The sequence below is a fragment of the Theropithecus gelada genome, chromosome 7b (assembly GCF_003255815.1).
Source record: "Theropithecus gelada isolate Dixy chromosome 7b, Tgel_1.0, whole genome shotgun sequence".
NCBI lineage: Eukaryota > Metazoa > Chordata > Mammalia > Primates > Cercopithecidae > Theropithecus > Theropithecus gelada.
In genome coordinates this window covers 103,133,596-103,205,684 of record NC_037675.1, presented here as the reverse complement: position 1 = coordinate 103,205,684, position 72,089 = coordinate 103,133,596, and the positions used below count along the sequence as shown (strand labels likewise).

The following is a 72,089-nucleotide window of genomic DNA, read 5'->3' as shown; positions in this document are numbered from 1 at the left end:
TTTTTGAGACGGAGTCTTGCTCTGTCGCCCAGGCTGGAGTGCAGTGGCCGGATCTCGGCTCACTGCAAGCTCCGCCTCCCGGGTTCATGCCATTCTCCTGCCTCAGCCTCCCGAGTAGCTGGGACTACAGGCACCCGCCACCTCGCCCGGCTAGTTTTTTGTAATTTTTAGTAGAGATGGGGTTTCACCGTGTTAGCCAGGATGGTCTCGATCTCCTGACCTCGTGATCCGCCCGTCTTGGCCTCCCAAAGTGCTGGGATTACAGGCTTGAGCCACCGCGCCCAGCCTGATCTTTTGTACATTTTTTATTTCAATTTCATTTACTTCTGCTCTGATCTTTATTATTTCTTTCTTCTACTAATTTTGGGTTTGTTTGCTCTTGCTTTTGTAGTTCTTTAAGATGCAATATTAGGTTGTTTATTTGAAATTTTCCTACTTTTTTGATGTAGGTGCTTATTGCTGTAAACCCTCCTTTGAGTATTGCTTTGGCTGTATCCCATAGGTTTTGGTATGTTGTGTTTCTATTGTCATTTCTTTCAAGAAAATTTAAAATTTTCATCTTAATTTCCTCATTGACCTACTAGTCATTCAGGAACATATTGTTTAATTTCCATGTGTTTGTATAGTTTCCAAAGTTTCTCTTGTTATTGGTTTCTAGTTTTATTCCATTGTGGGCAGAGAATACACTTGATATAATTTCAGTTTTTTTTGAAATTTTATTTTATTTATTTATTTATTTATTTATTTATTTATTTATTTTTTGAGACGGAGTCTCACTGTGTCTCCCAGGCTGGAGTGCAGTGGCGCGATCTCGGCTCACTGCAAGCTCCGCCCCCTGGGTTCACGCCATTCTCCTGCCTCAGCCTCCCAAGTAGCTGGGACTACAGGCGCCCGCTACCGCGCCCGGCTAGTTTTTTGTATTTTTAGTAGAGACGGGGTTTCACCATGTTAGCCAGGATAGTCTCGATCTCCTGACCTTGTGATCCACCCGCCTCGGCCTCCCAAAGTGCTGGGATTACAGGCTTGAGCCACCGCGCCCGGCCTTTTTTGAAATTTTAAAGATTCGTTTTGTAACCTAACATATGGTCTATCATTGAGAATGATGCATGTGCTGAGAAGAGTGGGTATTCTGTAGCTATTGGATGAGATGTACTGTAAATATCTGTTAGGTCCTTCTGTTGTGTAGTGCGGATTAAGTCTGATGTTTGTTTGTTGATTTTCTCTCTGGATGATCTGTCCAGTGCTGAAAGTGGGGCATTAAAGTCTCCAGCTATTATTGTATTGGGGTCTATCTCTCTCTTTAGATCTAATAATATTTGCTTTATATATCTTGAGGCTCCAATGTGGGGTGTATATATATTTGCAACTATTATATCCTAATGCTGCATTGACCCCATCATTATATAGTAAACTTCTTTGTCTCTTTTTACAGATTTTTGTCTTGATATTATTTAATCTGATATAAGTATAGCTACTGCTGCCCTTTTTTTGGTTTCCATTTACATGGAATATCTTTTTCTATCCCTTTATTTTCGGTCTATGTGTGTCTTTATGTGTGTTTCTTGTAGGCAACAGATCATTGGGTCTTGTTAAAATCCATTCAGCTACTCTGTGTCTTTTGATTGAAGAGTTTAGTCCATTTACATTAGGTATTATTGATAAATAAGGACTTATTACTGCCATTTTAAAATTTATTTTCTGGTTGTTTTGTGGTCGTCTCTTCCTTCCTGTCTTCCTTTTTGTGAAGGTGATTTTCTCTGGTGGTATGTTTTAATTTCTTGATTTTTGTATATCTGTTGTAGGTGTTTTGATTTGAGATTACCATGAGGCTTGCAAAAAAAATCTTAAAATCCATTATTTTAAACTGATGACAACCTAACACTAATTGCAAAAACAAACTAGCAAATAAGCAAAGAGAAAACAAATGAAAACTACACTTTAACTTCATCCCCCCATGTTTAAACTTTTTGTTTTTTTTCTATTTGTATTGTATCATACTGTCTATATCTTAAAAAATTGTTGTTGTTATTATTTTTGATAGGTTCATCTCTTTGTGTTTCTACTCAAGATATGAGTAGTTTACATACCATAATTACAGTGTTATAATATTGTGTGTTTGTGTACTTACTATTACCAGTGAGTTTTGTACCTTCAGATAATTTCTTATTGTTAATGTCCTCTTCTTTCAGATTGAAGAACTCCCCTTAACATTTCTTGTAGACAGGTCTGGTATTGATGACATCCCTTGGCTTTTGTTTGTCTGGGAAAGTATTTCTCCTTCATGTTTGAAGGATATTTTTTGCTGGATTTACTATCCAAGATAAAAGTTTCTTCCTTCAGTACTTTAAATACGTCATGCACTCTCTCTGGGCCTGTCAGTTTTCCACTGAGAAGTCTGCTGCCAGATGTGTTGGAGCTCCTTTGTATGTTATTTATTTCTTTTCTCTTGCTGCTTTTAGGATCCTTTCTTTATCTTTCACCTTTGGGAGTTTGATTATTAAATGTCTTGAAGTAGTCTTATTTTGGCTAAATCTGCTTGGTATTCTATAACCTTCTTGTACTTGAATATGGATATATTATGGTAGATTGGGAAAGTTCTTTGTTATTACCCCTTTGAATAAACTTTCTATCCTAATCTTTCTCTCTGCTTCCTCTTTAAGGTCAGTAACTTAGATTTTCCCTTTTGAGGCTATCTTCTACATCTTGTAAACATGCTTCATTCTTTTTTATTCTTTTTTCTTTTGTCTCCTCTGACTATTTTCAATCAGCCTGTCTTCCAGCTCACTAATTCTTCCTGCTTGATCAGTTCTGCTTTTGAGAGATTCTGACGCACTCTGCAGTATGCCAGTTGAATTTTTCAGCTTCAGGATTTCTGCTTGATTTTTAAGAATTATTTCAATTTCTTGGTTACATTTGTGATAGGATTCTGAATTCCTTCTCTGTGTTATCTTTTTTTTTTTTTTTTTTTTTTTTTGAGACAGAGTCTCGCTTAGTCGCCCAGGCTGGAGTGCAGTGGCGCGATCTCGGCTCACTGCAAGCTCCGCCTCCCGGGTTTACACCATTCTCCCGCCTCAGCCTCCCGAGTAGCTGGGACCACAGGCGCCCGCCACCTCGCCCGGCTAATTTTTTTTTGTAATTTTTAGTAGAGACGGGGTTTCACCATGTTAGCCAGCATGGTCTCGATCTCCTGACCTCGTGATCCGCCCATCTCGGCCTCCCAAAGTGCTGGGATTACAGGCTTGAGCCACCGCGCCTGGCCTATTTTTAATTTTCTGTCACATATGTCTGTTACTCTAGAATTGGCGATTGGTGTCTTATGTAGTTCATTTGGTAATGTCATGTTTTCCTAGATGTTCACTGATGTCCACCTCGGCCTCCCAAAGTGCTGAGATTACAGACATGAGCCACTATGCCCGCCAGCTTCCCTCCCCCTTTTTCCTATTGGGAATATCCAAAACTTGTTGCAGAAATAATTATCTTTTAACATAAACAAATATGTGCCTGGTATCATTTCAGATCACTTACCCTAATCTTTGAACAATGTTTGAGGTAGGAAAAAACTGTAAGATGAAAGAAATCAGACAGAGTTTCAGATCTTCTATAGTGATATGACTAGACAGGCAGAATACAGGTTTTCAAATACACATGCTAGCTCTGAAGTGTATGCTCTTAACCATCACATTAGGCCACCTCTCTTGAAGTCATTGCACTTTACAAAGAAGTGTTCTAGAGATTATATAGAGCATCTCCCTCTAAAAAAGTTTTTGTTCAAGTGTTACATATATAAAGCTACACAAGATACACGTGTACAGTTTGATGGATTTTATTAAATAGACACACTTCTGTAACCAGCATGCAGATCAAGGAAGATAATAATTACCAAACCACCAGGGGCCCTCCTTATGCCATCTTATGGTTTTTAAACCTCCCAAAGGGTGATCTCTCTATAGATGTCCAACATTACAGATTATTATATAATAATTTTGTCTGTTTGAACTTTACATAAATAGAATAAATTTGTACGTACTCTTCTGTCTGTCTTCTTCTCTCAATACCATTAGTTTGAGATTTGTCCATATTGTGTGTAGTTGCATTTTGTTGATTCTCATTGCTGAATAGTATTGCACTGTGCAAGTAGGACGCTATCTATTCATCCTTCTGCAGATAGACACCTCTTCAGTGCCTAGGCAGTAGGGCTAACATGCAGAGTTTCATATATACATCATGTAAGTCAAGCTTGCTGATTTGTCGTTTAGCTCTCTTATATCTTTACTTATTTTTTGGTTCGTTTTAGTAGTTATAGCTGTTTGTTTTTGTTTTCGTCTTTTTTTTTGAGACAGGATCTTGCTCTGTCACCCAGGTTAGAATGCAGTGGCACGATCTTGGCTCACTGCAGCCCCCACCTCCCAGGTTTGAGCAATTCTCGTGCTTCAGCCTCCTGAGTAGCTGGGACTACAAGCATGTGCCACCATGCCCAGCTAATTTTTTTGTATTTTTAGTAGAGATGGGGTTTCACCACATTGCCCAGGCTGATCTTGAACTCCTGACCTTAAGTGATCCACCTGCCTTGGCCTCCCAAAGTGCTGGGATTACAGGTGTGAGCCACTGTGCCTGGCTGTTATAGCAGTTTTAAAATCTTATACTCTGATGATGAATTTGTTTATTTTTCCTGTTAAATATGCCAATTTTTGTTTCACTTATTCCAACTTGCGTTCTTTTGGACCTCTAGATTTAGGATGTTGATATATTCTTGGTGGATTGACCCCTTTGTTTTGGTGAAAAGTCCTTCTTTTTCCCTAGTAATGGTTCTTGCCTTAAATCTTATCTGGTATTAGCATAGTTGTACCTGCTCTTTCCATCTTGTGTTTGTCTACTAGCCCTTTTCTCATCCCTTTTTTTCAACCTGTTTGTGATCTTAAATTTGCATTAAAGTTGTACCTCTTTTTTTTTTTTTTTAGAGACAGGGCCTTGCTCTGTCCCCCAGGCTGGAGTGCAGGGGCAGAATCATAGCTCGCTGCAACCTCAAATTCCTGGACTCAAGCAATCCTCCCACGAAGCTGGGACTATAGACACATATCACCATGTCCAGCTTATTGAAAAAAATTTTTTTCGAGATGGAGTTTCGCTCTGTCACCCAGGCTGGAGTGCAGTGGCTTGATCTCAGCTCACTGTAACCTCTGCCTTCTGGGTTCAAGCAATTCTCCTGCCTCAGCCTCCTGAGTAGCTGGGTCTACAGGCACGTGCCACTACATCTGGCTAATTTTTTGTATTTTTGGTAGAAATAGGGTTTCACCATGTTGGTCAGGCTGGTCTCTAACTCCTGACTTCAGGTGATCCACCCACTTTGGCCTCCCAAAGTGTTGGGATTACAGGCGTGAGCCACTGAGCCTGGCTGAAAGTTTTTTTGTAGAGATGGAGTCTTGCAGTGTTGTCCAGGCTTGTCTCAAACTCCTGGCCTCAAGCTATCCTCTCACCTCAACCTCCTGAGTTGCTGGGATTACAGGCCATAATGCTCGGCTGTGTCTCTTCCACATATTGTATGTTTGGGTTGTTTCTTTATCACGTCTGACAATCTTAATATTTTTCTTGTAATTACTAATATAGTTAGGTTTACATCTATGATACAATTATTCATTTTGTATTTTACTCACCTGTTTGATAGTCTTTTTTTCTCCTCTCTGACTTTTTTCCAATTTTTACAATTATTCTGTTTTTCCTTCTATTTGCTTGTAAGTTATATATTCTCTTATTAGCCTTTTAAAAGTTACCCTAGAGATTACAGCACTTTTTTTTTTTGAAACAGAGTCTCGCTCTTGTCGCCCAGGTGACAATGGTGCAATGGTGCGATCTCGGCTCACTGCAACCTCCGCCTGTTGGGTTCAAGCGATTCTCCTGCCCCAGCCTCCCGAGTAGCTGTGATTACAGGCACTCGCCACCACACCTGGCTAATGTTTTGTATTTTTAGTAGAGACGAGGTTTCACCATATTGGCCAGGCTGGTCTCGAAGTCCTGACTTCAGGTGATCCACCTGCCTTGGCCTCCCAAAGTGCTGGGATTACAGGTGTGAGCTGCCACACCCGACTGATTTTTTTTTTTTTTTAGAGATGGGATCTTGCAGTGTTGCCCAGGCTTGTCTCAAACTCCTGGCCTCAAGCTATCCTCTCGTCCTGAGTTGCTGGGATTACAGGCCATAATGCTCGGCTGTGTCTCTTCTACGTAATGTATGTTTGAGATGTTTCTTTATCATGTCTGACAATCTTAATATTTTTCTTGTGATTACTAATATAGTTAGGTTTAAATCTATGACATGATTATTCATTTTGTATTTTACTCACCTCTTTTATGTTCTTTATTCCCCTCTCTGGCTTTTTTTCAATTTTTACAATTATTCTATTTTTCCTTCTATTTGCTTGTAAGTTATATATTCTCTTATTAGCCTTTTAAAAGTTAACCTAGAGATTACAGCACATGTTTTTTTTTTGAGATGGAGTCTTGATCTTGTCGCCCAGGCGACAATGGTACAATGGTGTGATCTTGGCTCACTGCAACCTCCGCCTCTCAGGTTCAAGTGATTCTCCTGCCCTAGCTTCCCAGGTAGCTGTGATTACAGGCTCCCGCCACCACGCCCAGCTAATTTTTTGTATTTTTAGTAGAGACGGGGTTTCACCATGTTGGTCAGGCTGGTTTTGAACTCCTGACCTCAGGTGATCCACCTGACTCGGCCTCCAAAAGTGCTGGGATTACAGGTGTGAGCCACCGCCAGTGGCCACAGCCCATATTCTTGACTTGTGATCTAGTACAGATGTTTACTCTTTCGTTTCACCAGTAATGCCGGGCCATCAGAATATTTTTAACTCTATGATTCCTCCCCATTTTTTGCTTTATTATTGTAACATATTTTCTTTCTGCATGGATTTTAAACCCAACACAATATTTCTAGTTTTGCTTGGCACAGTCAATATTCATGTAGATTTGACCACACAATCATTCTCTCTAGTGCTCTTCATTCCTGCCTGAGTTTCCATGTTGTTTTGTTCGCATCATTTCCATCGATCGGAGGAACTCTATTATTTCTTTTAATGCAGAACCTACTGACAACAGATTCCCTTAGGTGTTTTTTTTTTGTCTGGAAGTGTCTTTATTTATCAGCCCTTCGTTGCACCCAGATTGGCAAGTGCTCCCAGGAGAAAGTGGTTGCAGCTTGTTAGTGTCAGCTCATACTCCTGGAGGTTTTCACTCTCACTTGTCTTCTGGGGCCTTCTCCAGTAGGTCTTTGTCACCTAAGCACCATGAGGTTGAAGAATATTCCACTTTGCTTTTCTAAAGTTGGTGAATTATTTAGCCTCTCGCTTGTGAAGCTACAGGATCCAGCCTTTTGAGGTCCCTACTCTTGGATTTTGTTATCTCAGCCTCCCATGACCACTCGTATCTCTGCTGGTTTTGCTTTTTGCCACAATTGACCTGATTCCTAGGCCAATCTAAGATGGACCAAGTTGAGATTTTACCTTATTTATTGTCCTAGAAGCTGTGAGGGGAAGAAGCTGTGTAGATCTTGAGGAAGGCAAGAACCGTCGTGCAAAGCATTTGCCTCAGGAGTGGGCTTTGCAGGGTCTTTAGGTCAAGGAAGGTAGCTACCCTTTAACAAGCAGTGTGCATGATTTCCATAGGACTGGAGGATACGGGGCACTCTGGGTGTTCAAAGTTCCCAAGTGCACCCATCTGATGTCCTTATCCCAGGTTTTAGGGTCCCACATCTCCCCTGGCAGAGCCTTGCATGTGGCAGAGATTTGCCAGGGATATGACGTTGGGCTTCTCTGTAATTCTGTCCCCTTCAGCGTCAGGTCTTGCCCTCCATCAACAGGAGAGGAGGTCACTTTCTGCATCTTCACAGAGGCCTCTGGCTCTACATCATTCCCTGTGTTAGTGTTTGGTTGACTTGGGCCATCATTTTCTCCCCTGCAGCACATCTCTGGCACTTCACAGCATGCAGACACCTCCACCGCACTGAAAACTTCCCATTCCCTCTGCATCTCTCTCATGCTATGGACATTTCACAAATATAAAGGGATAGGGTTTGGATTTGTGTCCCCACCCAAATCTCACGTTGAATTGTACTCCCCAGTGTTGGTAGAGGGGTTTGGTGGGAGGTAATTGGGTCACGGGGTGGATTTCCCCCTTGCTGTTCTTGTGACAGTGAGTTCTCAGGAGATTTGGTTGTTTAAAAGTGGGTAGCACCTGCCCCTTCGTTCTCTTCCTCCTGCTCCAACCATGTGAAGATGTACCTGCTTCCCCTTCACCTCCCCAGCCATGCTTCCTGTACAGCCTGTGGAACCATGAGCCAATTAAACCTCTTTTCTTTATAAATTACCCAGTCTGTCTTTATAGCAGTGCAAGAACTGACTAACACAGGAAGGTACAACTTTTTCTCCCTGTATCTTCTCCCAGTTCAGCATAGACAGCCTCATGATGGCAATGCTGTGATGTGCCCCATAGGGTGATGACAACCCCAATCACACCAGCGATCCTGTGGCTAGTGGTCTAATTCCAGGGCCCCACTAGAGGATCTGCCTCCTACTCCCGGCTGTAAGAGTTGAAGAAGGAAGAAAGAAACATGAAAAGTGGCTGAGTAATCAAAGACAGGTTTATTTCAGAGAATAAACCTGAGAGGGCCTTCTGGCTGAGTTAGGTCAGGAGCACTCTCTCTTACAGACTAAGAGTGTTTAAGGGTTCAGGGTGGGAGAGCTTATCATAGGCTTCAAATGTTCTGGGTCTCTTTGTCTTGCTTATCAAGGAGGGAGAGTTTTGTGTCTGTTCCCATACACCTTCCTGCAGCTGCAGGCATACCCCCGAGTTTACTTTTAGCTTCCCTATCTTAGTGCACCTAAAGCGAAAGGAATGTGTTTATTAGGACCCACTGTTTTACTGGGTCCCATTGTATGAGTGTGAAGCTCGGTGGTTACCCAAGAGACTTTCCCCCCTCCCTCCTGTGCCTGAGCGGTCTTATCTGTGTTTTACTGTCTGCTCTTTCTGCCTGCTTGTTGTTAGAAGAGAAGTGATTTCCTTGAAATGCATGAGGTTAGAAAGGGAGCTGGAACTTAAAATAGTGGCATTTGTCCAAGATGGCGGTGCTTCTGCTCTGTCACTGACACCAACGGTTGTAGATTGCGTCCTTCCCAAAGTTGATCCTGAGATGAAAATTTGAGAGCAGGATGTTTATTTGGGTGAAGAAGTGATACCTGGAAGGGGATACAGCCAATCAAAGTTGTGTCATTAAGCCAGCCACCACAGGGGAAACCAGAGCTTAACACTGTTGGGAGATGCTGGGAAGTTGTGTAACACACATGCCTTAGAGTTATCTCACTTGGAGGAGGGCCAAGGGAGCGGAAATATTTATGTGCCAACTTTCATCAGTCGTTGGCACAAGCTCTTTCAGAGAGTTGTTAATAGCCCGGCACTTCTGCTTCCCCCAAGCGTGGGCAGAGAGCCCCCACGGTGGAGTTGCTGAAATGGCAACGGGAAGTCACCTGGAGCATAGTGAGTGGAGAGTCTGAGGCAAGTGGGTGGGGCAGTGATGATTCGGCTCCATCCAACCATCTTTCACCTAGTGCTGTTATTCACTGATGGCCCTCACCTGAATCAGTTTTTACATTGGTGGTTGCAAAATTGTGATTTTCTAAATTCATGACTTCTGGATGAATTAACTGGCATTCTTTCACAAAAAGCTCTCCACCTTTTTTTCTTTCTCTTTTTATGAACGCCACTATGGATGAACTTTGCTTTACGCAAATTGTTCATCAAATGTGGTGTCAAGCTGGCTTCCATGTCTTTTTTTTTTTTTTTTTTTTTTTTTTTTGAGACGGAGTCTCACTCTGTTAACCAAGCTGGAGCACGATCTTGGCTCACTGCAACCTCCGCCTCCTGGGTTCCACCGATTCTCCTGCCTCTCAGCCTCTCGAGCAGCAGGGATTACAGGCGCATGCTACCACACCCAGCTAATTTTTGTATTTTTAGTAGACACGGGGTTTCACTATGTTGACCAGGCTGGTCTTGAACTCCTGACCTCAGGTGATCCGCCTGCCTCAGCCTCCCAAAGTGCTGGGATTACAGGCGTGAGCCACCACGCCCGGCCAGCTTCCATGTCTTTTTGGCAAGAACCAAATAGTCTTTCACTTCTTCCTTGATTTTAGCACAGATGCCCTGACCTATCTTGGGCACCCCCTGTCTTGCACCTCAAATCAGCCACTTCTCTAAAGAGCCACTGACGGGAAGAATTCAGTCTTTAAGATCGGTTGCTCACTGTGCTCACTGGAACTGAGGAATTATTGCTTGTAGTCTTTTCACGGGCCCTTATATTGATATTTTTCCAGTGATCTCTGTTCGTTGTAACAGTTGCCTTTATTCCTTTAAACATTTTGCCCACATTTTTTTCTTTTGTTTTGAAAATATTGTTATTTTGAATAATATAGCATAAATTAAAACTTTTAGGCTGGGTGCGGTGGCTCATGCCTGTAATCCTAGCACTTCGGGAGGCTGAGGCGGGTGGATTGCCTGAGCTCAGGAGTTCGAGACCAGCCTGGGCAACACAGTGAAACCCCGTCTCTACTAAAAATACAAAAAAATTAGCCGGGCATGGTGGCGTGTGCCTGTAGTCCCAGCTACTTGGCAGGCTGAAGCAGGAGAATTGCTTGAACATGGGAGGCAGAGGTTGCAGTGAGCCAAGATCATGCCACTCTACTCCAGCCTGGGTGACACAGCAAGGGTCCATCTCCAAAAAAAGAAAAAAAAAAAAAAACTTTTAAGGAACTTAAGTACATATTTCCTGTGTCAATATCTTTTGTTTATTTTTTAATTGACAAGTAGAAATTATATATATTTGTGGTGTACAACCTGATGTTGTGATACACTATGGAATGGCTAAATCAAACTGTTTAACATATGCGTCACCCCGCATACTTATCATTTCTTTAGTGTGTGGTGAGAACACTCAAAATCTACTGTCTTAGGAATTTTCAAGTATATAATACATTGTTATCAACTGTAGTCACCATGATGTACAATAGATCTCTTGAACTTATTTCTCTTATTTCACTGAAATTTTGTGTCCTGCAACCAATATCTTCCCAATCCTCCAACCCCCAGCATCTGGTAACCACTATTTTACTCTCTGCTTCTATAAGTTTGACTTTTTTACACTCCACATACACTTAAGTGAGATTACGTATATGTCTTTCTGTGCCTGGCTTATTTTACTTAATGTAATGTCCTCTAGGTTTATCCATGTTGTTGCAAATGACAGGATTTTATTCTTTTTAAAGCTGAATAAAATTTCATGGTGTACACATACTGTATTTTCTTTATTTGTTCATCTATCAGTGGACACTTAGGTTGACTCCTAACTCGATTCTTGTGAGTAATGCTGTAGAACATGGGAGTGCAGCTATCTCTTTGACATACTGATTTCATATCCTTTGGATTTATACTCAGTGTTGGGATTGCTGGATCATATGGTAGTTTTATTTTTAATTTTTTGAGGAACCTCCATGCTGTTTTCCATAATGGTTGTACCAAATGTAGATGCTTGTGTATTGTACGTTGTACAACAGTGTACAAGCTTTCTCTTTTCTCCACATCCTTGCCAACATTTATCTTTTGTCTTTTTGATGAGAGCCATTCTAACAGGTGTGAGGGGATATCTCACTGTGGTTTTAATTTGCATTTTCCTGATGTCTAGTGATGTTGAGCATTTTTTCATACACCTGTTGGCCATTTGTATGTCTTCTTTTGTGAAATGTCTATTCAGGCCCTTTGTCCATTTTCATATCAGGTTATTTGTTTTCTTACTATTGAGTTGAGTTTCTTTTATATTTTGGGTCTTAATCCCTTACCACATGTATGGTTTGCAAATATATTCTCCCATTCTGTAGATTATCTCTTCACGCTGTGAAAGGAAAATAAATCTTGGGGCCCCCAAATCACTAAGCTAAAGGGAAAAGTCAAGCTGGGAACTGCTTAGGGTAAACCTGCCTCCCATTCTATTCGAAGTCATCCCTCTGCTCACTGAGATAAATGTGTATCTGATCACCTCCTTTTGGAAATGCTAATCAGAAACTCAAAAGAATGCAACCTTTTGTCTCTCACCTACCTGTGACCTGGAAGCCCCCTCCCCACTTCGAGTTGTCCTGACTTTCTGAATGGAACCAGTGTACATCCTACATATATTGATTGATGTGTCTTGTCTCCCTAAAATATGTCAAACCAAGCTGTGCCCTGAGCACCTTGGGCACATGTCATCAGGACCTCCTGAGGCTGGGTCACAGGCGTGTATCCTCAACCTTGGCAAAATAAACTTTCTAAATGAACTGAGACCTGTCGCAGGCATTCGGGGTTCACATTTTGGTAACCACGAAGGGATTTTCAGTGGAGGTGCCCCTGACGTTTGACAAATCTCCTATCAGTGCTTGGTACTGACTTGAGCTATCTTTATGGCTGAAACCAATGGGACAATTTGCTGAGGCCTGGAAGTTCCTCCTCCAGAAAATCTCTGATCTCCCAAAATTTGGTAGAGATATAAAGTTTATTTTGCTGTACGACTCCTGTTTTGGAGTTTTACTTGCTTCCAACACAAGGAAGTCAAGTTTTTCTTGCTTCCATCACGATGGAAGGCAGGCAACTTTTGTATGGAGTCTGAATTCACTTCCAACAGGGAAGATGAGTTTGTGTTTTTTCCTGCTTCTAAGATGGAGGAGAGCAGTCTTCAGCCTGAGACCCATCCCTAGCTAAGTAACTGAATGGAGGTTTGTTTTGGTTAAAGTTAAGATGAACAACCCGCTGCTCTTAATTTCTCCTTGTCATTAGAGCGCTCAGTAATCACACACATTGTGTGATCATTTGTTTCATTTAATTTTTTTTTTTGTTTTTGTTGTTGTTGTTGTTTTGGTCTTTTTCCTTGATCACATCTGAAGGAAAGTTCCAAATTATGGGGAACAGGTCCTCTGAACTGGCTAAATTCCACCCCTCCACCAACACACACAAAAGGTGATGTGGTCGGGAGAGAAAAATAGCCAGCACAAGGAAAAAAAAAGGAAGGATTTTTTATTTTGGCCCCTTAAGGGGCTTTATTTATTTACATAACAGGGCTATGTTTTTGCTAGCCAGTCCAAACTGAAAGAGCAATGGCTGTCGCCCCACGCTGCAGTTTCATAGCTAAGGTTCTGCCTTCTTTTTTTCCACTATGACAGCCTGACTTTGGTTCCTAAATCAAGCCCTTTCTGGTTTGATACTTGGTACTTCTGAAATAGCAGCAATTTGTCCTAGCTAAAATATGGTAATGAGGTTTAAAAAGATTTTTAAAATAGGAGCTCAATGGTTAAAAGCTTAATTGACAATAACATCCAAGATGTGTGTGTATGTGTGCATGTGTGTATGTGTGCATGTGTGAGTGTGTGCATGTGTGTATGTGTGCATATGTATGTGTGCACATATATGTGCATGTGTGTATGTGTGCAGGTATGTATGTGCGCATGTGTGTGTGTGTGTGCGCGCATGTGTATGTGTGCATGTCTGTATATGTGCACGTGTGCGTGTGTATGTGCGTGTATGTGTGCGTGTCTGTGTGCGTGTCTGTGCGTGTGTCCACATGTGTGCATGTGTATGTGTGTGTGTGTATATGTGTGTGCATGTGTGTACGTGTATGTGTGTGCATGTGTATGTGTATGCATGTGCATGTGTGCATGCATGTGCATGTGTGTATGTGTGCATATGTGAATGTGTGTATTGTGTATGTGTGTGCATGTGTGTGCATGTATGTGTGCAGGTATGTGCGCATGTGTATGTGTGCATGTGTGCATGTCTGTATGTGTGCACATATGTGTGTGCGTGTATGTGCATGTATGTGTGCGTGTCTGTGTGCATGTGTGCTGTGTGCGTGCGTGCACGTGTGCATGTGTGCACATGTGTGCATGTGTTTGTGTGCATGCATGTTCATGTGTGTGCATGTGTATGTGTATATTGTGTATGTGTGCATGTGTGCATGCACAAGTGTGCATGTGTATGTAGGCATGTGCATGTGTGTGCATGTGTGTGCATGTATGTGTATGTGTGCATGCATGTGTATGTGTGCATGTGTGTGTATGTGTGCGTGTGTGTTTGTATTTAACAGGCTTTCATGTTTTTGTTTTTTTCCCTCTCCTAGGACCTTGTCTTTTTTTGAGCAAAAGTTTTTTCTTCTCAGTTGATTGAATTCTGTTTTCTCCATTCACTTCTGCTGTCTCTCCTTTCTCCTGCATGCTCTGCTGCATGAGGGACCTCAAATAGTTTATAATAGCCTGGGATTCCTTAAAGAAAATGAGGAAGGCACCAGGCTCCCTGTTTTTCCTTATGCAATCCCGAGAGTGTAAACAGACAAGTTTGTCTCAGCTCTTAAACTGCTTGCTTTTGTATTGTGTTACCTGATTTTTTGACTAAAATAGCTGTTGTAACAGAGGCTACTCTTGGGTTTTTAAGGAAGACTGTAGTTTAGACACTTAGAAATGTCTTTGATTAAAAATTTTTTAAAAAGTGTACTGTAAAAACATCACGTGTTCTAGCCTCAAGTCTCCCTTTTTGGAGACCCAGGATTCAGTGTGGGCTCTGCCCAGAGCTCAGAGATCCAGTTAAAGGATAGGTAGTTTCCATCTAAATAAAATTGGTCTCCTTATACAATCCTATCATAGATTTCTATAATTTCATGTTTGATTTGGCATTCATCTTTAATCTCCCTCTAGCTCCACCACATCTTTTCTCTCTGTACCTTGAGATGTACGTTTTGCCATCTGATTTTTCTTCTAAGAATTATTTCCTTCAATACGCAGACTGAGGGCTATTTAGCTGACCACTGCCAGGGTAATGAAACAGATTATCAGGAGTTTGAAAGTCTGAGGTAAGAAAAAAAAGGTTTTAGGAATCTATAAGATGTACTTCTATTGGCATGCCTAATACATTGATATATTTATGTGTTGGGTACACGTTTAACTACTAAAAATATATAAAAGATCTCTAATTAATTGGCTTAAAGGAAAATAAAAGCACTTAAATCAGATACTTTATCAGAAAAAAGGAAATACTGGTCAAATGCTTTTTCAAGTTTATATGACTTAAGTAAAATCTTTAATAAATAAGCTAGCTTTAAAATTATTGGTAAAGTAATATTAGAAATGTCTTAAGAATTTCCAGCATACATTTTTGTTTGCATTTATTGATTAAGCAATTTCATACTTACCCCTGCCAAATACTATAAGGTGTCAAAATTTGGCATCAGGATTACAAAACTATAAACCCAGCCCCAAACTGAATGATCTTTGCTTGTGTAATTGTTACTGGTTTAGTGAAAACAGTCATCTTTAATTATTTAGTAAAATTACCATAACTTTTAATCTTGTGGCTTTAGCAGCCTAGTCCACAGGCAGAAAGGAGATTTATTTTGGGAAAGGACAGTTATTGTCTTTGTCTCAAACCTAAACTATAAACTAAGTTCCTCCCAAAGTTAGTTTGGCCTATGCCCAGGAATAAATAAGGATAGCTTGGAGGTTCAAAGCAAGATGGAGTCAGTTGGGTCAGATCTTTTTCACTGTCTCAGTTATAGTGGTTTCACAAGTTTAAATGATGACTATCACAGTTTTCACAAATAATCTAGATAAATGATTAAAATAATTAGGTAAATTTAATGGGATAAATACTTGTAGGCAAACTTGTCATAATTTAGAATCTAAAGTTAAATTAAACATTAGATATTTCGTTATTTGGGTATTTTCCATAAAAATATATTGTAGGAAAACATGCTTTCTAAAAAAAAGTCCTTTTAAAAAGGTGAATTGTTTTTGTCTGATTCAAAGCTTATTTAGAGGTTATGTATAAAACAAGGTAAAAGGAATCAGGAAATAAGAGAGATGTGAAGAAAGTTATAGAAATAAAGAGGTTTTTTTTTGGTAAGAAAGCTTAAAGAGAAATAATTTTAAATGAGAAAGAATCTTGTATGGTAAATTTTGTCCTAGAATAAAATGACTGGTTGTTTAAGAAAGAGGGTGTTCAGGATAAATCAGAAAGTCCAAACATGTCATGAATGGTCTAAGTCACAATAAGTGGATTTATTTTTAAAAAAACCCTTGAATGAGTTCATGCCCATTACAGGATCATGGATAAAGATGGAAGCTGTTAGTTAGCAAACTAACACAGGAACAAAAAACCAAACACCCCATGTTCTCGCTCATAAGTGGGAATTGAACAATGAGAGCTCATGGACACAGGGAGGGAAACATCACACACCAGGGCCTGTCAGGGGCTGGGGAGCAAGGGGAGGGAGAGCATTAGGACAAATACCTAATGCACACAGGGCTTAAAACCTAGATGATGCATTGATAGGTGCAGCAAACCACCATGACACATGTATACTATGTGACAAACCTGCACATTCTGCACCTGTATCTCATAACTTAAAAATAAAAAAGAATTAATTCAATGAACTAATAAATATACCAAAAAAGCTTTAAAAGAAAACAAAAAAAGAACCCAGAAAGTTTTATATGATCAACTTGTCTACAACTAAAGGGAAATTATAATGACCTTTCTAGAGATTGGGTTTAATGTAAAGAAAATCACTTATACATTAAATAATTGGTTAGAACAATGAAATTTTCTTAAGGGGTTGATTTACTCTTAATAAATTATAAGGTATTTTATTTATTTATTTATTTTTTGAGATGGAGTCTTTCTCTGTTGCCCAGGCTGGAGTACAGGTGCACAATCTCAGCTCACTGCAACCTCTGCCTCCCAGTTCAAGCAATTCTCTTGCCTCAGCCTCCTGAGTAGCTGGGATTACAGATACATGCCACAATGCCCAGCTAATTTTTTTGCATTTTTAGTAGAGATGGGGTTTCACCATACTGGTCAGGCTGGTATTGAAGTTCTGACCTCAAGTGATCTGCCCACTTTAGCCTCCCAAAGTGTTGGGATTATAGGCATGAGCCACTGCGCCCAACCGATATTTTACTTTTTAAAAATTTTAATTCAAAGTTCAATTTTTATTGCATCTCATCATTTTTGGTTTCCTCTCCCCTTTTAAAAGGTGCAAAATAACACTGTCCTTCAACTCATTTTTCAGCTCGTGTAAGTTTTTTTTTGCATTGGGTTCTGTTTGTTGTGGCCTGATGCTAATAATGTTTTCTTAAGGGTCTAAAGAAAATGTTTTCTTCCAACATATATTCTGTGCACTGCAGAAGGTCTTTCTTTTGCCTCTTGGTAACTGGCCTAACAGATTTTTACATTTTATCAAAATAATTCCTATGCCATTATTATTAAGTTTTGATTTGCTTAGAAAAAAACTGAGATTAATTTTTTTTAAAAAATTATGGTTATTACATCTGTGTATCTTTATGTATGTGCTTTTAAAGTCCTTGTGACATTGAGTTATGGGGCTTTGACTTCTTGGCCCAAAAAGGACACCAAGTCCTGCTAAATCTTAAATGCTGACAGCAATTAAAGCCTCATCTTCAGGCCTGGTGGGGGGTGCCAATCAAAATTAACTGTGTTCCTGAGACACAGGGGCAGAAATTAAAGCTATTCAACTCCTCAAGGCCCAGGGACTATTGCAGAAGAGGTGGGTGTGTGAGATTGTAAGGGCTGATTTTGAGAGATAAAATAAGTTCAGTTTTTCTGAACTGAATTTAACCATTAATGTCAAAGACCCACTGATGCAAGACCAGCAAATGGGCCCCCATGTCAGATTAACAAGTTTTCCTTGAAGCATTAACCAACTCCTTAATAAAAGTTATAAATGGCTTATGAAGTTATACCTTAGGGTCAAGACGAACATTTTATAGATTGCTTATAAAATTTTAAAAAACAAATTTAATTGGCTTCATGCTGATTTTATTAGGGCTTATTGCTTGGAAAATTAAGTCTCCTGTCTCAAAGAATGAAGATTTTTGCTTTTTTCTTTTTTGAAATCCTTAAGTTATCACTCTAAATGAATCACTTATTTTACAATGACCTGTGATCCTATTTTGTGATATCAAGTGTTTTAAACCTTTGATATTTGACAAACTTTCCAAAATAAAATTATAAATTATATCTCTTTCTGACCTAATTAATCCTTTAAGATATTAGATTCCCTAAAGTCCAAAATGGCATATTTGCCTTGTTTGGTATAAAATGTATACAGGAAGCATTGTCAAATATGAAATGGTGTTTGGTTTTCTTTGGGTTATATTTTTATGAATATGTTATTGGTATGTGTTCCAAAATTATGAGAAACTCCTGTAATTCTGATATGACTCAGTATACATTATCAGTAATAACTATAATTGCTGTGTGAAATTATTGTATGCCACAGAGGTAACAAACTTCCATGTCAATTGTGTCTTTGACTATGGGTGCCCTAAAACCTTTTGTCATCCATGGACAATTGTCTTGTTTTGGTCCTCTTTAGAAAGTGGTTTTATAATCAGCTATAAAATTCTAACAGGCACTTTTGAATGCAGGTTTCTGAAAACTTTGGAGATGGTGACATTAGAATAGAGAAAAACCTTTCACGACTCCTGGAAAGCTGAAATGTTCATGAATATCAAGCAGAACTGCATGGACTGAACTAGTAGAAAACTGAAGTAGTCTTTTTGACTTTTTGCTTAAAATGTTGCTGATCCTTTGTTTCGTTTTTCAGAGTCAAGGAAACTTTTCTTTTGAGCTATTAATAGCTTTTAACACTTAAATATACTCTATGAACAAAATTTGAAGCATATTTGTTTCTCTCTACCTGATTCTCCAGAATTTGGAAACTGTGAGTATTCTTAACTTATGGCTATATAGTTATTTGCAAAAGTGCAGTGTGAATCTGTTTTCATTTGTAATAGGACACAACTGGATAAACTGGTTATTTTACCAAGCCTTTGACTGGAATGGTGTGCTTTCCTCTAAGGAATCAAACTTGACTTATAGAGCCAATAAAAGCCCTTTGGAAAAACTGGTCTCATACCTACACAGTCCCTGTACAGGGTTCCTGACCTGTGGCAAGTAAAGAATGTCACTTTCTGACAGGCCCAGGAGCCCCAGGTTATCTTGGGATCTCAAGAGGAGAGGAATTCACCCAACTCATAGGTATTTGATGATACAAATATGTGGTTGGGCTTGGCTTTAAAAAAGTCTAATCTGAGATTCCTTCTATGGAACAAAGTTCCATCAAAGCCAATTTAAAATGCCTATGTGAAAAATCATTATTCTTGCTGTACTTTGTACAAATAATCTGGCCAAGTATAACAAAGCAAATCAATCATAACATGATTTGTCTTTGTAAAAATGGGAAACTGCAGAGAGAAAAATTATGTTTCAAAAACTATGGTACACCTGTTGTTAGAGTCTAGTCTTGCCTAATGTTTTTCAATTTTTATTATTTTTCTACAGTCTGGATTGAATTCTAATTTTTCCTGGCTACAAGTCTCCAAGATAATGTTTTCAATTTTTTTCTTCTTTCTTTTCCTTATTTCCCCCACTTTTCTTAATTTGAAATCACTGAAAACTAAGCTGTGCTTTCTTAAAGCCTTACAAAACTGACACTAGACAACTTAATCTCTGGAAGAAAATAACAGCAACATTTTACATACATAAGCCACTTTTATACCTGTCTATTGATGTATGGACTTTACAGTAATATGACCTATATTGATTTTCCAGGATTGTTCTTTTGTTTATTGTTGTTTTTCTTCCTTCCTCCCCCTATTTTCTCTTCATATGACATGAGACTTTACAACCTGCTAAAAATGAGCTTTCCTAATAACTTGGAACCTACCCATTTAGGAATAAACCATCCTAGCCATGAGAGATCAGATGAAACCTGAGACCAGAGACTCATTTTTTTCTAAAATGCTTTCTCCAAAAGATTTTAAAAAGAAAAGCAGGGAAATGTGAAAGAAAAATAAATCTTGGGGCACCCAAATCACTAAGCTGAAAGGTAAAGTCAAGCTGGGAACTGCTTAGGGCAAACCTGCTTCCCATTCTATTCAAAGTCATCCCTCTGCTCACTGAGATAAATGCATATCTGATTGCCTCCTTTGGAAAGGCTAATCAGAAACTCAAAAGAATGCAACCATTTGTCTCTCACCTACCTGTGACCTGGAAGCCTCTTCCCTGCTACGAGTTGTCCCACCTTTCTGAATGGAACCAATGTACACTAAAATGTATAAAACCTAGCTGTGCCCTGACCACCTTGGGCACATATACTCAGGACCTCCCAAGGCTGTCTTATGGGCTCATGTCCTCAACCTTGGCAAAATAAACTTTCTAAATTATAATTATTAAATACCTGTCTCAGATATTCTGGGTTCCCAATTCTGTTGGTTGCTTTCTTTTTTTGGTGTGCAGAAGCTTTATAGTTTGATATAGTCCCACTTGTTTATTTTTGCTACAGTTGCCTGTGCTTTTGGGGTCATACCCAAAAAAATCATTGCCCAGACCAATATTATGTAGCTTCCCCCTATGTTTTCTTATAGTAGTTTTACAGTTGTAAGTCTTATGTTTATGTCTTTAAGAATCCACCTTGAATTCATTTTTTGTATATGGTGTGAGGCAAGGGTCTAATTTCATTCTTCTGCATATCAATATCTAGTTTTCCCAGCACCATTTATTGAGGAGACTGTCCTTTCTTTATTGTGTTTTACTGGAATCTTTGTCAAAATGCTGTTTTGATTACTATAATTTTTAAAAAATTTAAAACAAAATTAATTTTTTTAATTTTAAAAAATCCCCTGGGTTTACCATACTATAACTTTTTAGTAGATTTTGAAATTAGATAGTATGATGCCTCTAACTTTGTTGTTTTTGTTCAAGACTGCTTTGGCTATTCAGTGATTTTTGTGGTTCTATGTGCATTTTAGGATTTTTTTCTATTTCTGTGAAAAAGTTCATTGAAATTTTGATAAGAATTGCAATGAATCTGTAGATCACTTATTTTAACAATATTAAATTTTTTTTTTTTTTTTTTTTTTTTGAGATGGAGTCTCACTCTGTTGCCCAGGCTGCAGTGCAGGGGCGCGATCTTGGCTCACTGCAAGCTCCACCTCCTGGGTTCACACCATTCTCCTGCCTCAGCCTCTGGAGTAGCTGGGACTACAGGCGCCCGCCACCATGCCCACCTAATTTTTTTGGTAATTTTAGTAGAGATGGGGTTTCACCATGTTAGCCAGGACGGTCTCGATCTCCTGACCTTGTGATCTACCTGCCTTGGCATCCCAAAGTGCTGGGATTACAGGCGTGAGCCACCATGCCCAGCCCAACAATATTAATTATTTAAATCCGTAAACATAAATATCTTTCCATTTGTTTCTGTCTTTAATTTTTTATCAATGTTTTAATTTTTAGATTACAGATCTTTTATCCCCCTGGGTTAAATTTATTTCTAAGGATTTTTCTTTTAATAGCAATCGTAAGTGGGGTTGTTTTCTTGATTTCTTTTTCAGGTAGCTTTTGTTAGTGTTTAGAAACACTACTTATTTTTGTATGTTTACTTTGTATGCTGCAATTTTACAGAATTTATTTATTCTAAGAGTTTTTTGGTGGAATCTTTAGGATTTTCTACATAGAGGATCATGTAGTCTGCAAACAGACAATTTAACTTTTTCCTTTCTGATTTGAATGGCTTTTTACATCTTTCTCTTGCATAATTGCTCTGGCTAGGACTTCCAGTACTCTGTTGAATAGAACTGGTGAGAGTGTGCATCCTTGTCTTATTCCTGATCATAGAGGAAAAGATTTACTGAGAATGATGTTAGCTATGGGTTTGGGTATATGGGCTTTATTGTGTTAAGGTAAGTTTCTTTTACGTCTAATTCGTTGAGAATTTTTAGGATGAAAAGATGTTGAATTTTGTCAAATGTATTTTCTACATCTATTGAGATGATCATATGGCTTTGTCCTTCATTCTGTTAATATGATGTATCACACTTATTGATTTGTATATGTTGAACCATACTTGCATCCCAGGGATAAATCCCAGTTGATCATGGTGAACGATCCTTTCAAAGTGTTGTTGAATTCTGTTTGCCAGTATTTTATTAAGGATTTTTGCATCTATATTCATCAGGGGTGTTGGCCTGTAATTTTCTTTTCTGTAGTGTCCTACTTGGCTTTGGTATCCAGGTAATGCTGGCCTTATAAAATGAGTTTGGAAGTATTCCCTCCTTTTCAATATTTTGGAATTGTTTGAAGATAATTAGTATTAGTGTTCTTTAAATGTTTGATAGAATTCAGCATTGAAACCATCAGGTCTCAGTGGAAAAGTCTCAAACGTGAGACTTTTTATTACTGATTCAATCTCCTTACTCATTAGTAATCTGTTCAGATTTTTAATTTATTCATGATTTAGTCTTGGCACATTGAATGTGTCTGGAAATTCATTTCTTCTAGGTTATCCAATTTGTTGGCCTACAAATGTTCATAATAGTCTCTCTCTCTCTTTTTTAGATGGAGTCTTTCTGTGTTGCCCAGCTGGAGTGCAGTGATGTGATCTCAGCTCACTGCAAACTCTGCCTCCCAGGCTCATGCCATTCACCCGCCTCAGCCTCCCAAGTAGCTGGGACTACAAGTGCCCACCACCACGCCTGGCTAATTTTGTTTTTGTATTTTTAGTACAGATGGAGTTTCACAGTGTTAGCCAGGATAGTCTCGATCTCCTGACCTCGTGATCCACCTGCCTTGGCCTCCCAAAGTGCTGGGATTACAGATGTGAGCCACTGTGCCCTGCCCATAATAGTCTCTTTTAATCCTTCATATTTGTGTGATCCAGTTGTAATGTATCCTCTTTCATTTGTTATTTTATTTATTTTAGTCTTCTCTTTTTTCTTACTGTAGCTAAAGTTTTGTCAATTTTATTCCTCTTTTCAAAAAACAAATCTTTGTTTTGTTGATCTTTCTATTGTTCTTCTAGTGTTTGTTTCACTTATTTCAGCTCTGATCTTTACCTTAATTTCCTTTCTTCTATTGTCTTTGGGCATAGTTTGTTCTTTTTCTAGTCCTTTGACATGTAATGTGAGGTTGTTTATTTGGAATCTTTCTTTTTCTTTTTTTTTTTTTTTTTTTTTTTTGAGACGGAGTCTCGCTCTGCCGCCCAGGCTGGAGTGCAGTGGCCAGATCTCAGCTCACTGCAAGCTCCGCCTCCTGGGTTCACGCCATTCTCCTGCCTCAGCCTCCCGAGTAGCTGGGACTACAGGCGCCCGCCATCTCGCCCGGCTAGTTTTTTGTATTTTTTAGTAGAGACGGGGTTTCACCGTGTTCGCCAGGATGGTCTTGATCTCCTGACCTCGTGATCCACCCGTCTTGGCCTCCCAAAGTGCTGGGATTACAGGCTTGAGCCACCGCGCCCGGCCCTTTTTCTTTTTTGATGTAGGCATTTGTTGCTCTTAGGATTACTTTTGGTATGTTGAACTTCCATTTTCTTTTATCTTAAGATATTAAAACAATTATCCTTTTAATTTCTTCTTTGACTCCTTGTTTAGGAGCATGTTGTTTCATTTCCACATCTTTGTGAATTTCCTAAAATTTCTTCTATTATTAATTTCTAGTTTTACACCATTGGGTCTGAAATGGTTTCAATCTTCATAAATTTGTTAAGATTTGTTTTGTGGACTAACATATGGTGTATCCTAGAGAATTTTCCATGTGTACGCTCTTGAGAAGAATGGGTATTCTGCTGCTGTTGAATGAAATGTTCTATTTAGGTTGGTGCAAAAGTAATTGTGGTTTTTCCCATTAATGCAGTTACTTTTGCACCAACCTAAAATATGTGTCTATCAGGTTCATTTGATCTAAAGTATAGTTCAAGCCAATGTTTCCTTATTGATTTTCCGTCTGGATGATTTGTCAATTGTTGAGAGTGTAGTATTGAAATTCCCTACTATTATCATACTGCCATCTATCTCTCTCTTCAGATCTATTAATATTTGCTTTATATATTAAAGTGGTCTGATGTTGGGTACCTATGTATTTATAATTGTTATATCTCCTTGATGTATCAATCCCTTTATATCATTACATAATGACCCTCTTTGTCTCAATTTATAGTTTTTTGGCTTAAATTCTATTTTATCTGTTATAAGTATAGCTATCCTGCTCTCTTTTGGTTTTCATTTGCATGAATATCTTTTTCCATTCTCTCACTTTCAATCTGTGTGTCTTTTTAGGTTAAGTGAATCTCTTGTAGGCAGCATATAGTTGGGTCTTTAAAAAAAACCCATAGAACATTCTGTTTTTTGATTGGATATTTTAATCTATTTCCACTCAAGGTAATTATTGATAGGTAAAGATTTACTACTGCCATTTTGTTAACTGATTTATGGTTGTTCTGTGGAGTTTTTGTTTGTTTCTTCCTCTCTTGCTGTCCTCCTTTGTGATTTGATGATTTTCTGTAGAGGTAGGCTTTGATTTCTTTCTCTTTCTTTTTTGTGTAACTACTACAGGTTTTCGCTTTGTATAAAACATCTTATAATAGGCTGTTTTAAGCTAATAACAACTTAACTTTGCATACAACAACTCTAGACTTCACCTCCCCACATTTGATGTTATTGATGTCACAATTTGCATCTTTTAATATTGTATATCCTTTTCACATTAATATAACTAAATTTCAAAACAATTTTGTCTTTTAACCTTTATACTTACAAAATAAGTAATTTACACATCACCATTACAATATTAGAGTATTCTGAATTTGACTGTGTACTACATACTTTTACCAGTGAGGTTTTTGCTTTTGTATGTTTTTATGTTACTAATTAGCATACTTTTGTTCAGCTTGAAGAACTCCCTTTAGCATTTCTTGTAAGATAGGTCTGGTGGTGATAAACTCCCTCAACTTTAATTTGCATGGGAAAGTCTTTATCTCTCTTTTGTTTCTGAAGAATAGCTTCTCTGGGTAAAGTATTTTTGGTTGGAAGTTTTTTTTTCCCCCTTCAGCACTTTGAATATCATCCCACTGTCTCCTGGTCTGTAAGGTTTCTGCTGAGAAATCCACTGTTAGCCTTACTGGAGCTTCTTTACATGTGATTTGTTTCTTTTCTCTTGCAGCTTTCAGGATCCTCTCTTTGTCTTTGGTTTTTGACAAATTGATTATGTCTCAGGGTAGTCTTGTTTTGATTGAATCAGATTGGAGATCTTTAACCTTCCTGTACCTGGATATTTATATTGCTCCCCAGGTTTGGAAGGTTTTCTGCTATTATTCCTTTAAATAAGTTTCCTTCTCCTTTGTTTCTCTCTTCTTCTTCTCGAACTTCTATAACATGAACATTTGCTCTTTTGATACTCTCCCCAAAGTCCCATAAGTTTTCATCATTCTTTTTCACTCTTTTTTCTCCTCTGTGTGTTTTCAAATAATCTGTCTTCAAGTTCACAGATTCTTTCTTCTGCTTGATCATTCTGTCACTGATGCTTTCTATTACATTTTAAAATTTCATTCATTGTATTCTTCTGTGCCAGAATTTCTGTTTGCTTTTTTTTTTTTTTTTTAAATTTCAATCTTTCGTTACATTTCTCATTTTGGTCGCTTATTGTTCTTCTGATTTCACTGAATTACTTCTCTGTATTTTTTTGAAGTTTGCTGAGCTTCCTAAATTATTTTGAATTTTGAATTATTTGTTAGGTTTTTTTTTTCATTTCCTTTTTTTTTTTTTTTTTTTGAGATGGAGTCTTGCTGTGTCCCCCAGGCTGGAGTGCAGTGGCTTTTTTTCATTTCTTTCTGGTCAATTTTGGGAGATTATTGTGTTCTTTTGTGGCTGATATATCTCCTTGGTTTTACATGTTTCTTGTTGCCTTTCATTGATGTCTGCATATTTGATGGAGTCACCTCTTGCAGACTTTACAGACTATTTTCACTATGGAAAGACCTTCCCCTACAGGGAGGTAGAAGGGTGCTTGCTGGTGGTGTGCAGTGGTTCTGTCACTAGTGAGAACACAGCTGTGTAGTCTCTGTGCAGCTGTGTCTTATATTGACATATCTTTCTTTTCCTAGAATAAAACCTACTTGACCAAAGTGTATGAGTTTTTTTTCACTAATTAAGTACTTTATTGAATAAATACAATACCAAATAAAATGCATTCTAAAAAAGTTTTAAAGGCCTTTCTACTCAGGCTAATGACAAACACAACAAAGGCAGATATGTATGCTAGTTTAATATAATTGGCTGATTTTATACAGCACTTATATCTTTTAGTCCACAAGTATATTATTAAATGATAGAGAACATCTAATACAACCATTTCTACAGAACTAGGAAATAAATTTCTAAGAAAGAAAGATTTTACAGACCCCATTTTTATACCCACTCCAACAGTCTAACTCTAAAGAGGATAAAGGCAATGACTTTCCTCACAAGAGCTCGCGACTAATGTTGCTTTGCTATCAAAATCTGTATTTCTGATCCGTTATGAGCATTGAGACAAGATTCAAATATTCCCGAAGAAAGAAGCACAATGCACGTTGTGATTGCCTATTAAGCAACAGCGAGCACTGCATCCAAAACTCTCATCCCAGGAATTAAATAAGGTCAGCCACATTCATGGGCATCCCCTCCACTGTAGTATTGTAGAAAGTCTCAATGTCATGAAGAATCCTCTTGTCTTCTTCAGTAACAAAGTTTATAGCCACACCTTTCCTCCCAAATCGACCCCCTCTGCCAAGTCGACTCGCTCTTCATTCAAACAGTGTGCTGTTTCACTTATGATTCCACGTCCTAACTTACGTCAGTGCCATTTCTGAGTGCCATCTCGTCATTGACTGCTGCTATTGACCCCTGTGAAAATAGTTTTCATGATTGGTAGGTAGATCATAATTTATAACCAAAGACACTTGTTGCACATCATTCCCACGAACCAACAAGTCAGTAGTGATCAGAACATGACTTGACCCTGACTGGAATTTCCTCATGATAACATCTCTCTCCTTCTGGTTCACGTCACCATGCAGAGCAGAAACTGTGAAGTCTCTGGCATGCATTTTCTCAGTCAGCCAGTCCACCTTGCGCCTCGTATTGAGAAAAATAACAGCCTGCATAATGGTCAGTGTCTTGTACAAGTCACAAAGTGTATCCAACTTCCATTCCTCTCTCTCAACATTAATATAAAACTGATTCCTTCAAGGGTCAATTCTTCCTTTTTCACCAGAATTCAAACTGGATCTCTCATAAATTTTTTGGTCACTTCCAACACATCCGTTGGGCATTGTGGCAGAAAGCAACACAACCTGAATACTTGTGTTTAGTTTTTGGAAAATCTCATAGATTTGATCCTTAAACCCATGGCTCAACATTTCATCTGCTTCATCCAAAACAAACATTTTGATCAATTTTGGAGAAAGATGTCTTCTGTTTAACATATCAAACACTCTCCTGGTGTACCAACAATATGTGGTGCTTCAGCCTGCAGTTTTTGCATTTCATTTCGAACATTTGTTCCACCAATGCAGGCATGACAAGTTGCTCCCATATAGTCTCCAAGTGCCAGAATTACCTTTTGGATCTGTTGAGCCAGCTCTCTGGTGGGGGCCAATACTGATGCTTGGGTCTCCTTGAACTCAATCTCCAACTGTTGCAGGATGGAAATAGCAAATGTGGCTGTCTTGCCAGTACCTGACTGAGCTTGAGCAATCACATCATACCCTGAAAAAAGTAGGATACCTATTTACCGATCCCACATCAAATTGTCACTTCTACTTCACACCATGTATTTCATTTGGAACATGCATCATGCCCAAATAATCAAGAGATCAGCAATGAGTATTCTCTTCATTTCAGGTCAGTCCCAAAAGATGATTGCCATCGTTTCACACAGTGTATGATTTTAATATACATTTGTTTTTTCCATCTATCATAAGAAATGAAAACTGTTCTTTTTTGAAATAAGAAAGTTTTGATACTAAGGTGTGTTAGCATCATGAATTGAGGAAATTTCTAATTTTTTTTTTCTATGGCGTGGAATACTTTGACTAACATAAAAATTATCCTTATTGGAATGTAAGCTAAAACTAATTTGTAAAATCATTTTGGCCTAGAACACTTTTATAGGGGATGCCATCATTTAGGTATTTTAAGCATTAAAATTAATTTGAACCTAGGCTTCTGGTAAACCTGAAATCTAGGTAATTTATCTCCTCTTTTGAAGACAGCCAGAAAAGTTAAATAAAAAATCTACTTGAAGGTATTAGGACATAATAAAATAGTGAAGAAATACTGGCCCCAAATTTGGCAGAAGTGACAAACCATTTTGGGTTGCTTCTCCTCTCAGAAGAAACTGCCAATTCAGTGTGGGAGGTACTGAGAGGCTGAATGATGCTTTTTTGGAAAGTAATATGTCTTTTATAGTCTGCTTTTGATATTTTCTCTTTTTCTTTCATTTTCTGTAGTTCTACCATGCTATATCCAGGTATGCATTTCTTGTACTTTTTCTGCTTGGGTTTTCAAAGTTTCTTAAATCTGTGCTTGATCTCTTTCAACACTTTGAGTAAATTCTAGGGTGTTATCTCTTCCATGATAATTTGATTCCATTAACATGTATTGTTCAGTTATTGTTTTGCCCCCTTACCCATGTGTTTTCTTTACATATATGAAGAAGGTCAACATATGCCTCAGTCTTTCTTTATCTTCTCTTTCTTTTAGCAGCTTTTCTGATTTTCCCTTATTCTTTTTTTGTCCTCATTATGCCCCCAAATTCTCTATTCTTTTATTCCAGATTCTGTCACCCAGCCTATCTTTAGCCCAGTCTAACTAGCTATTAAGCTAATCAATTAAGTGTGTAATTTCAGTTATTTTATTATTATTTAGTTATAGGATTTTTACTTGATTTTCATCTTAGCCAGGGTTCCCTAGTGATTGGATTCCATTGAATTTTGTGCTCTACAAAAAGATATGGCAAAGCCCCAACCCCCAGTGCCTCAGAATGTGACCTTATTTGGAAATTGGGTCTTTACAGGGGTATTCCGTCAACATGAAGTTATTAAGATGGACCATAATTCCATATGACTGGGGTCCTTCCTTATAAAAAGGGGAAATGTGGACATAGATGGACAGACATACAGGGAAGACGACAGGAAAACATGCAGGTGAGAACGCCGTGTGAAGATGGAGGCAGAGATGGGAGGGATGCGGCCAGAAGCTGAGGAATGCTGGGGGCCGCCAGAAGCTGAAGAATGTTGGGAGCCGCCAGAAGCTGGAACAGGCAGGAAGAATTCTCCTTAGAGGCTGCAGAGGGAGCACAGCCTGGCTGATTACTTGATTTTGCACTTCGGCTTCCAGAACGGTGGGACAATGAATTCCTGCTGTGTGAAGCCCTCCAGCTGTGGTGCATCCTCATGGCCTCCCCAGGTAACAGATCCCCCTGGAAGGCAGAGTGCCAGGCAAGGACAACGCTCCTGTTTTATTAGAGAGTGAAATCCAGGGGGCGCAGTGAGGAAGAAGGGAAGGGACACAGATATGGCAGAGACAGGGCTGCAGACAAGTGCGACTGATGACGGCTTCTCAGAGATATACCTTCTAAGAGGCTGTAAAACGGCCGGGTGTGGTGGCTTAGGCCTGTAATCCCAGTACTTTGAGAGGCCGAGGCGGGCGGATCACCTGAGGTCAGGAGTTCGAGACCAGCTTGACCAATATGGTGAAACCCCATCTCTACTGAAGAAAATACAAAAGTCAGCTGGACGTAGTGGCGGGTGCCTGTAATCCCAGCTACTCAGGAGGTGAGGCAGAAGAATCACTCGAACCCGGGAGTTCGAGGTTGCATTGACCCGAGATCGCGCCATTGCACTCCAGCCTGGGCGAGAGGGAGACCCTGTCGGGGAAAAAAAAAAAAAAAAAAAAAAAAGCCGTAAAATGACAGACTCTCAGCACATTCTGTTCAGGAGGAGGAATGGGGAATAATTTATTTACCAGTCAGTGCCAAATCCCATTTATCAGGGGTTCACCCCGTGGAGCATGAATACCTCACGTTACTGGGTGGCACAGGCGTGGGTGCTGAGTGAGTCCTGGGGCGTTTCTTGCCTTGTTGGCAACAGGGAAGGACCGAGGTAGGAGACAAGCGGCATTCACCGCAGGCTTGGGGTGAAATGTGCTGCCCACTCCCTGCGGAGTCAGGCATTGCCCACACAGAACGGGTGACCACCGGGGTGGTGGAAGCCAAACAGATGGCTGCTATGGACCGAATGTTTGTGTTCCTCCGACATTCACGTGTTGAAGCCCTAACCCTCCATGGGAGAAAATTAGGCTGAGATGAGGTCATGAGAGTGGAGCCGCCATAATAGGAAGGATTAGACCCCTTCTAAGACCAGAGCCCTGGCTCTCCACCATGTGCAGACACAGCAAGAAGCTGGCCATCTGCAAACCCCCAAGAAGGCCCTCACCAGGAAATAAATCTGCCGACACTTTGACTTTGGGCTTGTCAGCCTCCAGAACTGTGCAAAATAAATCTGTTATGTAAGCCACCCAGCCTGTGGAATTTTGCTATGGAGCCCTGAGGCGGCCAACACACAGCCAACGGCTCCAGAACAAGGAGACCGAGAGAGTCTGCCCAGGTCTTAAGAGGCACTGGATGTAACTTTCGTTTTTCTTTCTTCTTCTTCTTTTTTTTTTTTTCTTTTTAACAGTTTTCAGATCTCTGCCAAAATTCTCAAATCTTGTCTTTTTCCTCCATAAACAAAGAATGCATATTTATTTTGAGATCTGTGTATCATAATTTCGTTATCTGGGTGACTGTGGACCATTCTGTTTTGTTTGCCCAAACAGTCCGTCTTGTCTCCTTGTGTGCCTATTGTGTGATAGGGCATCCATTGGCGTATTGTAGAAATACATCAAGATGTAGGAGGCCTCCCTCCAGGTGTGAGATAAATTGGCTCTGTCAGGCACCAGGGGGCACCAGAACTCTATGGTTGCCTTAATCCAGTTTTAGGAAGTGTGATGATTCAAAGGCGCACTTTACTTCCCCAACTCAGCAAGGCTGGAATGCCTCTGGGTTGCCCTTATACCAAGGCCACGAGTCCCCACTCCAAGCAAGAGAGGTCCCAGAGCCTACCTTTGGTGGGTCCTGCACTCCTACCCCTTTCCCTTATGCTTGTAGCTGATTTTCAACAGAAATAAAGGAAGTCAGCAGCATTAGAACCACGTTTTTAGAGTGCTGCAAGAAAAATAGCTGCTAAACTGGGATTTTCTATGAAAAGAAAATATCCTTCAAACTAAAGATAAAGATATCTTCAGATAGATGTTTGGCATGAGAAGAACTACATTAAAGAGAATACTTCCAGAACCAATACAATTGGGTTTTGCAAAAAAGAAAATACTAAAAGGTATCTTCAGGTCAAAGGATGAACCCAGGCAAAAGGTTAGAGATGCAGGAAAGCATGAAGTGCAATTAAAAGAGTCAATAGATTGGGAAATCTAAATGAATATTCAACCGGGTGTGGTGGCTCACTCCTGTAATTCCAGCAATTTGGGAGGCTGAGGCAGGAGGATTACCTGAGGTCAGGAGTTCGAGATCAGCCTGACCAACATGGTAAAATCCAATCTCTACCAAAAATACAAAACTAGCCAGGCTTGGTGGCACATGACTGTAATCCCAGCTACTTGGGAGGCTGAGGCAGGAGAATCACTTGAACCCAGGTGGTGGAGGTTGCAGTGAGCTGAGATTGCACCATTGCATTCCAGTCTGGGTAACAAGAGTGAGACTCTGTCTCAAAAATAAATAAATAAAAAAAAATGAATATTCATAGCATAGGACAATGACATCTTGTTGGGTTAAAAATATGAATAGAATGAAAATGTGTGGCAACTTGGCCTATAATTTGTGAGAGAATAGATGGAGTAAAAATGTTGTAAGATTTTTGCATTCTCATAAAAGTACCATTTATTATTAGACTTAGTAAGTCCAGAAGCATGTTATAATTAATCTCTAAGGCAACTATTAAAAGAATAATACAAGATTGCATAACTTTCAAGCTCACAGGATAAAAAAATGGAAAAATAATGCCAGGTGCATTGGCTCACACCTATAACTCCAGCACCTTGGGAGGCCAAGACAGGAGGACTGCTTGAGGCCAGGAGTTCCAGACCAGCTTGGGCAACATAGTAAGGTCCTGTCTCTACAAAAAATTAAATAAAAATTAGCTGGGTGTAGTGGTTCACGCCTGTAGTTCTAGCTACTTAGGAGGCTGAATAGGAGGATCGCTGGAGTCCAGGAGTTCGAGGATACAGTGAGCCATCTTCATGCCACTGCATTCCTGCTTGGGTAACAGAGTGAAATCCCATCTCAAAACAGACAAGCAAAAATGGAATAAAAATAATTCATTCATAGTAGATAGCCAAAGAGAAAAAGGAATATAGATCAAGTGAAAGATTGTAAAGAATTATTAAGCCCAAATATGTCAGTAATTACTAATATATTTTAAACCAAATATATCAGTAATCACACTAAATAAGAATAGCCAGGGACTACTAATGAACATCAAAAAACAGGGATCAGATATATCCTACCACCTGAATCATTCAAAGAATGGACAAAATATATGACATGATGAGAGAATCAGGCACCAAAGGATAGTGATTCTTGAGACATGAGAAATAAATGGGGCAAACCCTATTATTACCCCAGCTTGCTGCCTTGAGAGTTTCTTAGATGGAGCTTGGTGGACTCTCTGAGTTGAGGAGATGGAGCTGAGAGTCCGAGGAAGGCGAGGTGCTTCCTAGTGTTAGCAGGACAGGGGACCTGAGAGGAGAGAGCTGCACAGAGACAGAACTCCAGAGATCTGGGCAGGGTATCCTTTGAGTATTTAGCTGGGTGTTGATCAGTGCATGCATGTGAGAAGACTACCAGAGGCTGGGGAAAGAACCACCCAAAGGATTAGAGATAATAGTACTTAGTGCTCACATTGGGCTGGGAATAGTGCCATTTCCAAATAGCTATACTGGACAGCCTTAAATATTCATTGGGCATTGATAGAGCACACAGGAAGACTTTGCCTCAGGAGTGGGAAGTAATTAGTCTCAGACTGTGTGATGCTCTAGTCTATCTAACAAGTCCTAAAAGGAAGACCCAAAAGGATCACAATATTTCTGAGGACCTCAACAGCATCCTGAAACAAAGTTGAAGGCTCTTTATGGGGTTGAGAAAATATCCAGCACCTAACCAGATAAAATTCACAATGTTAGTTATCTAAGCAAAAATTAACAGGCATGCAAAAGAGCAGAAAAATACAATCTACAATGAGGAGAGAAATTAATTAAACGCAAGCCAGAACTGACAATGAATTCAGCAGCATATTAAACAGATTATAAACCATGACCAAGTGGGATTTATTCCTAGAATGCAAAGATGCTTTAACGTATGAAAATTGATCAATATAATACACAACATTAACAGAATGAAGGGAAAAACCCAACATGGTCATCTCAATTGGTCCAGAAAAAGCACCAGACAAAATTCAACACGCTTTCATGATAAAAACATAAAAAACTAGGGATAGAAGGAAATTACCTCAACATAATAAAATCCGTATGTAAAAAACTCACAGTGAATGTCATACTCAATAGTGAAAGACTAAAAGCTTTTTATCTAAGATCTGGAATAAGGTGAAGATGCTCCTTTTGTCATTTCTGTTCAACATAGTTACTGGAAATCCTAGCCAGAGAAATTAAGCAAGAAAAACAAATAAGGCAATTTAAATTAGAAAAGAAGTAAAATGATCTGCTTCTATATGATATGGTCTTATATGTAAAAAATCATAAAGATTTCACCAAAAAACCTTTTAGAACTAATAAATCCAGCAAAGAATGGGATACAAAGTCAATGACCAAAAATCAGTTGCATTTCTATACACTAACATTGAATAATCCAAAAAGAAAATTAAGAAAATAATTCCATTTGTAATAGTATTGAAAAAAATAAAATACTTAAGAATTAACTTAACCAAAGAAGTGAAAGACTTGTACAATGAAAACTACAAAATATTGCTGAAAGAAATTAAAGACATAAATAAATAAAAGTACATCCTGTGTTCATGACTGGAAGAATTAATATTGTTAAGATGTCAATACTACTCAAAATAATCTACAGATTAAATGCAATCTTGATTAAAATCCCAATTATGTTTTTGCAGAAGTAGGAAAAACCCATCCTAAAATTTGTATGGAATCTCAACGGACCCCAACAGCTAAAACAATACTGAAAACAAAAAGAACAAAGCTGGAGCACTCCTGATTTCACTTCCTGTTTTCAAAACTTATTACAAAGCTACAGTAATCAAAACAGTTTAGTCTGGCATAAAGACAAACATATAGACCAATGAAATAGAATACAGAGTCTAGAAACAGACCCTTGCATATATGGTCAAATTAGATTCAGCAAGGGTGTCAGATCACTCAGTAGAGAAAAGGCTATCTTTTCAACAAATGGTGCTGGGAAAACTGGATAGTCACATACAGTAGAATAAAGTTGGACTTTGTATTAGTCTGTTTTGCATTGCTATAAAGGAATATCTGAGGCTGGGTAATTTATAAAAAAAGAGGTTTGACTTATGGCTCTGCAGGTCATACAGAAGCATGGCACCAGCTTCTGCTTCTGGTGAGACCTAAGAAGTTTTTACTCATGGCAGAAGGCAAACAGGAGCTAGTGTGTCAAATGACAAGAGAGGGAGCAAGAGAGAGAGGAGGAAGTGCCAGGCTCTTTTTAACAATCAGATCTCATGGTAACTAACAGAGCAAGAGCTCACTCATTACCATGAGGAGGGCACAAAAACATTCCTGAGGGATCTGCCCTCATGACTCAAACATCTCCCGCTAGGTCTCACCTCCAACATCGAGGATCACATTTTAGTATGAGATTTAGAGGGGACAAATATCCAAACTATGTCAGATCCTTATCTAAACCTATATACAAAAATTAACTCAAAATGGATTACCTATTTGTGAGGCCTGCAATTATAAGACTCTTAAAAGAGACAGGGCAAAATCTTCATGACATTGAATTTAGCAGTGATTTATTGGACATGACACAAAAAGCACAGGCAACAAAAGAAAACATAGACTTATTAGACTTTATAATAATTGAAAAATTGTGTGCATCAACAATCAACAGCTATTTTGCAAATCATGTATTTGATAAGATATTAATGTTCAGAACATATACAGAACTCCTCAAACTGAAGACAAACAAAACCAAACAACCTGCTTCAAAAAATGGGGAAAGGACTCGAATAGATATTACTTTAAAGAAGATATACAGATGGCCAGTAAGCACACGAAAAGATGCTCAACATAACTAATCATTGGGGAAATGCAAATCAAAATTACGATGAAATACTATCTCACACCCATTACATGGCTATTTAAAAAAACACAAAACGACAAGTATTGGCAAGAATGTGGAGAAATTAGAGCCCTTGTACCATCTCAGTGGGTATGTAAAATGGTACAGCCACTGTGGAAAACAGCATGGCAATTTGTCAAAACACTAAAAATAGAATTACCATTTGATCCAGCAATTCCACTTCTGGGTATATATCTAAAATAACTGAAAGTAGATTCACAAAGAAATGTTTATATAACCTTGTTAATAGCAGCAATATTCACAATAGCTGAAATGTGGAAGCAAGCCAAGTGCCCACTGATGGATGAATGAAGAAATAAAATGTCTAAGGTTGTCCCTTGGTATACTTGGGGGATTGGTTCCAGGACCTCCTGTGGATAACAAAATCCACAGATGTTCAAGTCCCTGATGTAAAATAGTGTAGTATTTGCATATAACTCATACACATCTTCCCATGTACTTTAAATCATCTCTAGATTACTTATAATACCTAATATAATGTAAATGTTATATAAATAGTTATACTCTATTGTTTAGGGAATAATGACAAGGAAAAAGTCTGTGCATGTTAAGTACATATGCAATTTTTTTCAAATATTTTTATCTGTGGTTGGTTGAATTCATGCATACAGAACCCATGGATATGGATGAACAACTGTATACATATAATGGATTATTATTTGGCTTTAAAAAGGAAGGGAATTCTGATATATGCTACAAAATGGATGAACTTTGAGAACATTATGCTCAGCAAAATAAGCCCATCACACAAAGACAAATACTATATGATTCCACTTATATGAAGTACTTAGAGTAGTCAAAATCACAGAGACAGAAAATAGGATGGTGGTTGCCAGGGGCTAGAGGAAGGTGGAAATGGGGAGTTACTGTTTAATGGATATAGAGTTTTAGTTGTACACAATGAAAAGAGTTCTGGAGATGGATGGTTGCACAACATTGAAAATGTATTTAATACCACTGAACTGTATACTCGAAAATTGTTGAGATGGTGAATTTTGTATCTGTATTTTACCACAAGGAAAAAATGGGAAAAACAGTTAATACTGAGAAGCACTTTTAGCAGAAGCTGGAGGCAAGCTCTGACAGAGAATCTGATAGGGTATTTTCTTTTTCTAGCAGGAACAAAGATAGCAACTTTTCATTTTATGGAACATTGTGCACCAATAAAACATTTCACTTACAATAAACCCAAATAAAAGAAAAGAGCATCAGTGAGCTGTAGGACAAATTCAAAGTGGTCTAATATATGAGTAATATGGATAATTGGAGTTCTCAACAGAAAAAATATTTGAAGCAATAACAGCTAAATGCTTTTCTAAATTTGATAAAAACTGTAAACTCACCTAAGAAACTTAATGAAGTCCAAGCACAAGAAACCTAAGGAAAACGATTCCAAAGTACATCATAATCAAATTACTCAAAATCGATGATAAGAGAAACACCTTAAAAGCAGCCAGAAGAGGGCCAGTCTTGGTAGTGCGCATCTGTAATCCCAGCTACTTGGGAGGTTGAGGTGGGAGGACTGCTGGAGCCCAGGAGTTCAAGACCAGCCTCAGCAACATAGTGAAACTCCATTCTCCCAAAAATAAGAAGAAGAAGAAGAAAAAAAAAGCAGCCAGAGTTGGGGGTGGGAAATTTTGTACACAGGAAAAAAGAGAAAAATAATAGCACATTTCTTATTGGAAACAGTGAGGAAAAAGCAGAGACAGTGGAGCAACATCTTTGAAGTACTAAAATAAAAAACCTGCAACCTAGAATTCTATCTTAGTGAAAATATCTTTTAAAATGAGGGTAAAATAGGCCGGGCTTGGTGGCTGACATCTGTAATCCCAGCACTTTGGGAGGCCGAGGCAGGCGGATCACGAGGTCAGGAGATGGAGACCATCCTGGCTAACACGGTGAAACCCCGTCTCTACGAAAAATACAAAAAAGTAGCTGGGCGTGTTAGCGTGCGCCTGTAGTCCCAGCTACTCGGGAGGCTGAGGCAGGAGAATGGCGTGAACCTGGGAGGCGGAGCTTGCGGTGAGCCGAGATCGCACCACTGCACTCCAGCCTGGGCGACAGAGCGAGACTCCTTTAAAAAAAAAGAAAAAAGAGGGTAAAATAAAAAGTTTTTTTAGAAATACAAAAGCTGAAGGAGTTCATGACCAACAGACCTGCACTACAGGAAATGTTAAAGAAAATGTCAAATAGAAGGAAAATAGTACCATGTAAAAATATGGATATACATCAAGGAATGAAGAGTATCTTAAATGATAACTACATGGTAAATATGTAAGATTTTAAAAATTGTTTACATATCTTAAAAATAAAAAGAATGATAACCTATTGTTGGTTTTATACATTTATAAAAGAAAAATGTATGACAACAATAGCACAAAGGTCATAAGGAGAAAATAGAAGCATACTAGTGCAAGTTTCTTACATTATACATGAAATGGTATATAATAGCTATCATTAAAGGTAGATTGTGATAAATTAAAGATGTATACTGTAATTCTGAAAGCAATCAGAAAAATAATAGAACAATGAGACCTACCAAGCCAAAAAAGGAGATTAAAACGACATAATAAAAAACATTCAAGTAATCCAAAAGAAGGCTGAAAAGAGGGTAAAGATAACAGAGAACAGATGGAACTAATGGAAAACAAATAGCAGGATAAGCTTAAGTCTAATCAGAACTGTAAATACATTAAATGTAAATGATCTAAACTTTCAATTAAAAGTTAGAGACTGGATAAAAAAGTGAGCCAAGCATCTTCTGTCTATACAAAATGCACTTTATTTTATTTTTAATTAATTATTTTAAAATTTTAACTAATTAAATAAAGACAGGTTCTCACTATGTTGTCCAGGCTGGCCTTGAACTCCTGGACTCAAACAGTCCTCCCACTTCAGTCTCCTGAGTACTGGGACTACAAGTGTGCACTACCACACCTGGCTCAAAATGTACTTTACCACACCTGGCTCAAAATGTACTTTAGATACAGAAATAGATTAAAAGTAAGAGAATGAAAAGCAATATGCCATGCTAACACTATTCAAAATAAGCCTGGAATAACTGGATTAATATTAAAAAAAGATTTAAGGCAGATTTTTACCATGGATAAGGACACTAATTTCTTTCTCTCTCTCGCTCTCTTTCTTTTTTTTTTGTTTTTTTTTTGAGACAGGGTCTCGCTCTGTCACCCAGGCTGGAGTGCAGTGGTGTGATCTTGGCTCACTGCAACCTCCACTTCCCGGGTCAAGTGATCCTCCATGGTTTCTCCATGTTGTCCAGGCTGATCTCAAACTCCTGAGCTCAAAGTGCTCCACCCACTCTCGCCTCCCAAAGTGCTAGGATTACAGGTGTGGGCCACCACAACTGACCAGGAAACTAATTTCATAATGATAAAGATTTCAATTCACCATGAGAAAAAAAAAAAAACCAATTCTAAATGTTAATGCACTTAACAAAAGAGCTCTAAAATGCATGAAGAAAATCTGATAGAACCACAAGGAGAAATAAACACAACGAAAGCCAGAGATTTCAATACCTCTTTTTCAATAATTTTTCAGAGCAGTTAGTATGAATATGAAAACTTGAACAATGCTGTTGATAACTTGAACCAATTGACATTTATAGGACACTCTACTCAACAACAGGAGGACACACTTTTTTAAAATTCAGAAGGTTCACCATATTTGACTATATTGTGAGCTATAAAATGAATCTCAACATATTTAAAATGATTCAAGTCCTACCAATACAGGCATACCTCAGCGGTATTGTGGGTTTGGTTCCAGATCACCACAATAAAGCGGATATTGCAATAAAGTGAGTCACATGACTTTTTTGGTTTCTCTGAACAAATAAAAGTATGTTTACACTATTCTGGAGCTTTCAGGTATGCAATAGTGAGAGGTGACAATGTGCTAGCAGCCCTCACTCTCAGCACGTCCTTGGCCTCCGGCCTTAGCGTCCACTCTGGCGGTGCTTGTGGAGCCCTTCAGCCCGCCAGGGCACCATGGGAGCCCCTCTCTGGGCTGGCTGAGGCCAGAGCCTCCTCCCTCTGCTTGCAGGGAGGTGTGGAGGGAGAGGCGAGGGCGGGAACCCGCGCTGCGCTCACGGGCTGGTGTGAGTTCTGGCAGGTGCGGGCACGGGCTCTGCGGGCCCCACACACGGAGTGGCCCAGGGCAGTGAGGGTCTTAGCACCTGGGCCAGCAGCTGTGGGGGTTGCACTGGTCCCCCAGCAGTGCTGGCGCTCCCTGTGCTGCACTCAAATTCTTGCTGGGCCTTAGCTGCCTCCCCGCGGGGCAGGGCTCTGGACCTGCAGCCTGCCATGTCTGAGCTCCTCCTCCCCCTGCAGTGGACTCCCATGGGACCTGAGTCTCTGTGACTGGCACCACCCCCTGCTCCGTGGCGCCTGGTCCCATGGACAGCCCAAGCGCTGAGGAGTGCAGGTGTGGCTTGGGACTGGCTGGGCAGCTCCGCCTGCAGCCCCAGTGCAGGATCCACTGTGTGAAGCCAGCTGGGCTCCTGAACCGGATGGGGACTTGGAGAACTTTTATATCTAGCCGGAGGATTGTATGTGCACTAATCAGCACTCTGTATCTAGTTAACCTAGTGGAGACTTGGAGGACTAGCACTCTGTGACTCTGTGTCTAACTCAAGGATTGTAAATGCACCAATCAGCACTCCGTGTCTAGCTCAGGGTTTGTAAATACACCAATCAGCACTCTGTGTCTAGCTCAGGGTTTGTGAGTACACCAATTGGTACTGTGTAGCTAACCTAGTGGTGACTTGGAAGACTAGCACTCTGTGACTCTGTGTCTAGCTCAGGGTTTGTAAATACACCAATTGGTACTCTGTATCTAGCTAACTCTGTGTCTAGCTAACTAGCACTCTGTGACTGTGTCTAGCTCAAGGATTGTAAACGCACCAATCTGCATTCTGTCAAAATGGACCAATCAGCTCTCCGTAAAACAGACCAATCAGCTCTCTGCAAAATGGACCAATCAGCAGGATGTGGGTGGGGCCAGATAAGGGAATAAAAGCAGGCTGCCCGAGCCAGCAGTGGCAACCTGTTCCATTTGTTTTCAACTTTTTGGGAGGGTTGTTCTTTTGCGCTTTGTAATAAATGTTGCTGCTGCTCACTGTTTGGATCCACACTGCAGTTATGAGCTGAAACACTCACCGTGAAGGTCTGCGGCTTCACTCCTGAAGCCAGCTGGATCACGAACCCACTGGGAAAAATGAACAACTATGGAGGTGCTGCGCTTAAGAGCTGTAATATTCACCACCAAGGTTTGCAGCTTCATTTCTGAGAGCGAGACCACCAACCCACCAGAAGGAAGAAGCTGTAGACACATCTGAACGTCTGAAGGAACCAAGTCCAGACACACTATCTTTAAGAACTGTAACACAGAAGCCGCAAGGGTCCGCGACTTCACTCTTGAAGTCAGTGAGACCAAGAACCCACCAATTTGGGATACAATAGCATGATATGTAAAAAGCGATGTACATATCTTGATTAGAAATACTTTATTCCTAAAAATGCTAACTATCATCTGAGCCTTCAGCAAGTCATAATCTTTTTGCTGGTAGAGGATCTTACCTTGATGTTTATGGCTGCTGACCGATCAGAGTGGTGGTTGCTGACGGTTGCAGTGGTTGTGACAATTATTTTTATTTTTTTTGTGAGATAGGGTCTCATTCTGTTACCCAAGCTAGCGTGCAGTGGCACAATCATAGTTAACTACAACCTCAAACTCCTGGGCTCAAGGGATTCTCCCCCCTTAGCCTCCTGAGTAACTAGGACTACAGGCATGTGCCACTGTGACTGAGTGATTTCTTTAATATTTTGTAGAGTCAGGGGGTCTCTTTATTGTCCAGGCTGGTCTGGAACTCCTGGTCTCAAGTGATCCTCCCCATTTGGCCTCCCAGAGTGTTAGGATTACAGGCGTGAGCCATTGTGCCTTTCCCAATTTCTTTTTTTTTTTCTTTTTCTTTTTTTTTTTTGAGACGCAGTCTTGCTCTGTTGCCCAGGCTGGAGTGCAGTGGCTGGATCTCAGCTCACTGCAAGCTCCGCCTCCCGGGTTTACGCCATTCTCCTGCCTCAGCCTCCCGAGTAGCTGGGACTACAGGCGCCTGCCACCTCGCCCGACTAGTTTTTTGTATTTTTTAGTAGAGACGGGGTTTCATCAGGTTAGCCAGGATGGTCTCGATCTCCTGACCTCGTGATCCGCCCGTCTCGGCCTCCCAAAGTGCTGGGATTACAGGCTTGAGCCACCGCGCCCGGCCCCCAATTTCTTAATGTGAGAGAAGAATGAAGTTTGTCATATTGATGGACTTTTCCTTTCATGAAAGATTTCTCTGTAGTGTGTGGTGCTATTTGGCAGCATTTTACCCACAGTAGAACTTTCAAAATTGGAGTCAGTCCTCTCAAAGCTTGCCACTGTTTTATCAACTAGGTTTGTGGAATATTCTAAATCCTGTGTCGTCATTTCAACAGTGTTCACACCATCTTTACCAGGAGTTATTCCATTTCAAGAAACCACTTTATTTGCTCAGCCATAAGAACCAACTCCTCATCTGTTCAAGTTTTCTCATGAGATTGTAGCAATCCAGTCACATCTTTAGGCTCCACATATAATTCTGGTTCTCTTGCTATTTCTACTTTATCTGTAGTTCTTTCCTCTCCTGATGTCTTGAGCCCCTCAAAGTTATCCATGAGGGTTGGGACCAATGTCTTCCAAACTCTTGTTTTATTTTGAGACAAGGTCTCGGTTTGTCACCCAGGAATATGAAGGGCAGTGGTGTGATCTCGGCTCACTTCAGCCTCAAGTTCCTGGGCTCAAGTAATCCTACCACCTCAGCCCCCCAAATAGCTGGGACTACAGGTGCACGAGTAGCTGGGACCACAGGTGCACAGCACCACAGCCAGCTAATTTTTGTATTTTTAGTAGAGACACCGTTTTACTATGTTGTCGAGACTGGTCTCAAACTCCTGGACTCAAGCCATCCATCCTCAGCCTCCCAAAATGCTGGGATTACAAGCATGAGCCACTCTGCTCCGCCCAAACTCCTGTTAATGCTGCTATTTTGATCTCTTCCCATGAATCACAAATGTTCTTAATGACATCTAGAACTGTGAATTCTTTCCAGAAGGTTTTCAATTTACGTTGCCAGGATTGATCAGGGGAATCACTACCTATGGCAGCTATAGCGTTATCGAAATGTGTTTCTTAAATTACAAGACTTGAAAGTCAGAATTACTCTTTGACTCATGGGCTCCAGCATGGATGTTGCCTTAGCAGGCATAAAAACATTAATCTTCTTGTACATCTCCATCAGAGCTGTTGGTTGACTACAGGCACTGTCGTGAACAGTAGTATTTTGAGAGAAATTTGAGCATGGGTCTCAAGAGTAGCTTTAAAATATTCAGTAAGTAATGCTGTAAACGTGCTGTCATCCAGGTTTTGTCGTTCCATCTAGAGAACACAGGCAGAGTAGATTTAGCATAATTCCCTAGGATTTGCAGAATGGTAAATGAACACTGGATTCAACTCAAAGTCACCAGCTGCATTAGCCCCTGCCAAGAGTGTCAACATGTCCTTTGATGTTTTCAGGCTAGCATTGACTTCTCTTCTGTAGCTATGAAACTTCTAGATGGCATCTTCTGCCTATATAAGTCCGTTTCATTTGCATGGAAAATCTGTTGTTTAATCTAGCCGCCTTCATTAATGATCTTAGCTAGGTCTGCTGAATAACTTGTTGCAGCTTCTACATCAGGACTTGCTGCCTCACTTTGCACTTTTATGTTATGGAGATGGCTTCTTTCCTTTTACTTCATGAACCAACCTCTGCTAGTTTCCAACTTGTCTTCTGCAGCTTCCTCACCTCTCTCAGTGTTCATAAAACTGAAGAGAGGTAGGGCCTTGCTCTGTATTAGGCTTTGGCTTAAGGGAATGTTGTGGCTGGTTTTATTTACTCACACCACTAACACTTCCTTCATATCAGCAATAAGGCTGTTTCACTCTCTTCTCCTTTGTGTGTTAACTGGAGCAGCACTTTCAATTTCTTTCATGAGCTTTTCCTTTGCCTTCACAACTTGGCTGTTTTTGATGCAAGAGCCTAAGTTTCAGCCTATCTCTGTTTTTGACATATCTTCCTCACTAAGCTTAATTATTTCTAGCTTTTGATTTAAAATGAGAGATGTGTGATTCTTTCTGTCCCTTGAACACTAAAAGGCTTATTACTTAATAACACAGTAGGTTTATTAACTGACTGAATTTCAGAATTGTTGTGTCTCAGGGAATAGAAAGACACAAGGAGAGGGGGAGAGATGGGAGTATGACTAGTGCGTGGAGCAGTCAGAACACGCAACAGTTATCGATTAAGTTCGCTGTTTCACACGGATGCAGTCTGTGGTGCCCCCAACACAATTAAAATAGTAACATAAAAGATTGCTGGTTACAGGTCAACATAATAGATATGATAATAATGAAAATTTCTGAAATATTGTGAGGATTACTGAAATGTGGCACAGAGACTTGAAGCAAGCACATGCGGTTGGAAAAATTATGCTGATAGAGTTGCTTGATGCAGGGTTGCCACAAAACAACACAAGATCTGTGAATCTTAATGAAGCAAAGTGCAATGAAATGCGAAATGCCTGTGTGCTCTTTCACCACAGTGGAATTAAACTAGAAATCCGTAACAGAAGAATCCTTGGAAAACCCTCTTATAATTGGAAATTAAACAACATACTTGTAAATAATTCATAGATCAAATAAGGTATCAAAACAGACATTAGAAAGTATTGGAAACTGAATGCAAATAAAAACACAACATATTAGATTTGTGGGATGCTGTAAAAGCACCATAGCGGGATGGGGAATTGTAGCAATAAACATAAATTACAAATGATAATTCTCAAATCAATAACCTCTTCTTCCACTTTAAACTAGGAAAATAAGACATTAAACACAAAGATTATAGTATACTGTAAGAGGTATATCATGGCTATCAGATTAATGGTAGCCATAAGGCCCACTTAAGCATCTCACGGGGCTAATGCATGTCATTTAGCAATGTGATGCAGCCTGACCTGGGAATTTCCAAGCCAGGGATTTCCAGGAGACAATGCCACCACAGCAAAGATGTAACTTTCATAAACTTAAAACAAAGCTTACCTTTAGAAGAATAGCTTAAGTTCCCTTTATGAAAGAAACACTTGGAAACGGATGCAGATTAGATGCAGGTATAAGAAAGGGGGAACAATCTTCCAAACCCTGAGAATGGTCTTTAGATGAAGACCCTCCTGGTCAGTCATTCATCTGACCCCTGACTGTATCTGGTTCATGCCACTAGCCTGCTCCCACAATCAGTCTTAGAAAAGAAGAGTGGTCCAGAAAAAACTGCTTGTGCATCAGACAGCAACTAAGACTCATCTTTGGTGCAAATCAAGCAGAAAGGGAGAAGTCCCCCCTGTGGAAGCAAGCCAACTAGGACCACCCCAAATGCCCAAACATGACAGACATATGTACGTATGATGATGAGGACATTATTTATAATAGCTCCAAACTGACACCCAAGACAAAAACCCAACAAAAAATGAATCAAAATTGATCTCGATACTGGAGGTAGCAGATATCAATTTTAAGGTAACCATGATTAATACGCTCAAGAAAACAGAAAAAAGATTGAGAAAACCCTTGAAAAGTTGGTGAATTTCAAGAGAGAATTGAAATCCATAAAAAGAATCAAACAAGCATTCTATAACTAAAAAATACAGTATCTGAAATATAAGAACTCTCCAAAAGGATTTAACAAAGAATTAGACAAAGCCAATGACAGAGTTAATGAAATAGATAACAGACCAATAGAATGTATTCAAACTGAAACATACAGAGGAAAATATAGAAGGAACATTAGAAGCACGTGAGAAAGAATGAAAGGTTTGACATTTAGTTGAAGTCCTAGATGGGGGTGGGGAAGAAGTGATGTTTGAGGTGATACTGCTCAATAATTTTTTCAAAATTGATGAAAAACATAATTCACAAATTAAAGAAACCTGGTGAATCTTACAGATGCTGGAGATATTTATTAGTTCTGACAGATTTTCAGTAAATTCCTTAGATTTTCTGCATATGAGATCATGTCATCTGCAAATAGAGATTGTTTTACTTCTTCCTTTCTAATCTGGATGCTTTTTATTTATTTTTCTTACTTAGTTTCCCTGGCTACAATGTCCTGTGCTATGTTAAACAGAAGTGACAAGAGTGAATATTCTTGTCTCATTTCTGATCTTAGGGAAAAACATCCAGTCTTTCACCATTCAGTGTGATATTAGCCAATAGTATGAGTTGGGTTTTTCATAGATGCTTTCATAGATGCTTGTCAGAGTGAGGACCCCTCAAAGAGCATCTATGAAACATTCTCATCTATTCCTAGTTTGTTGAGAGTGTGTGTGTGTGTGTGTGTGTGTGTGTGTGTGTATTTTATCATGAAAGCATGCTGGATTTTTGTCAAATGCTTTTCCTGCATCTATTGAGATAATATTGTAGTCTTTGTATTATTAAAAATTCTATTCATATGATGTTTTATATCAATTAATTTCTTAATTAATTAAACCAACTTTGCGTTCCTGTGGTAAATCCCACTTGCTTATGGTGGGATCTTTTTTTAGGTGATGAATTTTGTTCGTTAGTATCTTGTTGAGGGATTTTGCATCTGTAGTCACAAGATATAGGGGTCTGTAGTTGTTTATCTTGTGATGTCTTTGTCTGGTTATCAGGGTAATATTCATCTTATAGAATCAATTAGGTAGTTTTCTCTCCTCTTCTATTTATCTAAAGAGTTTGTGAAGAATTTGCGCTAATTCTTCTTTAAATGTTTGGTGGAATTCACCAGTGAAGTCATTTGAGTCTTGGCTTTTCCTTGTTGGTGACTTTTTTTCATGACTAATTAAATCTCCTAACTTGTTATAGGTCTAGTCAGATTTTCTATTTCTTCTGTAGTCTATTTTGTTAGTTTGAGTCTTTTTTTAGAAAAATTTCCATTTTATCCAATGTGTCTAATTTATTGGCGTATAGTTTTTCATGGTATTCCTTTACAATTCTTTTACTTCTACAAGGCTAATAGTAATGTACTCTCATTCATTTCTGATTTTAGTAATTAGAAATTTATCCCTTCTTTGGCCAGTTGAGTAAGAATTTGCCAATTTTATTAATATTTTCAAAGAACTAACTTTTGGTTTTGTTGATATTTTTTCTATTGATTTTCTATCTCCATTTCATTAGTTTCTTCTTTAATATTTATTGTCTTTCTTCTGTTTGCTCTAGGCTTAGTTTGTGTTTGTTTTTCCAGTGTCTTAAGGTGGCAGGTTATTTGACTTCTTTCTTCTTTTTATAAATAGATTTAGAGCTATACATTTTCCTCTAAGTATCCCATGAGTTTGGGTATGTTGTGTCTTCACTTTCATTTCAAAGTATTTTATAATTTCCCCTGCTATTTCTTCTTTGACCTATTTTAGAATTTTTAATGTTTTTCTGTTGAATCGATTCTTTAATCATCATGGAATACCTTTGTTTGTAGTAATACTTCTGGCCTTAATGTTAACTTTGTGCTGTGATATTGTAATCATTCCAGTTTTCTTTTGGTTAGTAACAGCATGGTTTTTCTTCTCCCATCCTTTCACTTTCAACCTTTCTGTGTCTTTCAGTCCTTATATATAAAGTGTGGACATGGTAAACAGCATGCAGTTGGGTCTTGATTTTTATCCAGACAATGCTTATTTCATTACATTTAATAAAAATTAACTGATGTAGTTGGGTTTAAATCTACCATTCTACTACACCCTCTGTGTGTTCCATCTGTTTTTTGTTCCTTATTTGACTTTTCCTGTCTTATTTAGAAGTAATCAGATATTAGTTCATTAGATCTATCAGATCTTTAGGTAGACATTTTTATATCATTTTTAGTGGATTCCAAAGACAAGAGATTTCAGTGTGCATTCTTGACTTATTATAGTTTACCTTAAGTTAGTATTTATATCACTTCCCAAAAAGTGCAAGAATCTTACAAAAATTTAACTTTATTTATCCCCTTTCACTTTTTTTTTTAAAAGAGATGAAGTCTCACTACATTGTCCAGGCTGGAGTGCAGAGGCTAGTCACAGACATGATCATAGCACACTATAGCCTGGAACTCCTAGGCTTTTGCTATCCTCCTGCCTCAGCCTCCCAAGTAGCTGGGAATACAGGTGAGTGCCACTGTGCCTGGCTTCCCTTCTGCTCTTTATGTTAATTTTCATATATTTTTGCTTCCTTTTTATGACCACATAACGCATTATTATTTTTGTCCCAAATAGTTAACATACATTATTTATAAATAATGTAAATACATATTTACCCACTTATTTACTCTTTCCCATACTCTTCATTCTTTTTCATGATTCTTTGTTTCCATCTTGGGCTATTAATTTGCTTAAGTATTGCTTGTATTGCTGGTTTGTTGGTGGTGATTTAGATTTTGTTTTTTCTTAAAATGTCTTTATTTTACCTCATATTTTAAAATCCATTTATTTGGCCGGGCGCGGTGGCTCAAGCCTGTAATCCCAGCACTTTGGGAGGCCGAGATGGGTGGATCACGAGGTCAGGAGATTGAGACCATCCTGGCTAACACGGTGAAACCCCATCTCTACTAAAAAAAATACAAAAAAAAAACCCAAAAAACAAAAAAAAACTAGCCGGGCGAGGTGGTCCCTGTAGTCCCTGTAGTCCCAGCCGGGCGAGGTGGTCCCTGTAGTCCCGCCTGTAGTCCCAGCTACTCGGGAGGCTGAGGCAGGAGAATGGCGTAAACCCGGGAGGCAGAGCTTGCAGTGAGCTGAGATCCGGCCACTGCACTCCAGCCTGGGCGACAGAGCAAGACTCCGTCTCAAAACAAACAAACAAACAAAAACACCCTTTATTTTGAAATCATTATAGATTAACAGTAAGTTGCAAAGATAGCACAGATAAATCCATGCACTCTTTATTCAATTTCTTCACTAGTTACACTTTATATAATTGTAGTGCAAAATCAAAACCAGGATACTGACATTTGGTACAATATGTGTGTAAAGCTGTATACCATTTTATGGCATGTGTAGATTCATGTAACCACGACTGCAATCAAGTTACAGACCTATTTCATACCACAAAGATCTGTTGGAGTCAACATTTTACTAGCTTGAGTGAAATGTAAAACCTTCTTCCCTCCTGGCTCACACGGTGAAACCCCATCTCTACTAAAAATACAAAAAACTAGCTGGGCGAGGCGGTGGGCGCCTGTAGTCCCAGCCACTCGGGAGGCTGAGGCAGGAGAATGGCGTGAACCCGGGAGGCGGAGCTTGCAGTGAGCCGAGATCGCGCCACTGCAGTCCAGCCTGGGCGACAGAGCGAGACTCCGTCTCAAAAAAACCAAAAACCAAAAAACAAAACCTTCTTCCCTTTATATTCTTTACCTCCCCTGTTTATAATAAAGTTGTTTTAATGTTTCCTCTCCATTCATTGATGTCTGCATCATGCACTGTTATACTTCTTGGTTTGACTATCAGATGTAAATTAGAAAACTCAAAAGAGCAGGAAACTCTTTTGTATACCCATTTTTTGCTCCTTATATTGTTCCGTTTTTCTCCCCTTGATGTTCCAAGGTTACTTCTTTTATCACTTTCTATCTGTTTCAAGAACTTCCTTTGGCCAGCCCACTAGGGTTGAGCTTCTGGCATCAAATTCTCTTAGTTTTCTTTCATGTTACAATGTTTTATTTCTCTTTCATTCCTAAAGGACAATTTTGCTCCATGTAGAATTAAAGGTTGGCAGTTCTTTTCTCTTGAAAAATGTCACGTAACTTCCTTATAGCCTCCGTGGTTTCTGATGAAAAATCCGCTGTCATTCGAACGGTTTTCCCCTGTAGGTTATGTGTCATTTCTCAGTGTGTGAAGAGTTTTTTCTTTGTCGTTAGTTTTCTGAAGTTTGATTATGATGCATTTTGGTGTGGATTTCTCTGCATTTATCCTGTATGGAGTTCAATCACCTTCTTGAATTTGTAGATTTATGTTTCTTGCCAAATTTGAGAAAGTTTCCATCATTATTTCTTCCAGTAGTTTTTAGCCCCATTGTCTTTCTTTTTTCCTTCTGGAACTCTGACGCTTAGACCATTAGACCATCTGTTATCATCACATAGTTCCTGAAAGTTCTATTCATATTTTTCATTCCATTTTCTCTCTGTTAAGATTTATAGATTTCTATTCTATCTTCAAGTTCACTGATATTTTTTCCTCTGTCGTCTCTATTATGCTGTTGAGCCCATTCAGTGCGTTCTTACATTTTGGCTTATTATACTTTTTAATCCTTGAATTTCCATTTGGTTCTTCTTTATATTTTCTATTTCTTTGTTGAGACTTTATTGGTTTTCTTCTGTTTCAAGCATGTTTGTAATTGCACATTATGATGAACCACTTTAAATTCTTGTTGGAGAATCCCAACATCAATATCATTTCAGTGTTAGTGATGGTCTTTCTCATTCCAATATCTCTGATGAACATAGATGCAAAATTCCTCAATGAAATACTAGCAAACCAAATTTGACAACATATCTAAAAGATTATATACCACGACCAAGTGGGATCTGTCACGGGATGCAAAATTTTTTTAACATGTGCAAAATAATCAATGTGATATACCACATTAACAGAATGAAAGATAAAGGCTGGGTGTGGCATCTCACACCTGTAATCCCAGCACTTTGGAACACTGAAGTGGAAGGATTGCTTGAGCCTGGAAGTTTGAGACCAGCCTGGGTAACACAGTGAGACCCCATTTCTACAAAAAATTAAAAAACATATAGCCACACATGGTGACATGTGCCTGTAGTCCCAGCTACTCCGGAGGCTGAGACAGGAGGATTGCTTGAGCCCAGGAGTTTGAGACCAGCCTGGGTAACACAGTGAGACTCCACAATTTTTTAAAAAATAGCCAGACATGGTGGCATGTGCCTGTAATCCCAGCTACTTTGGAGGCTAAGGCAGGAGTATTGCTTGAGCTCAGGAGGTTGAGGCTGCAGTAAGCCATGATTGCACCACTGCACTTCAACACTCCAACCTGGGTGAAAGAGTGAGAGCCTCTCAAAAAAAAAAAAAAAAAAAAAAAACAAACAAAAAACTTACATGATATATATGTTAGTTAGCCTGATTTTTATCATTTCACAATGTATACGTGTAACAAAATATCACATTGTACTCCATTAATATACACAATCATTATTTGTCAATTAAAAGAAAACTAAAAAACAGTGTGTGTATATATATTCTTTTCCTGTATGTGTGTGTACATATATCTATATATATCTATATATATCTATACATAGAGATAAAGAAAAACAGAGTCAGAGGCATCATACTTCCTGATTTTAAATTATATTACAAAGCAATAGTATCAAGATAGTATGATACTAGTATAAAAAACACACATATAGACCAATGGAACACAATAGAGAGCCCAGAAATAAACCTAAGCGTGTACAATAAACTAATTCTTGACAAGGCCATGAAGAAGATAGGATTAGGAACTGATTAGGAACTGGATCAGTTCTGGGTTGTTGGTCTAGTTAGTTTCAGTCATCTCTGGTTATGAATATCTTGAGGTTGCGATCTGTTCTGTTGTATGAGACACTCTGTCCATTAGTTTTTTTATTTTTTTATTTTTCCATAAGTTATTGAGGTACAGTTTTTATTTGGTTACATGAATAAGTTCTTTAGTGGTGATCTGTGAGATTTTGGTGCCCTCATCCCCTGAGCAGTAATATATTGTATCACATTTGTAGTCTTTTATCCCTCGTCCTCCTCCCACTCTTCCCCACAGGTCTGCAAAGTCCATTGTATCATTCCTATGCCTTTGCATCCTCATAGCTCAGCTCCCACATATCAGTGGGAACATACATTTGGTTTTCCATTCCTGAGTTACTTAGAATAATCTCCAATCTCATTAGATTTTTTATTTCTGTGATTCAATCTGGATTTTCTCTTTCTTTTCTTTTGCTCCTACTACCATCTATTAATTTTTTTCTTCTAACATTTTTCATTTTTAGAATTCCCATTAGAATATTTTAAAAGTATAAACTCCAAGTCCTTAGTGAATTTATCTGTTTTCTTGAACATAGTAATCATAGTTATTTTAAAATTTCTTCACTGATCAATTATCTAAATCACCTGTGGGTCGGTTTCTATTGTTTGTTTTTATCTCTTGGTTTTCAGCCATTTTTTTACCCCCCCAGAACCCCGCCCCACTTTTTAGCATGCTTCAAAATTTTTGTTTGGATGTCAGGCCTTATAAGTATAAATATGAAGAGACTATGGACATGTTATTTTCCTCCTGAGGGAGTTAACTTTTTCTGCTGGCATGCAGAGTAACAGGCCACCTTGATCTTGTTGAGCATTGGTTTTAAGTTCTGTTAGGTTTGGCCTATTTCAATTTCCCCTTACTCCTAAGGTATGGTCTGTGACTGGTTTTGTGTGATTGGTTTATTTCACTTAGTACAATGCCCTCAAGTTTCATCCATGCTGTGGCATATGTCAGAATTTATTTTCTTTAAAATGTCAAACAATATTCCAGTAATGCATAAAATGCATTTTGCTCATTCATTCATTCATCAATGAACACTTGGGTTGCTACCATGTTTTAGCTATTGTGAATAATGGTACTATTTGTATGGCTGTAAAAATATCTCTTTGAGAACCTACTTCCAATTATTTTGGTTATAAATCCAGAAGTGGAATTGCTGGATCAAACAGTAATTCTATTTTTAAAGTTTTGAGGAACTGCTGTATTATTTTCCACAGTGGCTATATCATTTTGCATTCCCACCAACGGTGTACAAATGCTCTAATCACTTAACCACTCCATATCCTTGCCAACACTTGTTATTTTCTGTTTTTTTTTTTTTTTTTTTTTTTTTTAAATAGCCATCCTAATGGGTGTGAGGTGGTATCTCATTGTAGTTTTGATTTGCATTTCTCTAATGATTAGTGATGTTGAACATCTTTCCCTGTGCTTATTGGCCATTTGTAGACTTCTTAGAGAAATGTCTATTCAAATCCTTGCCTGATTTTGAAACAGGTTGTTTGTTTTTTGGTGTTCGAGTTTAAAGAGTTTTGTATATTTTCTCTGTAATGTAGATTTTCAGTTTACTCCGTTGATTATGTCTTTTGATGCACAAATTTTTTCCATTTTCATAAAGTCAGTTTTTTCTATTTTTTTCTTTTCTTGCCTGTGCTTTTCATATCACATCCAAAAAATTACTGCCAAATCCAATGTTATGAAGATTTTACCCTATGTTTTTTCTAGGAGTTTTATAGTTTTAGGTCTTATGTTTAGGCCTTTAGTCCATTTTGAGTTAATTTTTGTATGTGGTTTTAGGTAAGGGTTCAATTTCATTCTTTTGCACGTGTGTATCTAGTTCTCCTAGCATCACTTGTTGAAAAGACTGCCTTTACCCCATTGAGTGGTCTTGGCATCCTTGTAGAAAATAATTTGACCATATATGCAAGACTTTTGGACTCTTTGTTCTATTCCATTGGTCTACGTGTCTGTCTTTATGTCAATACCACTCTGTTTTGATTACTATAGCTTTGTATCAAATTTTGAAATCAAGAAGTTTTAGTCCTCCATCTTTGTTGTTCTTTTTTTTCCTTTCAGGATTGCTTTGGCTATTAGGGATCCCTTGAGCTTCCACATAAATTGTAGGATGGCTTTTTATATTTCTGCAAAAACATTAATGGGATTTCGATCAGGATTGCCTTGAATCTGTAGATCATTTTGAGTAGTACTGACATCCTAGCAACATTAAGCCTTCCAATCCATGAACATGGGATGTTTCTCCACTTATTTATGTCTTACTTAATTTCTTTCATCAATATTTTATAGTTTTCATTGTACATATCTTGTATCTCTTTGGTTAAGTTAATTCTTAAGTATTTTACTCTTTTTGGTGCTATAATAAATGAAATTATTTTCTTAATTTCCTTTTTGGATTTTTCAATGACAGTGTATAGAAATGCACTAATTTTTGCTTGTTGACATTGTGTCCTGTTACTTTGCTGAATTTGTTTATTAGTTCTATAACAGATATTTTTCTTGGTGGAATCTTTAGAGTTTTTTACACACAATATCATCTGTGAACAGGGATAATTTTGCCTCTTCATTTCCAGGTTGGATTCCTTTTTTTCTTGCCCGATTGTTCTAGTTAGAACTTTCAGTACTATGTTGAATAGAAGTGGTAACAGTGGTATCCTTACCTTATTCCTGATCTTAGAGGAAAAGCTTTCAGTCCTTCACTATTGAATTTGATGTTGACTTCAGAATTTTCATATATGGATTTTATTACATTAAGGCAGTTTCCTTCAATTTCTGACTTATTGAGTGTTTTTAACATGAAAATGTGTTCAATTTTATACAATGCTTTTTCTATATCAGTTGGGATGACCATGTTTTTTTCCCCCTTTTATTCTGTTAGTGTGGTGTATTATATTGATTGATTTTCATATGTTGAAATGTCCTTCATTGCAGAAATAAATCCAACTTGGTCATGCTGCATAATTCTTTTAATATGTTGCTGAATTCAATTTGTTAGTATTTTGTTGAGGAATTTTGCATAATTTTCTAAGGAATCTTGGTCTGTAGTTTTCTTGTGGTATCTTTGTCTGGCTTTGATATCAGCATATGCTGGCCTCATGGAACAAGTTTGGGCGTGTTCTCTCCTCTTCAATGTTTTAGAAAAGTTTGAGAAGAATTGGTATTTGTTCATCTTTAGATGTTTTTTAGAATTCACTAAAGAAGTCATCATGTCCGAAGCTTTTCTTTGTCAGAAGATTTTAAATTACTGCTTAAATCTCCTTTCTGGTTATAGGTTTATTCAGATTTTCCATTTTCTTACATTTTAGTCTTGTCAGGTTTTGGGTTTCCAGACATTTGTCCATATCATCTAGGTTATCTAACTTGTTGATGTACAATTATTCATAGTGCTCTCTTACAATCCTATTTATTTCTGTAGAATTCGTAGTAATACTCCAGGTAATTTAGAAATTATTTCTGACTTCAATAATTTGAGTACTCTTGCTCTCCCTTCTGTTTTTTTTTTTTTTTGTCCATCTAGCTAAAGGATTGTCAATTTTGTTGATCTTTTTGAGGAGCTAAATTTTGGTTTTGTTCCTTTTCTTTATTATTTTTCTTTAAGATTTTTAAAATCTTTATTATTTTCCTCACTCTGCTAGCTTTGGGATTAGTCTGTTTTCATTTTCCTAGTTCCTTAAGTTGTAAAATTTAGGTGGTTGATATGAGATATTTCTTAATTTTTAATGGAAGATTTATAGATATCAATTTCTCGGTTAGGACTGATTTTGCTGTGTTACATACGTTTTGATGTGTGTTGTTTCTGTTTTCATTCATCTCTAAGTATTTTCTAACTTCTCTTGTTATTTTCCTTTGATCCATTGGCTGCTTAAGAGTGTGTTATTTAATTTCCACAAATTTGTGAAATTTCCAGTTTTCCTTCTGTGACTGATCACTAACTTCATTCTGTTGTGGTCAGAGAAGATACGTTGTATTATATTTATCTTTTAAAATTAATTGAGGCAAATTTGTAGTCTAACATATGTTTTATCCTGGAACATATCTCGTGAACACTTGAGAAGAATGTGTATACTGTTATTGGGCACAGTGTTCTGTACATGTTTATTAGATTTAATTGGTTTATTGTGTTGTTCAAGTCCTATCTATATTTCCTTACTTATCTTCTGTCTGGTTGCTCTATCCATTATTAAAAATGGGATATTGAATTGTCCAACTATTATTATAGATCTATTTCTTTCTTCAGTTTTGTCAGTTTTTGCTTTCTATATTTGATGCTTTATATACTAGTTGTGCAAATGTTTATAACTGTTTATGTCATCTTTCTGTATTGAATCATTTACTAATATATAAGTCCTTTTCTGTCTCTTACGAGCTTTTTTCATTTAAAATCTATCTTATCTGACATTAGTATAGCTACTACTGTTCTCTTTTAGCTATTATTTTCATGGAATATCTCTTTACATTCTTCACTTTCAGCCTATTTCTGTCTTTGGATGAAAAGTGAACCTTTTGTAGACAGCATATAGTTGGATCATTCTTTTTAAATCCATTCTGCCAATCACTTTTGATTGGAGAGTTTAATCCATTTACATTTAAAGTAATTTCCAATAAGAAAGAACTTATTTCTGTCATTTTGTTATTTGCTACTGGTTTTCTGTAAGCCTCATAGCTCTTTTGTCCGTCATTACCTGATTTACTTTTTCTTCTTGTAACGACACACTTAAATTTCTTTCTCATTTCCATTTTTTGGTATATTATTTAGCTATTTTATTTGTGGTTACTGTGGTGATTATATTTAACTGTCTAGTTATAAAACTCTAATTTGAATTGTACAGAGAGTTTTATACTTATTTCCTCATGGTTCCCACCACTTCAGAATTTTATCCCCTAAGTCCCAGATGGTTAGGCAACTCTAAACTCCAACTTCTGTTTCCTAAACCCACAAAGACTTTTACTTTCTTCTTGGACTTTGTTTTTCTGAACTGGGAAGTAGAAAATGCCCTTATGGAAAATGTGAGGATATTTGTGAAATGTATGTCATGTACTTACCTTCTCTCAGTGTTCATAACCCTTCAAGTTCTGTTGGCCTTGGCTGGTCTCTAATGCCTTCATATAATTGTCTTACATGTTTTAACTATCTTTTGCAGTTGTTGTCAGTAAGAGGATTAGCTCTACAAGTCATTCTATCATGGCTAGAGTCAGAATCCCACTCCCCTTCAGAATTTCTTTTTAAAATTTAATGCATTATAGTACATCGAGGATAAAATTTTTACCAATTTGTCAGACGATAGCCTCTTCAAGCGTTCTTGAAAACTTGACGTGTCTCCATCAGTTTTGAATGCTTCCTTACTTTCTGGCACAAATAATTTTTACTTCCCTTGCCCCAGGCCTATTAATTAGCTTCTAGGACAGTTTAGTGGAGACAGATAAAAAGTAAATATTCAAAAATTATTTCATAACAATACTTCTAATGTCATTCCAACATCCTGAAGTTCTTCCCCTCCTCCCATTTTATTTTTGAATCCTCCTTCTCTCCAAAAGAACCCTACTTTTCAATAACATCCATATACTTACTTTTTGCTCAATCTTACAATGAACAGAAAATAGTTTAGGGATTGCAGCCCCAAATCCACTACCAACAACAAACTTTTCAATAAAGTTCAGGACTTCTTTAAGTTCTTCTTCTTCTACACAAACAGACCAATGGGTTCAAAAAGTGTTTGGATTTATTATCATTTTCTCCTATACGGTTATGATATCAAACTGATATACAGTTACTCCACTTGTTTCTGTTCATGTGATTTCAGTGTTTTCCCCCAATCTTATTGAATTTTATTTTATAAATGTATATTAACATGATTTAAAAGTCAAAATAGTTAAAAAAGATGTACTCAGAGAAGTCTCATTTTCTTTCCTTTCCCTTACTATGAGTGGGGGTGAGCATTTACAAATTTGTATTTAAGGTGTCTACTCTTATAGTTAACCAATTTTGTTGGTTTCTGTTTTATTCTATTTCTTTTTACATATATTCACAATTTTCTCTATTTCTTTTGTGGAACTAAATGGTTTCAACTTCTTATCTTTACTGGGATCAATTTTGGTAAATTGTACTTTCCTAGAAAAGCTGCTTTCTGTTTCTGTGGATTTGTCTAATCTGCATATATCATATAAAAGAAACCAGGCAACATGTGACCTTGTGTGTCTGGCTACTTTCACTTAACGTTTTTGAGGTACATCCAAATTTTAGCAGGTATCAGTACTTTGTTCCTTTTTATGGCTGAGTGATGTTCCCTTGTATGGATAGACCACATTTTGTTTATCCATCATCCATTGAAGGACATTTGGGTTGTTTCTATCTTTTGGGCATCATGAATAATTCATGTACAAGTTTCTGTGTGGACATATGCTTTCATTTCTTTGGGGTATATTCCTAGGAGCAGAATTGTTGGGTCATATGGTAATTTTTTTTTGTTTAACTTTTTGAGGAACGGCCAGACTGTTTTCCCAAATTGGCTATATCATTTTACCTTCCTGCTACTTTAATCTCTGTTATTTCCCTATTGCATACTCTTTTGGTTTACTTCGTTAACTTTCTAATTTTTTTGAATTGGAAAGTTAGTTCACTTATCTTTGTTACTGATATGAGTATTTGAGGTTGTGAATTTTTCTTTGACGACCATCTTACAGTATCCCCAAAATGCCGATATGTAGCCTTGCCATTATATATTTTTTAAAAAAGCTCTGCAGTTTCCATTTGTATTTTAACTTTCAGCTGACAGTTATTTGAGAGAGATTTTAAATTTTCAGGCAAAAAATTTGCTTTTTGAATTAGTTTTTAACATCTAGTTTTAATGTATTATAACCAACAAGGATTATTTGTATCATTTCTATTTATGAAGAGTATTGTGATCTGTGCGTGTGTGTTTATTTTGGTGAATGTTCCATGCGTATCTGAGAATAAGGTGTATCTTTGTTGTGATGTGAATTTTACACATAACCAGAAGATCTTCCTTATTGATTATACTGTTCAGTTATTCCATAACCTTGCTTTTTCGGTTGTTCATTTGACTAGGAGCAGTGTATAAGTCTCCTATTAGTAGTATATTTTTGTCTATTTCTTCTTATATCTCCTGTAGCTTTTGCTTTCTAAAGTGGCTGCTGTGCTGCTTGCCACATAGGTATTCTTAACTGTTACATTTCCACTGGCCTAATAATGTAACATCTTTTTCACACTTGATGCTTTCTGGCCTGAATTCTACCTTGTTTGAAAATGATGGCTGTAAATAAGCAGAGTCAAATCCCTGCTTGTTTGTGACCATTTTCCTAAGTCACTGTGTTTAGAGTGTTGGCTTGCTATGTAAGCCAATTTGAAAATCTTTTTCTTTTAATAAGTGAGTTAAGCCTATTCATGTTACTGCTATGACTGATATGCTGGTCTGTACTCTATGTTATTGTATATAATATTTATTGTTTCTTTCTCCATGTCATCTGTTTTCCTTGTTCTACTTTTTTAAAGCACAACTTCCTTTATGCTCTCCTTGTTCTTATTTTTTTTTTTTTTTTTGAGACGGAGTCTCGCTTTGTCGCCCAGGCTGGAGTGCAGTGGCCAGATCTCAGCTCACTGCAAGCTCCGCCTCCCGGGTTCCCGCTATTCTCCTGCCTCAGCCTCCCGAGTAGCTGGGACCACAGGCGCCGCCACCTCGCCCGGCTAATTTTTTGTGTTTTTAGTAGAGACGGGGTTTCGCCGTGTTAGCCAGGATGGTCTCGATCTCCTGACCTTGTGATCCGCCCGTCTCGGCCTCCCAAAGTGTTGTTCTTATTTTTTTAAAGCATAACTTTATTTCTGTGTGTGTGTGTGTGTTTTTTTAAACAGCTTTGAGATTTACTTCACATACCATACAACTCACCCATTTAAAGTGTACAAGTCAGTGGTTTTTGGTTTATTACATTAGTATTTAAACATATGGTAAAACACAGATAATATAAAATTTATCATTTTAACCATTTTTAAGTGTATAATTCAGTGGTGTTAAGTACATTTATGTTGTTGTGCAACTATCACCATTATTTCCAAAATAGTTTATTACCACAAACAGAAACTCTGCACCCATTAAGCAATAACTCCCCATCTCCCCTTTCCCCGTAGCTCATAGTAACCTCTATTCTATTTTCTGTCTCTATGAATTTGCCTATTCTAAGTACCTTATATAAGTGAAATCAGACATTTGTCCTTTTATGCCTGACTTATTTCACTAAGCATAGTATTTTCATGGTTTACCTACATTGTAGTGTGTTTTTGTTTTTACATTTCTTTTGCAATTTAGGCACGTTTGTGTTTTTGATTGAGTGACTGTCTTTATTCTAATATCCTTTGTAATGTTTAATTAGCTTGAGCAATATAGGATTAGCATTTTTGTAGGGAAAAGATGGTCAGATATTGTCAGTTTCACACAGTGCAAACTAATACTGTTTGGTTTGTCAGTGTGAAGTGACATCCTTTGTCTGCCACCTATTATTTATGTGACAATCAATGAGTTTGTTCTGTTTCCCCTTGATCTCTCTTTTTTTCCTCTCATTTTAAGTTCATTATTTCTATTTTGTCAGAACATATAATAGTTATCTGTTATTATTCTACTCTGGTCTCTGTTTTTCTGTTAGTCTGAGACCTACAATTACACATATTTAATGCTCACCACCAGCCTTCTGGTCGCTTTCTTGGGAAGGGCTTGTGAGTACAGTATTTCCTGGGTTCTTGCACATTTGAAACGGCTTTTCACAGCCTGAATGCTGGAAGGACAGCTTGGCCTGACAGTCCTTGCAATTTCCAATTAAGTTCATTCAGGTGCTCAAAAATGTCAAGTTAAGTGCATCATTTTTTGAAGCTGAGTGAGAAGCTAAGTGAGAATCATTTACACTTTTCCACCCCCATTTCTTCTCTTAGCTCTTAAGCTCTCGACAAGTCTCATTCTTTGGACAGCCACTTTGGCATGGAACAGCCGAGCCCAGTATTCTGATGACACTTTTTTTTTTCACATAACATTGAAACAGACGGTTCTGTCACAGCTTGGATTTTATTAGAGTCACTCATTTGATCATGTAATTTAACGTGGATGTCAGATCTGCACGCAAACTTTCTATACCAGGGGCTGTGAATAATGCCAGGCATTACTGGAATCTCAGGGTTTTCTAGAACAAACTCTTGGTGGAGAGCTGTTATACGTCCCATCATTACAGCCACATCTGTATGCAACACAGCAGGGCCTCCACCACCAGCTATGTGTCTCGAAGTATTAATTGTCCAGTTTGAATGATTCATTCCCAGTCATTTGTTTTGGGACTACTCAGAAGAACAGTGTCCTCCCCAGCCTTTTTCTTTTGGGATTCGTGTTAGTGCTATTAACTAAGCCCAATTAGTAATGTATTAATATATAGATTCATCAATCTGCAATGAAAACTGTTTTTGACTTAATAAGACTTTGGATTGGTGTCATCGGTGTCATCTGACATGTTGTCAATTCGTTTACTAATAATATTATTTGAAAATGTCACCTTTTCCATTTCCTTTGCTTCATTAGTCCCAAACACAGTGTTGACAATTTCCAATCAGGCTGTTAGAATGAGTGATTCTGCAATGATGTGAGTCATTTCGGCTTTAGGTCGTAATCGCTCGACCTTGTAACCAGCTCCTTGGGCTCCATCGGATGCTGGGGCAATCGATCTCAGCCAAGAACTTTGTTTCTTAATTCGTGTTTGTGGATGCTTAGAAAAGGTCACAGCTTTTTTTCTGGGCAAAAAGCACATTGCGTGGTGAGGTGGTGCCCGCCACTTGGCTCCTTTGCCTCTCTGGATAATTCCCCCATCCAAATAAGACTTTAATGCGGAAAAGGGATAATTGTCAGGAGCACACGAACCCCAATGTGTGATAATTCTCATTATGCTGCCTAACTAACGACTTAGACTTTTGGGGGGAATTATTGGTCGTCTTGTGACTGTGATAGCTTTCCAGTCTTAATTAAAATATTGTCAATTACAGAGAACATAAAAATATCTGTAAAAGTACATCCATTTGGATATGAAATGCTTAAGGAGACCAGAGGCCTTTATAGCCTCTGAAGACTGATTTTAAAGAGTTTTTAAAAAGGCTGTCTGCATTATTAGAAGTTTAAAAATAAACAAAAATAAAAAAATTGAAGCATGGACTAAATAAAATAGGATGTATCAAAGTGTTGATTTTCATTTAATTCAGGAATTAAATTTCTGAAAACGGCATGCAATGTGACTATTATCCACACACATGTATAATAATGAACCTTTTTAGAAGATAGATTTCCTGGTGCTGTAAATGCCAATAGTCCCTCATTGATGTATTGATTTGTTTAAAGTATGTTAAATACCTATCTTAAGAAAACCTGGCTGAGTGCGGTGTTAATCCCAGCACTTTGGGAGGCCCAGGCGGGTGGATCACGAGGTCAAGATATTGAGACCATCCTGGCCAACATGGTGAAACCCCGTCTCTACTAGAAATACAAAAATTAGCTGGGCGTGGTGGCACGCACCTGTGGTCCCAGCTACTCAGGAGGCTGAGGTAGGAGAATCGCTTGAACCCGGGAGGCAGAGGTTGCAGTGAGCCGAGATCATGCGACTGCACTCCAGCCTGGGTGACAGAGCGAGATTCTGTCTCAAACAAAAACAAAAACAAAAAACCTAGCATTATTTTTAAATTTCTAAAACAAATTGATTTAAATTTCTGAAATAATAATTCATTATGAAATTTTGTTAAGAATCAGACTGGTAGTCAGGCAAGGTGGCTCACCTCTGTAATCCCAGCACTTTGGGAGGCCCAGGCGGGCAAATCACTTGAGGTCAGGAATTCAAGACCAGCCTGGCCAACATGGTGAAACTCTTTATCTACTAAAAATAGCAAAAATTAGCCAAGCACAGTGATGCACGCCAGTAGACCCAGCTACTCGGGAGACTGAGGCAGGAGAATCCCTTGAACCCAGGAGGAGGAAGTTGCAGTGAGCCAAGATCGTGCCACTACATTCCAGCCTGGGCAACAGAACGAGACTCCCTCTCAAAAAAAAAAAAAAAAAGAAAAGAAAAGAGAATCAGACTGACTAATTGTAAATATCAAGTAGCAAAGTCAATTATGCTTTATTTGGAAACACCTAACGCTAAGAGTCATTACCACTAAGATAAAGAAACAGAATATAGACCTCTAAGGAGGGAATTAAAATAAGAGTTAATCAAAAAGAAAACTAAATATCTTTGCAGAATAAAGAAAGAAGAAGAAAGAAGAAGAACTTCACTTTGCAGAATAAAGAAAGAAGAAAGAAAGAAGAACTTCACTAATAAAGCTGGCAGCTAGATGAAATCTGACTGTGGGTTGATTGATGGGAAGGTCAGGGTCGTGCCCCTGGGTGTAGCGTCTAGGGCACTCTCTGGATGGGGGCTACCCATACAATCTTAGGTGCCAGAATAAGAGGGACTGAATTTAGGATTCGTTACTTCCAAAGAGAAAGAGTCACTGAGAGAGATGTCGGGGCCAGCTACAGTGGGGTGCTGGTCACCATCTTGGTTCCATTTGGCATTTGAAGCCAACGCTGAGGTAGAGAGGTAAGAAAACAGAGCAGAGAGATGGAAGGCACCAGGGTCTTTGAGGACCACACCCAGCTGCTGAAACCACACCCTGAACCCCATTCCACTTCTAGACTTCCTGTTATATGAAATGATACCTGTTTTTACGGTTTTAGCTTGAGTCAGGAGGTTTTACGTTTCTTGTGGCCAAAGGCATTTAAGCTGAGGTGATCCTTGATAAATGTTTTTTCAATGGATAGATGGAAAGTTGAATGAGGAGGTTATTAAGGGATTAAAGTAAAGGCTATGTATGCAGGCGGGGCTGGAACCCCCTCCCCACAAATGGTGCCTGGTGTGGGCTAGGCTGGGTGAAAGAGCGTACTGGGCTGGCCCTCACTGCCAGGTGTGATAGAAAGGGCCTCTGTCTTCACAGCAAAGGCTGGTGAGCAAACCAAAGAGTTTTGCAAAGTTTTATTATGATTCAGAAAGGAGTGACAGTGAGGGGGCGACAGGCATGAGTGATCACTCTCAGCTCAGACAGGTTTCATCTTCTGAACGTTCAATCAGAGCATGAGTGATTGGTGGGTATTAAAGGCGCACCTTTAAAGGTCAGTGCAGCAGACAGAAGTCCTCGTGGCCCAGACATGTGCCTTGAGTAACCACGGCGGAATTCATTAACTTGTCATGGCTGTCCCAGAGCCTGTCAGCTGGCCTTCCACGGACATATGCCATCCTCAACCACATCCATGCTGGCCGGGCCAAAGGAGGAAGCCATACAGGGCCAGAGTATGGGCAACTGGGGAAAGCAAGGCCCAGCGCCCCATCCAGTTCCCTTCACCTTATTCTCACAGTAGCCAGCAATTATTGAGCACTTACTGTGTGCCAGCACCCTGGCAAGTCCTGGATACTTAATGCTCACAACCTCCTTTGGAGACATACCTGGTGAGTCCCATTCAAAGAAAAGGAGGCTTGGGCATGGCCCTGGACATCCCAGGGACAGAGCTGGGGTGGAGCCCAGGCTCCCAGCTGTACCCAACACTACTCACCACCAGGGGCCCACGCTGGGCGTGGGACACACCCCCACATAACACAGCTGTAAACACGTTCCCAGTAAAGGGGGACACACATTTTTGGGGTGTGGGTGGTTTAAGCAAGTCCCAGGGATTGTCCGCTTACTCCTTCTAGGGGCCAGGGAAGATTGGCTGGAGGAGGCTGCCTGGGAGCCCCGGAGGCAAGCAGAGAACACCCCAGGACCGCCCCACACCGGGGGAGCAGCAGGCACGGCCCCTACAAACATCCCCTGGCACCTTGCAAAGCTAGAGCCCGCCCGGTGCCCTCCCCAGAGCGCCCTGGTCTTCGGTTGGTATTCAGCACATCTTCACAAACAGTGATAGAAAAACGATGGTTTCTGACTCCCAACAGAGATGCCAGCTCGCGGAGGAAAATCTGGAAGGTGTTGAAGCATAGACGCTGGAACATAAACTGACTCATGATCTCACTGGTAGAAGGGCTGGGAACACCGTGGGCTCTCTTCTCCCCGCGCTCCTCTCTCCGGGTCTCTGTTTCCCTCATTCCACGATGTTTAGTGAGCACCTGCGGAGGGGGCTGCCCGGGTTGCAGGGCTCGGGGCAGGCGAAGGGGCGAGCGTGGGCGAGGCAGAGCTGGTGAACGTGGGCTGGGAAGGGCGCCCCTGGCGGGCGGTCCGGGCACAGAGGCTTTTGAGCTGGCCTCTCGGGCAAGGCAGGAGGACTGCCTGGGGGAGGCGGCCACGCGCCCACCCTAGAGGAAAGCGGCCACCAACGCGGAGGGGTCCGACCCCCACTGATCCTCTGGGGCCGAGCCGCCTCGTGTGCCAGCGAGGCCACCAGCACACCTGGCTTGGGCTCCCAGCCCCGCGCACCTCCACGTCGGGGGCGCAACACCTGTGCCCAAGCCCCGGGCTCTGAGAACGTCTGGACTTTAGATAGGCCTCGCGCTTCCAGCGCTGGGAAGTCCTGCATCCCCTAACCGGTGTCTCTCCTGGATGCAGTGGGGGTGAACCCCTGGGGTCTTGCGGATTTCGAGACTGCCCTGCTTCCAGGACCTCCCCTTGGGCACCCTCCTGCCCCGCCCAGGCAACTCAAAACCAGCATGTCCCCAGACACACTTCCGGAAACACACTCTGCAGTGCCCCAGACCTGCTCCTCCCTGAGTCCTCGGTATCCGGGAACCATCGGGGCAGTAACTAACCCCGGCTAGAAGCCGGGGGCCACCGCACCATCCCGCCACAAGCCCCTCCGAGGCACCGCTGTGTCCAGGTTTTGCAAACTCCACCTCCTGAAGGGGCGGGGGTCTGTCCACTTTGCCCCGTCTGCCCTGGCAGCACTTCCTCTGTGGTTCGCACCCCCACAGCAGCCTCCTGGGAAGGCACCTCCCTGGGGCCCCTCTCAGTCCACGGTGTGGACATGGTGAGTTCTTAAACCATGAACTTCTGATTTCGCAGCTCTGCTTGAAGACTTCAGCGTCAGGCTTCCTATTGCTCTTACGATAATGATCAAAATTCTCAACAAAGTTTCCCTGATAAATGCTCTTAACGTGCCCCACAGCATCCCTAACTGTAATGAATAAATCATTGGTCCTCACGGCAGCGGATTAATCGTCTGTGAGTGTGGGTTTAATCTTTCTCTTCTGGAGTTTAGCTGTCACTGCCATATCCCCAGCACAGAGCACAATGACATGTTTATATGTAGAAAATTGAGCGAAAAATAAAAACAACTAACATTTGGGTACTTATTATCTTCCAGGCAACAAGCTATGCATTTTGCATATATTAGCAAATCCATGAGGCAGGTGCTGTCTTCATCGGACAGGTGAGAAGCCTGAAGCTCAGAGAGGTGAAGTAACGTCTCCAAGGCCATGCTCTGAAATGAACAAAAGGTGCATCAGTTTATTGTGGGAAACATCAGAACATGCAGAGAAATTAACAAAGAGAAGTCTCTCAGAAATGACCATTGTTAACGTTTTGGTGTATTTCTTCCTAGACATTTTCCTATGTCTCTGCATAGTAACATACTGTCCAGAGTGCTTGTAATCTGCTAGACAGTTTGATGAGACTGAGTTTTCATGGTAGTAGCCGTGGCAATATTTGTATTCATATTTTAGGGTACGGCTAAACTGAAATTTGCTTTTGCTCAACTTAGCCCCTATTGTGAACATTAGGCACTTTGCACTTCCCCTGCTGAAAACGTGGTAGTCATAAACATGCTAGTAGCTCAATCGTCCTGCCTATCTTTACTGTGTTATTCATTCCTAGCAGTGGGGCCTGGGTCAAAAGTTATGCAGGGTTTTAAGGCTTTGGATCAGTGGTTCGGGATTGTCCTCTGGGAAGGGCTGAGAGGCACACACGCCTGCCGGTGGTGACAGGCATTACTTCCTAGTGCAGAGTAAGGTCTGCACCTGGCACCTCCTGCCCATCCAGGTTGGGTCCCTGGCATTCAGTTATGTAGAACAGACCAGAAAAATTAAAAAAGAATCCTCTTCTGCATCTTCCCTGAAGGACCACTGGCCTGTTGTCTCTCCCCGACTCCCCCGCTGGAGTTCACACCTGCTGAATCGCGACCCCCTTGCGGCCAAGCCCTGGTGCGCTGCCCTGCGAAATCAAAGGTGGTGTCTAGGCACAGAAGCTGGGATGCCTTTGTCCCCTTTGTTCTAATCTAGAATCTATGTCCCCTTTGTTCTAACCTAGAATGCAGCCAGGATTATGTGAGTCAGAAGCCAGGGGTGACTGTGTTGTTTCTCCTTCCTCTTTCTTCAGATCAGGAAGATTCCCACAGCTGCTGAGTCAGTACTTTTAAGAAAGCACTGGATTCCCTCTCACAATGGGACTTGGATTCTTTTAAGGAAAAGGTTCCCTAAGTTTTCAAATAACCTGGAGCAGTTGAACAAACTTAAGGTGAAGTGTGGTCCCTGCTGGCTGGGTTCGAGGGGCTGGGTCTCTCCGAGTGGATGCTGGTGAGGTGTGGAGGTGAGTGAAGGTTTAGCCGGGACTGGAAGAGAAGGGGACAGCCTGGGGAATAAAAAAGAACTTTCCGTGAGACACTGTACTTCAATGCTAGATAATGCCAGGCTGAGGTATTTGCTAGCTTTAAAAACTACACCGTGCATGTTGTAGGCAAAGGCCGGCAGCCCCTCCCAGGGAAAGCGCTTCATTTGAGTCCGTAGAGACCTCCTATTCCAAGGCCCCTTTTCGTGATTTTTGAGGGGGTGTGCAGGAAAAGAGGACAGAGGTCGTAGTTCGGGGATCGCTGGTGACCACACACCAATTTTTTTATGGTTTCCATCTCAGGAAGACAAAAAGGTGCCTGAGGACCTGTGTGGAAGGCCTGTCACACAGCACATCCCGAGAAATCTCTCCAGGAAGCTACCAGGCGGGCATCAGCGTCTTCATTGTGCAAATGAGAAACTGAGGCCACAGAGGGGAAGGGACATGCCCAGGATCACTGAGGCAAGATGGGAGAAGAGCAGGGATCTTGGGCGTGATCTTGACTCACTGCAACCTCCACCTCCCAGGTTCAAGTGATTCTCCTGCTTCAGCCTCCCAAGGAGCTGGGATTACAGGCGCCCGCCACCAGTCCTGGCTAATTTTTGTATTTTTATTAGAGACGGGGTTTCACCATGTTGGCCAGGCTGGTCTTCAACTCCTGATCTCAGGTGATCTGCCTTCCTCTGTCCCTTAGGGACCTCACCTTAGTGTGCCACACACTGGGAAATCGCCTTGCTTTTCTTAGAGCTCAGTGTTTTCCTGAGTCTGAGCCACCGTCTGGGTAGCCGTCCCCTGGCGAGGGCCATTCAGGGTTCCAGCAGTCACATGCCATGGTAAACAAGCTTCATAAACATCCCACGATAAATGTGGGAGGGAATCCCAGTAGGCACAATGACTACAGGTGGAATTGCTGGGAAAAAGTATGTTTTAAATGTTGGTAACTGGTCCTTCATTGGTCGTGGTCATTCATTCTTCCGCCAGCCGGGGCTGGTGTTCCTATATCCTCTGCTCACCAATAGAACATCTTATGTTTATTTGTTGGCAACGTGGCAGGTGAAACATGTACACTGCCATTAAAAAAAATTATTCTTGTTCGGACACTGTGGCTGACACCTGTAATCCCAGAGCTTTGGGAAGCTGAGGTGGGTGGATTGCTTGAGGTCTGGAGTTCGAGGCTAGCTTGGGCAACACAGCGAGACCCTGTCTCTACAAAAAACAGAAAAATTAATGGGGCATAGTAGTGCATGCCTGTAGTCCCAGCTACTGGGGAGGCTGAGGTGGGAGGATCACTTGAGCCTGTCTGAGAACAAACAAACAAACAAACAAAAACAAGAAAACAATACATAGTTTTAAAACATAGTTTTGAACACATTTGGGAAAATATAGGCAGTAGAAATAACATTTGTGCTGTTAATGCCTCAGACAGGGCTGGGCCCATAGTAGGTGCTCAATAAATATGTATTAAGTGAGTGAATAAGGAAGAAAGCCCCATGGCTCTGCCAACAAGAAACACTTCTGTCAACATTTCACTGTGTTTGTTTTCCCCGAGTAATTTTTCCTCTACATAATTTAGTTTTGTTTTCCATTCATTATGCTCACCCGTGCAGACACAGTTTTTAATCTTGCTTTTTTTTTCACTTCACATCGTTGACATGTATGTCTCTTCTAAGCTGCATTTAAACATCTCTATAATACCCTCACAGGTGTGTGAACCATAGATCATTTGAATCATCTATTGTGCTTTTAGGCTGTTTTCAATTTTTCTTTTTATAAATGATGCAGTGGAGTATCTTTATGCAGAGACTGTTTCCATACTTCCCCTTATGCAGAAGGAAAAGTAGGCAGAAGAAAGATTAACTTGGTCAAAGCTTTTAAAATCTGATTTAATACTTCTTAAGAATGATGCACCTTATGAAACAACTTTATATCTGTTGAAAAACCTAGTTCTTTTTTTAATATTGTTTTAAAAAATGACTTGTTCTGAACAATATCCTGTGCCTTTCAGAAGACAGCGACGGATATGAAAGGAGATTTGTTCTCTCCAAGCTCTTAGGAGGCGATCTGGCTCAGGAAACAGACACATCAGATCCGAGCATGTATCTGATGGTTGCTATGGGAACAAGTCATTTAACAGCCACTCGGCTAAAGCATTGATCAATAAGGGAGGGGGCAGGAGGGAAACAAATTAGTTGGTGTCTGAGTAGCCCTGAGAGAGAGCAATAACGCATTCCCTTCCCGTGGCAGGGGTCCGGGCAGGAGGCAGACATGAAGTCTTGTCCTTCCACGCTGGGATGCATGGCGTAGGAGGGCAGAGGGGACAGAGAACAGAATCATATTGGGGTGAGAAAACTGCTCCCCAAACCAGATATGGGGCAAGGGAGGCCTTAGACAAGGCTGGGAGCAGGGCTCCCAGGGATGGGGGCACGGCCGGTCCTGCTTCTCTATGCTCCTGCGATGTGCTCGCCGGGCCTGCTGGGATACCCTGTGGCACTCCATCGTTCAAGTGGGGAGTCCCAGTCTAGAGAGGAGCCGTGACTCCTTCCAGGTACACGGCCAACCCCACTTGTCTTCCGGGGGTTCCCAGCCTGGCAGGGGAGAAAGGCAAAGGCCCTCATGCGGTCATTCATTGATTCATCCACAAATACTTCCTGAGCCTGTCTGAGGGGCCACGCTTAGGCCTGGGCAGACAGCAGAGACCCAAGGAAAGGACAGAGCTTGGGCTCTGGGGCCAAATCGTGGCTCGGCCACTTGGCAGGCTCTTCACCTGTAACCTGTTGAGAAAGTGACGTAAAGTCAGAGCCAGGAGTGGGCATTGTGGAGTGCTCAGCTGCCATTGCTAGAACTCATCATCGCAAGGAAAGGCAGAGACAGAAGCAAGGGTTCCTAAGTGGAAGGTACTCATAAAGCCTTGACTGAATACGTATGGCTGACACAGGGGTGTCAGCCTGGGCCGTCTCATGGGTGCTGTTGGTTGTGAGGGGAGGAGACCCTCTTTTCTGAGTCCCTCCCCAAATGAGTGCAAGTTGGGATACACATACGAGAAGGATTCTAATAACATGCATGCCAAAATGCTGCTGTCCCAGCCTTTGGTTCCAGTAGTTTGACTTCTGGAAGTCTTTCCCAAGGAAATAACCTTGAACCCACAGTGTCTGCTGCAGCATTCTTCATAAGAGGAATTGCAAACAACTGCCAAGCCCCAAATCATGTGCTAGTTAAGAAAATAATGATTCCTTTTCTTGCTTTAACTGAGGTGATCCCTAGAAACACAGCCAGTGGCCGGGAAGCTGCACTGTTTTGTGCACTGCAGGAGTGGGCATAGACGGGGCTGCCCGTCCTCCTCCTGGAAGGAGGGAGAACCCAGTCTGGCCTCCAGTGGTCAAGAGCTGACTCTAGACTCAGCAAGACCCAGTTGTCTCTCCTGCTCCTACTTCCTTGCTGCTGACCTGGGTGTCACTGAAGCCTCTCTGTGCCTCAGACTGCTCATGCGTAAGATGGGCACACGGCACACTGCCTACTTGATTGGGCTCAACCATGGGCAGTAAGTAGTTCGGTGTCTGGCCAGAGCCCTCAGGAAACAAAAACCCCATTAATTCAAATGCACGGGCCTGGTGGAACAGGCTCTGGGGGGCCAGCCCGGGAGTCCCGCTCCATGAAGGCCACAATGGGGCTGGGCGGGCTGGGTTGGCATCCCAGGCCCCCCGGATCCTGGCTGTGCACCCCGGCCAGGCCACGCATCTCTGAGCCTCACTTTCCCGAGTGTGAGATGAGGCTAGAAGCTGCTTTCTCTTGCGTGTGTGGGGACTGGCGGTGACAACACGGCCAGGAGCCCAGGCCCAGCCTACGCGAGCAGGCTCGCCCCAGGCCACACGCCCCACTCCTGACAGCTCTGTGCAGCGAGTGCGTGCGCGAGTGGGTGGCTGTCTGCCAGGAGAGGGGCGCGGGGGCCCAAGAGGGCTTCACTGCTTCTAGAAAGATCACAAGCAAAAACCACCTCCGCGGCGGGACGCTCCTCCCAGGCCGCTGCGGTCCCGCTCGTGGCCTGCAGGGGGCAGGATGTCCCCGCGAGTCGCCCGTGTCTTCGCGTGTCCTCGAGTCACCCCGCACCGCTCGCAGCCTCCGCGCCTAGTTAAAGGGCCACGAGCTCATTTCTGCAAAGAAGGAGCCCAGCGGCCCCTCCCCAGGAAACTCTTTCCATCAACTCGGGGCCTAATAATTTACATTTAATTTGTTAGCGATTTAATGTTTAATTTTAAAAACGAGATTATTCATTCATATTAATAAATAATAACATTTATTATTCTCCTAATGAGTGTCCAAAATACAAACGCAATTACATGTTTTATATATTTTCTCGTAATTTGAGACAGCAGAACGTTAATTACAGAGACTCACGGGTGGACCCCATTCTGATCCAGGGTCCTGAATTACAGAGACTCACGGGTGGACCCCATTCTGACTCAGGGTCCTGATCCTGCCTTTGTTTCCGTCTTTGAACCAGCCGCCCTCCGGGGCTTCTGCAATTCCCTCAATTAGAGGAGAGGAGGTCGTGCCTGACTAAGCTCAGGCTCCCACAAAACCCCTGTGCCCCAGGCCCAGGAGCTGCAAGGCCTCAGCTCCCCGTGCCCACACTCGGAGACCCAGGCCCCCTCTCACTCCCCGTCTCCTCTGTGCAGGGTTCTTCAGGAAGAATCGGAAAGAGGCCCACCCACCCACAACCAGCCTCACATTCCTTCCTCCCGCAGGGATCCATTGAGCTGGGGGTGTGACTATCCTCACTTCACAGATGGGGGAACTGAGTCTTGGAGAGAGAAGCTCTGGTGTCCTCAGCTGGCGAGGTGCAGAGCCGGGAGCCACGTCCCACGCAGTCGGCTGGCCCCAAGCTTGGCTCCTGCCTCAACCCCAGCGCAGGTTGCAGCAGGCCCGCGTAGGAGGGCGGCCTGGGTCTGGACAGATCCACAGCCGGCCAACGCCCCTGGCCTGGCTCTCTATGGCTTTGCTTCTTCTCTTGACTTGCAAAGTTGTTCTTGCTCTTTGTAGACAATGTGGAAGGTGAGGCCGGGAGCGGTGGCTCACGCCTGTAATCCTAGCACTTTGGGAGGCCGAGGCGGGCAGATTTCCTGAGCTCAGGAGCTCGAGACCAGCCTGGGCAACATGGTGAAAACCCGTCTCTACTAAAATACCATATTAATAAATAATAACATTTATTATTCTCCTAATGAGTGCCCAAAATACAAACGCAATTACATGTTTTATATATTTTCAAAAATATATATACAAAAAACTACAAAATACAAAATACAAAAAAAGAAAAAAGAGAGAGAGAAACTTACTAGGCGTGGTGGCGGGCGCCTGTAGTCCCAGCTACTTGGGAAGTTTGGGGAGGATGAGGCAGGAGAATCACTTGAACCCGGGAAGCAGAGATTGCAGTGAGCCGAGATCGTACCACTGCACTCCAGCCTGGCGACACAGC

At 40.1% G+C, this 72,089-nt stretch overlaps 1 non-coding gene and 1 pseudogene across 2 annotated transcripts; both read right to left on the bottom strand.

Annotated features, from left to right (window-relative positions):
• Nucleotides 1-25,883: 25,883 nt before the first annotated feature.
• On the bottom strand, nt 25,884-64,811 carry LOC112628422 (annotated as a pseudogene). Its single transcript, XR_003120423.1, has 5 exons — nt 64,745-64,811; nt 64,499-64,617; nt 63,894-64,377; nt 26,882-27,665; nt 25,884-25,901 (listed from the first exon to the last, which is right to left on the bottom strand). The product of XR_003120423.1 is annotated as a eukaryotic initiation factor 4A-II-like (transcript).
• On the bottom strand, nt 27,767-27,835 carry LOC112629630. Its single transcript, XR_003120716.1, has one exon. It is a non-coding gene; the product is annotated as a small nucleolar RNA SNORD2 (small nucleolar RNA).
• Nucleotides 64,812-72,089: the final 7,278 nt, after the last annotated feature.